Below are 70,118 nucleotides of genomic sequence, written 5' to 3' on the forward strand. Positions count from 1 at the left end.
GTGGCAAGAGCAGACAACCTTGCCTTGTTCTTGATCTTAGGGGGAAAGCTTTCAATCTTTCACCTTAAGAATGACGTTAGCTGTGGGTTGTTTGTGGAAGCTCTTTATGAGGTTGAGGAAGTTCCCTTCTATTCCTAGTTTGGTTTTGTTTGTTTGTTTGCTTTGAGGAAGATTGGCCCTGCACTAACATCTGTTGTCAACTCTCCTCTTTTTTTTTTCTTTTTTCTCCCCAAAGCACCAGTACATAATTGTGTATCACAGTTGTAGAGTTTTAGCTCTTCTATATGGGATGGCACTTCAGCATGGCTTGTTGAGCGGTGAGTAGGTCCGCACCCAGGATCCAAACCAGCAAACCCTGGGCCGCCAAAGCAGAACGCACGAACTTAACCGCTACGCCACCAGGCCAGCCCCTCCTAGTTCGTTAAATGTTTTTATCATGAAAGGGTGTTATTGTTATTATACAAAAGTGTAGTTGTTCTCCTTTTTTCCCTTTTTCCCTCTCTTCTTTCCCTTTCTGATTTCTTTCCAGAGCCTGGTAGGACATGAGGATGATATCAGGAAAGAGGAAGGCACAGGCTGCGGTGAATCCATTCCCTGAAGTGCCCTCTGAGCAAGCACCTGCCACCTCCCCTCTCCTGTCTGCACTCCTGCCCTAGTGGTGCCCTTGTTGTTCTGGCACAAGCTGTATCCCTTCCACTTTGATCTGCTGTGCTGGCCTACTGTCTCCTGGTTCTGTGTCCCTGGCTTCCTGTCCCTCTTCTTCAGGGTTCAGATCCCTTTTCTACCTCTTTCCAGGTGTCCTAGACTGCTTTGGCAGCTACTGGTGTTTGGAAAGCCAAAAGCTGTTTTCCAGGCATTAGAATTTCCTTTTCAGTCCTGTACCCAGTTTGACTCCACAAATAATCATGAGAACGTTTTAATGCCAGGCATTGTGCTTGTTCAATCCTGATAATACTCACAATAATCCCCTGAATTTGCTCTTAGTTTGGTGCCATTTTACAGAAGAGAAAACAGAGGCTCCACATGGCTCATTTGTCTGAGGTTACAGACATGGTAAGCGGCAGAGGCAGAATTTGATTAGAGATCTGTCTGTTTGGAGCGAAAGAGAGGGACATGCATACAGTCGTCATTGCTAAGATAGAACTCAGGGCATCAGCTGACATGTTGGAATAGCCAGGAAGAGCTAGGAAAGTGGTGCATCTCATTTCAAATACAAGGCTTCTATGGCTCTGGCCTTTGCCAACTTAGCCAGCCCTCTCTTCCAAGATACACATGCTCAGCCACCCAGGACATGCTGAACCACATCTTGCTATCTCTTGCTGCGCTTTTTCATATGCTGGTGTCTATGCCTCAAAAAACCTGTCTCTCATACTCAACTGCCAACTTCTAGATGCCTGGCCAACTGCTGTTCCTACTTCAAGACCCAATATAGAAATCAGTTCCCCTGAGAAGTCTTTCCGACCCACCCCAGCCTGCGCGCCATCATATCCCATATGTACCTATGTCATAGTACTCACCACATTTATGTTCTCCTCCCTCTCCCCCAAAACCAATCACCAACAAATCATGAGTGTTTTCAAGGAAAGGGTCATGGTTAGTTTACTCTGTCTCCCAGGACTCAGGATAGTTCCTGGCCTGATGTTTCTTGGATAACTAATTGAATCTTTAGGATGAGCTCCTATAGACACAAGCCCTCTCTGGTAGGAGATTTAAACCCCCTCTCTACCCAAGTAGATTAACAGCTGGGACAATTTCTTGTTCCCTTCCATTGTGGAGAATCTGAATCTTAAACCAAGGGGCTCAACTTGTGAAATTTGAACTTAAAACAGTAAAACCACCTTTTCACTCTGCAAAACACAGCTCACAGTTGCCAGGTCACCATGAAGCAGACCTCAGGAAAGATGATAATCCAAAGAAGGGAACAAAGGGCCTCACTTTAAATGCAGGGCTAGAGCACCCTAGTGTTCTTAGACACTTCTCAACATCCAGGTATCCACTGTCAGTGCCAGAGACCACCTTTAGGTTAAAAGGAGCAAGCCATTCAATTCTTCAGCTACTAAACAAAATGATAATTTCACTTCTGACTCAATGCCAACTCAGTGCAAAGAAACCAGCTACAAGAAAAGGAGCCTTCTGGGCTCTTTGTGGCAACTCTGAGAGCAAAGCTTTAACACAGCCACCTTTGCTTTCTCCTCCAAGAGAAGACTGTGAGGTCAGACCCAGGATGACAATGCCTAACAGCCCCCCAAAGGCTCTTGGTATTAGTCCTTGCCAATTTCCTTCCAAGCCCTGGCACATCATGGGCTGAAGGCGCACATGTTATTTTCATTTAAGCATGAATGCTAAACCACTGGGTATTTTTTTTTCTGGGCTTTCTGTTAACTCTGTCTACAAAATGTGGTTTTAAGAAATATTACTCCTGGTCACTTATCTAACAGACCATACTGCAATCTATAAGCTCCATCCTTCTTGCAGCTTTCACATCCTATTAAAATGGGATCTTTTACCAGGAAATTTACTCAGACGGGGGAGTTCATTTGAGGTTGAAACTGTAAAGTGGCCGATTATCTCTCAGCCGTTGGTTGCATATGATCTTTACCCCAAGCTTTGGAAATAAAGACAACATTTAGCAAATGTTCTGCTCCAAAGCTAATGTTTTGGAAAGAATAACAGCATGTTGGGAATAAATTACACGGTCTTTAGTGCATTTTAGTGTTATTGCCTGTTAACATGCAGTGTGGTGTGCCAACTCATGAGAGAACCCCAGTCTTCTAAGGAATTGCTTTCTGAATTGTTGAGCTTATGGCATCTGTGTTGTATCGTTGAACAGACTTGGAGTACAGAGGGCCGTGTCTGTGGGAGCTGACCTAGGGGAAGCTATAAATCATAGGTTGTCCTTCCATCCTGATCAGATCCAGACCATTAGCACACTCTGGGATTTGAGGCTTTTCATCTAGGACTATGTAGTTTCCCACTTCATGGGTGATGTTGATCCTAGGACTGGGTAATCTAATACACCTAATACAGGTAACTAATTTAACCTTACTTGAAGACCTACTAGCTACAAGGTCTTTCTCTAAGCTCTGTGGAAGAATAGTAGGATGCTTAAAAAGATCCTTGATGCCGTTTCTATGAAATGATCAGAATAGGCAAACCCATAGAGACAATTAGTGGTTTCCTAGAGCTGGGAGGATGGGGGGATTGGGAAGTGCTGGCTTAAAGGATGTGGGGTTTCTTTTGGGGGTAATGAAAATGTTCTGAAATTGATTGCGGTGAGGGTTACACAACTCTGTGAATATACTAAATGCCCTTGAACTGTATACTTTAAATGGGCAAATTGTATGGTGTGGGAATAGATACCTCAATAAAGCTGCTAAAAAAAAAACAAAAAAAACAAACCTTGTCTCACAAAGAGAAAGAAGATGTTAATAATTTCAAGTGGAAAACATAAAGAACTAAAGACAGGCACCACAGAATGCTTAAGGGAGAGCCAAAAGAGCATCACTTCCTTCTGGCTATGTGGGATTTCCTTTCTCCTAGAACGGTCACAGTGTCTCTGAGGGCATGTTTAAGCCTCAGAAGGTAGGAGAGAGGGACTTACAGGAGCATGAAGAAAGCTTCTAATAACTGAATAGAAATGAAACCCATGGGAAGATGGCTAAAGATGTCCTGGGAGCAGAAACACCACACTTGGGTCCTTTGGGAGGGTCCCAATGCGAGTCCTTACCTCCCGTATGGCTGGTGGCAAGCAAGTGTTTTATTTCAAGGGGAAAAGAAGGAAGGGTGATTTTCCTTCAGACTGAGAGGTAGATCCTCTTACTGTAACCTCTCCATTCTAAAGACTATTTCACCGCACGAGTACTATCCCCACCCCTGGTCAGCCCCCCATGCTCCTGGGGCAAAGGGCTCTGGGATCAAGGCTGTGCACAAAGTGAATTAACAAGAACCAGCCCTGTAGCAACTTGTAAGCGAAAATATTGATTCATGCACAAACAACACAAACCTATTTTTCAGGTCATGCAGGCTCCCGTGGAAATTCTTCACACAGAAGAAGAAACTGTATTTCATGCTTACTTGATTTATCTTTTATTACAGGGGGCTTATTTTGTTTAAAAAGACCCATCGCCACCTTCACCTCCACTGCACCCCCTTTCTGCCACTATTTTCTGTTTTTCCCCTCAATTTCCAATATTTAGTCAAAAGCAAAATTATCAGATGTATTTAATATAAATAATCCCAAATAATTTCAAATATGATAATGCTTTTTAAACTTTTAAACTAACTGAAATATTTTTAAATGACAAATTGCTTTTGTAGGTCGTATTAAACTGTCAAGCAGTGCTGCTGCTTACAAGCATGTTCAAGAAAAAGCTCATCAAGAGGTTATTTGACAGGAGTGTGGACCTGCCTTCCAGGTTTGGTTTCCTTGAAACTGTGGACTGCAGCTTCCTCCCTCTGACAGTGAAGACCTGCCACCATTTGGTGCTGTTCTTGGTCTCTAGATTTCTTGTATTTGGAACAAAGGCTGAGCTGAGGGTTGACTTAAAGAGATGGCGGAGCATGGGGCAGAGAGCCCAACATTTCCTCTCCTCTTGGAAGTGCCTGCGACTGGGTGATAATTCTACCGGTTCCATACTGGAGTTCTTTGAAACTTGTAAGTCAAACTAAGCTGAGTGCCACCCCTTCTCCTCTGATCCCCATTGCCCTGGAAGAACCAGAGAGAAAGAACACCCTTTTCCAGCACATTCCACCGTCCACCTTCCATGACAATGCAAGAGCTGGCTTTGGGAAGCCGCCAAATTTCTGGTGTGGAACTTGAACCCTTGGCCTCCCAGGCAAAGGCAATGATATTACCAGCTGAGTGACACAGACCTATTTCCTGAGTCAATGACTAAACAGATCCAAAGGTATGCAAGGCATTTCTTTCCCCTCACCTCGCCCAGCCTTGGCACGGCTGCTGGCACAGCCAGAGGTGCCCTCCCCTGGGAGCAGTTGCTGGGCTGTCGCCAAGCCTCCGAAGTGCAGAGCTGTTTGTCAGCCTGTTCGTGCATTTCTTCACCTTCACTTTTCCAAACTTGAAAACAACTAGGATAAAAACTCATTTTAATGAACAGTTTTGACCCTTTTTTTCCTTCTCTCTTCTTCTCCTATCTAACAGCTATTTTATTTTTAATAAGAACCATTAATGCATGACAGAGTAGACAAATTTATATTTCCCTCAATTTTCAGGCCTTCTTCACCCTCTAGAATGGATGTGAATAAGCTCACACTCTAGAAAGGAGAGAAAAGTATCTGGTTATCAATGAAACAAAGACAGGAAAAAGTAATAGGTCTGGGTCATCCGTACATTGAGTTATCTTCTCATGAGAAATGTTTTTAAGAAGTATGGGACAACATGGAAAAACACTCACTCTCATGCCTGATTACAATTACATAAAATGGATGCTTTATAAACAAAAACTAACAAGGATCATAAAAGCCGAAAGCAGAATATGAATATTTTCTTTGTTAAATTTCCTCTAATGTTGTTATAATATTGTTTATATAATGTCTTTTTCTTTAACGAGAGGGGAAAGGAACGCAGTGTAACAAATAATGCACACACACAAAATAGCCCAGCTCTTTTTAGTTTGGTATGTTAATAACTGAGATCAAACTAATCCTCAATCTGCCATTCCCATTCTTTGTCCCTTTCTCCCTTGCCAGGCACGATTCTGTTCTCAATCACTCTGATAGCAGCTTCCACTCCTGGCATTCGCTGTGGCTGCCCACTCCCCTCTGGGGAGGAGTGAGAACCCACATGGCTGCAGGGGGCACGTGACTGATTCTCTTCTAGACTGAGTGTCTGAGAATGCTTAGTAACCAAAAGGTCCTGCTCATATCTCAATGACAAGGCTGTCAATTCCCAAAGCCCTGGCAAAGTACCCACATATTCCTCCCCAGTTTACTCCCAATAATAACTGAACGAGAAGGACTTATACACAGGTAACTGGCCTGGGCATCCTGACCTCCAGGCCAGGTAAGGCTGCATCTCAATAACTCCATCATCTGCCCCAGGGATTTCCCTAGTAAGCCTTAGAACGTAGAGCTAGCAGTTGAGAATTGTGACTTTGGTTGAGTGGCTTCTGTTGGCGATGTTGGCAGTCTGACCTATTTTTTCAAAGTGTTTGCCTCACACTTTCTCTTGGTGATTTCCCTGAAGATTTAAGGCAGGGGAAGAATCCAATTCAGTACTCGCACATTGTATGTTTATGTAGAGCTGTTATAACAAGTTACAGCGACAAAATGCCTGGGTTCAAATCTTAGTGGTATTTGTTGGCTAGAACTGATAACTTAGCATCTCTGAGCATCGTTTTCCTGCTTTATAATGGGGGAAATCCTAGTGCCTACTTCATACAGTTGTTGTGAGGATGAAATGAAATGATGCTTGTAAAGTGTTCCCACGATGTCTAGCACATAGTAAGAACTCAATAAATCCTAAATAAATGTTAGTAGTGATGTTTGTTATTATTATCATCATCTTGTATTGCCCCTCCATTCTCCACTTTATCCACCTCAAAGTGAGCTAGCAGCACCTTAATGTAGCAGCAAGAGCTGGGAACCTGGAATCAGATCACTTTCGTTCTATTAGCTGAACGACCTTTGACAAGTTACTTTGCACATCTGAATTTACTTCCGCATCTGTAAAATCCAGAGACTGACCCTCACCCCACAGAGCTACCGGGAAGACCCAATGTCATAAGAAACAGGAAAATGCTTGTTGCAGACCAAGTGCTCAGTAAATAATGGTTGAATCAGGGTGTAGGTTTGGGTCACTCAAGCAGCTGGTCCCTTTTTGGCTTAGGTTTGCAACTAAAGGAGAAGGCGTTCCACCCTCCCCTATGCTGCTTCCAGCAAAGAGCAGTGGGACAGGGAGCCAAAGCATTAGCGAACTTTAGGCAGGCTCTGGACCAGGCGTGTGATCACAAGACCACCGTGCAGAACTTCGACAACCCAATGTGCAAATTAAGCTACTCCAGCTGGAATGTCACTCAAGTGTGTTTTGGAACCGCAGTGACCACATCCCAGCTGGACTGGGGAAGTGAAGCTGTCCAGCCAAGGGTTTTATTATTTTTATTTAAAAGTGTGAATCAGCAGACAAGCAACTCTTTCCAGGCAGGTGCTGTATTCAGATTCCACATCTACTTCTTTGGCAGCTGAGCAAGGCATAAGTACCATGAGAAATTGTTCTGGGCCTGGGGAGGTCTCAGAGGACAACATCTTAGTGGTTTAAGCAAGGTGACCCTGGAAATATCACTTAAACTCTCTAGGACTCAGTTTCCTCATGCGTAAAGGAGAATAATAGTAGGAAATACTGCATAGATTGTTGTCAGGGTTAAAAAAGCTGTGTGAGAAGTGCTTAGAAGAGAGCACAGTACATAGTAAGTGCTGGATATAATGATAATGATGATCATACTAAGGCCTATGGGACTTTCAAAAGGCATCACATTCTCACCTCTGCTCTAATAAGCTTATATCCTTTTTGGAGAAAAGACTCTATGCATACTAAATGAAATGATGATACAGAGCTGTTTGGAATACATGACAACTCAGCAAGATCCCTGGGTGACTGGGAATAATTCTATGCTGGAGAAAATATTAGAGCTAAGGCTTACAGGAAATTTAGGAATCAAAGTAATGGATAGGAGGGAAAGGGCATTATGTGGAGGGTGAATGGCTTGGTAAAAACTGTCTAGCCTGCTCTGATGTCTTTAAAGAACTCTGGCAGCTTGGTTCTAACCCCACACACAAAAAGGAAATATCCAAGGTTTTCAGACTTCACTTAATCTACCTGATTTCATCTGCTTCATGCATCAATCCTTGTTTTCATTCTCCTGACCTCTCGGCCACTAACTCCCACGGCCCAGCTATTGTTTTATCCTAGTCTTGCCCCGTTGCCGTAACACATGGTTTGGTCTTTCAGTTTTTGACCCGAATTTCCCTCCTGACTACGGTTTCCTCTAGTAGATCCTTGGCAAAGCATCCCAGCAGATTGGTCCAGGTCCCTGGAACCCCTTTTCCAAATACTACATCCACAGGGAGCCCCTACAATTCTCATGAGCAGGTTGTGGGTAAGCTGTCATAAGCCCTATCACGTTTTCTGGGACAATGAGTAGACCAAGTTCACTCCAGTGATCAAGGCAGGAGAGGGTCGTAAAAGTGCATTAGAGTCACACTCAATGAAGGGGCTTCCTAGAAACACAGTGGGGCAGTCCCCTGCCCTGGGCGTGTCAGCAGACCAGAAAACCAGGGCTCTGAGGTTTATAAAGGGTGGAATCTCACCTAATTCTCAGGAGTCTTGATGACTCTCACACAACATCTATCATTGGTTTGCTTGGTCTTCCCAGCACTTAATTACCATGACTTTGCTTTCTGTTTTGGGTAATGTCATCTATATGCCAACTAGAAGGTAAATTTCTAGGTAGTAACAGCTTCATAATTTTGGGTTTTGCTTTTTTATGTTTCTATATTGCTAAGCTCTGTACTTGGTGTGTATGGAGAAATCACACACACACACAATGCAACAACAAGAATACTAACAACAAAAGCTAAAACAAAAACACTGTGAGGGTGCTCTGACTTTGAAAAATAACCTGAAGTGAGAAGTTGTAGGTTCTAGTCCTGGCTCCACGGCTTACTACCTGAGACATCTGATTATGTTATAAAATCTTCTAAACTTCCTTCTGCATTTATAAAATAGAGATTATGAAACTAATCCTGCTTACCCTAAGGAGAATGATAGTGCCAAGAGATAACACAAGTAAAATCATATGAAGACAACCTTTTCAAATAAAGAGAAAGTAAGACAGAACTTAATCTCAATTTATAGGGAGTTTGTTTTTGTTTGTTTGCTTTTTTATTTGTTTTAAGGAAAAAAAGACCTTTATGGGAGGAGAAAAAATGAAAAGGACAACCACTGTTTTGAGGACTAAAAGAGGAAAATTCTAAATATTATTTTTTCATATCAGAATTCTATTTTCTCATTTGGAGCTAGAGAAGAAAAAAAGGCAGAGTATTATTTTATAGTCTTTTTTAGCCCAAGGTTGGAGGAGACTAGTGATGTAGCATTTCAGGTTGGCTGGGTTTTGCGCTCTTTGCATTGCCTGGATGTTTCTTGGACACACTGCCTCACCAGCTATTGAAGGGAAATGTGTTGGAGCAGTTGTCCGATATCGTATTGGCTCAAGTCCATTAGCCTTAGCTGACCTCTTGGAAACTATGCATTAAATGTGCCAGAGGAGAAAAAAGCACATTCATTTGTTCTCTTGAAGGAAGTGTAAGCTTTGGCTCATTCAGGGACTGACCTCCCAGGGTTCTTCATTTTTCCCTTCTCTTCAGACGTCTTCCTTTACAACATTACCCATTAGCGGTGGCAGGATTAAGGTCCAGTGCAATGCTGTTCAGAATTCTGGACAGGGAGAAAAGACTACAACTTGCTGGCTAACATGAGTGATTTGGAACAATGTGCTGACATCCGAAGTCTGTGAGCCTCTCTTTTTGTCACTTGCACTCCTCATAAATAAGATAAAGCATAAGGGGTCTAATGGCCAAGTTCAGAAAATGAACCACAATCTAGTGAGTGCCTGCTACTTGCCAGACTTTTCCAGGCTTTTTAGGTCAACTCATTTGATCTTTGCAACAACTCCTGAGACAAGTACTGTTACCTACTTTTGATGGATGAGTAAACTCATGTTAAAATAATTTATCTAAAATCACATGGCTGATAAGTGGCAGGGAATGCTTCTCAGAGGAGGTGAGGTTAATCCAAGATCTGACAGAGGTGAAGTGTATCACCTAAGGAGTAGGAAGGGCATTTTATGCATCAGATTTGGCAATACATAGATGAAAGAGCCTAACCAAAAGATGAAAGATTTAGATTCCAAAACGTGTTCTAATATTTATGGGCTGTGTGACCTTGGACAAATCGTTTCACATATCTAGGTTTTCATTCTCTACCTCATAAGCTTGTTGGAAAGATTAAATGATGTAATACATGTGAAGAGGCTACAGCAGGACCTAGAACATAGGAAGCACTTAATAAATAGTAGTTACTGGGGCCGGCCCCGTGGCGTAGTGGTTAAGTGTGCACACTCCGCTGCTAGTGGCCCGGGTTCGGATCCCAGGGGCATGCACCGATGCACCACTTGTTAGGCCATGCTGCGGCGGCATCCCATATAAAGCCAAGGAAGATAGGCACAGATGTCAGCCCAGAGCCAGTCTTCCTCAGCCAAAAGAGGAGGATTGCCATGGAAGTTAGCTCAGGGCTGATCTTCCTCACACACACAAAAAAAATAGTAGTCACTATCATCATCCTCATTATTAAAACCATTACTCTTACCAACATGGTAATTATCGTTATCACTAATATCTACTTTACATATTATTAGCATTTTAGGAGATTATAATAAGATAATGGATATGAAAATACTTGGTATCAAAAAGAAACCAGAAGCACCTTAAAAGTGTTGGAACTTATTTTAAATCTGAGGGAGCTGAAAAATATAATTTTCAAATGTAATAAATAGAATTCAAGGTAACTGCAGTGCACTTCACAACTGTGTTGACTCTAGTCTACTCCAGGGCCTTTACTCCTGAGAATTCTGAGAGATGATTTAAAATGAAAAGGTAAGCACATTTCACCAATCTCTCATGCCGTGACGTTTGCATTTACAAAGGTCAAGTACATACTTATTGCTCAGCTAGTCATTGGTTTCATGTGGACGCTTTAAGATCCGTCAAATCTCCTACAGAGCATTCCATCAAAAAGGATCGGGTATCAGTCAGAGATCCACTGTCTGGTAAAAGACAGGGTTCTCTTAAACTAATGAATAGGGAGAAAAACAATAAGGATCCAAGGAGTCTCTTTGTCCCCAGAGGAGATGGGAAGGAGGAGAAGAGAGTCCATCTTTAACCAAAATTGTACATATGGTTCTGATACATATGTCAGTCTCGCCAAGCCTCGTGTGAGAAACGAATAGAGACTAAGACACCCCCTAATGCTGATGACTAGCTTCTGCCAGTAGAAATCTATGAGTTGCATTAGTTCCATAAACACTTCTGAGAGCTCAGCCCTTAATGAACACAGCTGCTGTAAACCCAGTGGTTTCCAACTAGCAATCACGCTGATGATAAAAAATCACCATAACCCATCAGCGTGATGTTATTGCCCTACGGATTAGACTATCGCTCACAGCTCATTTTTCTAAACTCCATTATGGCCACTCCTGAATCAAAGGAGAATTCTAGAAATCAAGAAGAGACTGCCACCATCAAAATCACTGTTCCCCTCATAGCTATTCTTCACATGTTCTGATATACTTTGTTTTCTTGTACATGTATATAAATTTCATTTTCAATATAGGGAAAAGTGCACCAAATGCATCCTGAGTCATTAACAAAATAACATTCATCCATTACCTGTGTGGGATTTAGGAATATGAAAGGTCCCTACTTCTCAGGACTCAAATGGGGAATCCCTGCCTGTTTCAAAAACCTAGTTCTTATGATGAAGCTGACAACATTTTTCCTATTCCTTAAAATATACAAAATGGAAGGGACCATTTTATATTACCTACACAAACAGAAACACTAACACTGTGATAGGGCTACCACACTCCCATCCAACACTCAAAGTGTATTAACATATTCCTGTCCAATCCCCAGGTGTAGGTAGGAGACTTCCTTCCTCGGTCCTCACTGCCCTCATTAGGTGCACAGAGATCCACTTGAGACGTGAGAGAATTCTCAAGTATTGTGGGGAGTCATCCTCATGGGGAAGAGTATTGTTTCCTACCTTCTGTAGAACAAAATAATTGACTGGAGACCACTCTGGGAACAGGTAGAATGATGTTTCCAATTACATAATGACTTAATATAATAGTGGCTGAGATACAGTAGTAAAGTCAAGTTCACCAATGGGTTGTGTCTCCAACAAGCAACCTACCTTGGGAAATAGTCTTGTGACCATGGGGCTGGAGTTCTTTTCCTGGACCTGTGTAGTTCCTGGGCATTCAGATGGTAGTTCTCAGGCAGTGGTATACTGGTAAGAATGTTTATCAACTTGCTCCCCCTAAAAAAGTCCTGATTTGTAGTGTTTGCCAACTTCTGTGGTGTAACTATTCCTACCACAGATGATTTTAAGCTACCAATGTGCTGTTACTGAATTTAAGAGATGGGAAGAGATGCACACAAAAGGCTCTTGGGAGCCAAGATGAACCAGTAGTTCCAGCACACCACTGTCATAAGGTCCTTCTTCTGGTATACCACCTCTGGCACTCTCCTTAGGGGATCACTGTCAGGTATGACACCCAGGTGTCCAGATCTTTGAGTCCAGGCCCCCTCTTTCTTCTTTCCCTGCTTGCCTTTCTGAATGCAAAAGCTCTCATTGTGCTTCTATTTTGTAATAATAGGACTCAGTGGTCTATTTTAAAGATCTTAATGGCCCTTTGCAAAAGATCCCAAGCACTGGGCTTCTTAGCTATCCTTCTAGGATGGTAAGAGGAACCCATCCCCTAGAAACACAATAGCCTGCTTCCCTTCACTTGGAGAAGAATAAAAGTGTTTTCATTCTTCAGATGTATTACTCTCTCCCAAAATGGGACCAAACAGACTTCTCTAAAATCACACACAGACACACGCACACACATGCAGAGAGGGAGACCACACACAACTGGACTTACCATATGCTGTCTCAAAAGCAAAACCAAACAAAACCAAATTCTCTTCCAAAAGATTTCATAGGTATAATTTGAAGAACTATTTCTACCAATGTTATGACAGTCAAATCTGGTACTAAAAGAATACAAATTTAGGCAGGCTCTGGACCAGGCGTGTGATCACAAGACCACCGTGCAGATCTACATTCTGACTAAATTTGTCTGCTTGTTTTTCACCTCCTTCAAGAAGTATATTAACAAGTATCCCTCTATGATTCTGGATTTGTCTATTTCTCCTTCTACTTCTGTCAATTTTTTCTTTATGAATCTTGAAGTGATGTTCTTGGGTGCATGAAAATTTACAATTGTGCTATCTTTCTGGTGGATTGACCCCTTTATCACTGTGAATTGCTTTTTAAAAATCTCTATTAATGACTTTGCCTAAGGTATATTTTGTATGATATTCCTATAGCTCCGCCATCTTTCTTTATCTAGGCTTTTACTTTCAACCTTTATATATTAAAATTGTGTCTCGTTTAAGTAGCATATTATTGGGTTTCCTTTTTAGTCTGAAAATATTTGTCCATTAGTTTGAATATTTACTCCATTTACATTTAAAGTGGTTGTATTGGGGATTAAATAAATGTCTATGCCATTTTTCTCTCCTTTCTAGCCTTCTTTGCATTAATCCAGTATTTTTTATTATTCCATTTCCTTCCTCTATTAGCTTGTTAATTACACATTCTTTATCAAAGCCTTAAATGTATATCCTTGATAATAAAACATGAATACTCGACTTACTAAAGTCTAATATAAGTATAAATTTTTATCACTTTAAGACAATGCAAAAAAATTAAAAATATTTACCCTCTGCTCTCTTTTGTGCTACTGTTGTAAATTACCTTAATTATACGGCTATTTTAAACCCCACATGTCATATTATTGTTGTTTTATTCTGTCAGCATTCATTTGTATTTAAACACAAATTTAATCTTTCCATTGCTATTCATTCTTTTCTGCATTTAACTTTTTTCATCTGCAATCATTTTATATGTATGCAAAGATATATTTTTAGTATTCTATCTACTATGAGTTCACTGGTGATGAATTCCCTGATTGTGCTTTTCAAAAATGCTTTTATTATGTCAATATTTTTGAAGAATATTTTTCAGGATATAAAATTCTAGGCTGGCAGTTTTTTATTCTTTTGGTATTTTGAACATGCCATTCAATTATCTTCCGGCTCCCATCATTTCTGATGAGAAGTCAGCTGTAAGTCTTAGGGTTTGCATTTTTTTAAAGCTAAATTTTTTTTCCTTTGACTGCTTTTAATATTTTATTTTGTTTCATCAGTTAATACTATGATGAATTAAAATGTGGTTTTCTCTGTTTTTTTCCTGCTTGGCATTCATAACACATCTTGAACCTGTAGCTTGATGTCCTTCAGCAATTTTATAAGTTTTTTCACTATTATCTCTTCAAATATTGTTTCTGCCTTATCACTTCTAATTCTTATGGTATTACAATTACAAATATTTTAGATTTTTTTCATCTTGTTCCATATATTTCTTAGATTTTTCTGTATTTTCCATTCTTCTTTTCTCTCCATGATTCTATCTGTATATATCTATACATATACATGTATATGTATATCTACAGATATACGTATAGATATACATGTATATGTATATCTACAGATATATTTGCACATTCATTAATTCTCCCTTGACCTGTGTTTAACCTGTTGTTGTGTTCACATATTGAGTTCTTAATTTCAGTTTTATTTTTTCAGTTCCATGATGTTATTTGATTTTTGAATATATTCTAGTCCTCAGCTAAAATTTTTTATCTTCTCATCTAATATTTTTGACATATAAATGCCAGTTTTTAAAAAGTCTAAGTTGTATAAATTCAAGATATGAATCTCCTACTGGTCTGCTACTCTTATCTGGTTTTATTCCTGTTTTTTAATAGATTTTATATCCTTGCATACCTGGTAAATATGTATTGAAAAGCATTTTGTCAGGAAAAAAATGTGGTGATAGTATGAGTGTCTGGATAAGATTCTCTTCCTCCAGAGAGGATTCAATTTTGCTTCTATTAGGCAATGATAGTAGAGGCAGTTCACAGTATAATTTTAACTTAATCTATTTTAGAGCTGGTCTTTGTGGAGGATGATCTAGTTTCTTTACTAATTGTAGATAAAGCTTCAAGTGTCCTAGAAGAGTCAGGACTAGGATGAGGCAGGTTAGGCACCCAGCGCACAGGATTTAATGAGTGAGTGCCTCCTAAAATTTTTCACCATACATGTCTTATTTGCTTCACTCTAGTCCTGGCCCTGATGCCAACAGAAAGTCTGTGGTATTTACTGGGCATCTTTTCCTTGGCAGGTTTTGAATTCCACATGTTGCTTCACAGCCCCCGTAAGGCTGTCTAAGCTCTGCCTAGCTTCTCAATGTTTTTGCCTTGATTTATAAATCAGCAAAAACCTCTAAAGGAAATATAAAGTTTTAATATCAGGCTCACCGATCTGCACTTCACCCCGGATTTTTTATCCCCTTCAGTCATCAGTTTCTTTGTAGTTCTCCCATGCTTTCAAACATATTTTCAAAAATTTAATCTAACTTTGCAGTTATTCTCTGCAGGATGGTTGGTCTGATTTGAGCTAGTCTATCATAGCCAGAAATGGAAATCCCTTTTGTTTTCCTGTGTGTGTGTGATAATGAAAAGTAGAGGGACAATTTTACATTTTTCTCAAATTGTAAATACTCTTTGTGGATGTTTTAAATCATCCACATGGATCTTCCTTTTCTTCTGTCCATTATTTGAATGTTGATATTCTTCAGGATTTCTCCTTGAGCAAAACTATCCGTGCAGTACATGAAATGATGCCTGTATTCTGATAAATCCCTAGTTTATATCTCCATCTCAGAACATTCGTCTGGGCTTCAACCCCATACTTCAAACACATTGTGGAACACCTCTCCCTAGATATCTTCTGTGCTCCTAGATATTAGCATGCCCAATACTGAAATCATCTTCCTTTTCTCCTCCTTACCACTATCAACTTACTTTTCTGTTTCTATCGCCTGCTTATTACTCCCAGTTAATTATGGTTGTTTTCCCAAGAAGCCAATTGTAAAATATAAACTTTAGAATGTCATCCTTTGTTCTTCTATCTTAAACCTCACATAATTCATCAAGTCCCTATACATGCAGGAGTATGTATAATATATAATATTTTTAATATAGCATACTGAATGTATTTAGTATATACAGTATACAATATTTAAATATACTCCCTTCATCTCTCACTTATACATTGAGATTGCCCCAATTTAGGACTTATGATTTCTTACCTAGACTTTCCCCACATCCTTCTAATTCAGGAATGGCAACTGCTTAACTTATGCCTGCTGTCACTTTCTTTCTTTCCCTTCTTATACTCATGACAGGCATCACTTCTTCATTATTGAGACTTTCCTGAGGAGTCCAGATAGAGTTTTAAAGTCCTTCTCAAAGCAGTACTGCACAGAGACACTACTAGAGTTGATAAGCAAATTGAAACCCATTTGTCCTCTCCTTTCTATCCTTCTGTACCAGATGATATATACGTAGTATAGACTGTGCCACCAGAGATATATTCTTAAGGGAAATCTGAGTATGTCACTTCCATGTTTAAAAATCTATGAGGCTCCTCTTGCTTACAAATAAAGTACAGCTCACTGGTTGAGTGTATAAGGCCTTTTACAATCCATTTCTAATGGAAAATTTCAGACTTTTTTCGGACCATTACTGACACAAGTAGTCTAATCTTTCACAGAGACACGTCTATCCCATTCCTGCAACCGAAGATCTCTCGTGTTACCTATGTTCATGCCATTACTTCTTCCTAAAATTCCCTTCCCCATTCACTATCTACCTGCTTAACTCCTACTTACTCATATCCTTTCCTAAACTTCTCTGGGAAGAATTAGTTGATCTTTCCTCTGGATCTCCAGAATACTTGTTTTAAACTTTAATAGAGCATGTAGCACTTTTCATTAATATGCTTTTAATTGTTTACACATATGTCTGGGACATCATTCTAGGTAATAACTGTGTCTTCATTCAATGCAAAATGCCTAGAAGGTGCTCAATTAATATACGTTAAAATAATAAATGTAGTGGGCAACCTTCATTTCTCTTTGGGAACAGTGACAGGAATGTTTGCTTATTTCCCTTTAGTCATTAATTTAACAAATACATTTTTTGCATATCTACTATGTGTTAGTCATTGAGCAGCATCCATGACAGAAATCTGCAATTTGTACCAAAGCATCACACTGTATCCAAAGCACCAGGAACCAAGTGAGAGCCACTTTAAGTTGCTTTTACACAAACATTTCAATCTGTCATACTCCCTTCCATGGGTGAAGGAACCATAAATGAAGTATTTGGCTCTTAGAGAGTAATGGCACAATTCTTGGCTCACTTTGATAAATATTGATCTTGTATAAATTACTCAGGAGAGGCAGTTGATGGTTCTGTGAGCAACACACACAACCCCCACTACCTTTTATGCAAAGACATAAATCATTTATGAATAGAGCCCCACATGCTCTATGAATAAGTCCCTTGGATTCCAAGATGACTGATACTCAAGTATTTTTCTCATTTGAGTGCAGACCTAAATTTCAGCAAGCAGTCGGACTACATGAAGTTACAATGCCCTTTTGTTCAGTGTAAGGTGAGAGATGCATAATAGGTTTTCAAGGGTAAATATCACATGTTTCAAAATAAACACCATTAAATGCGACTGCACATTTGTGCCTTTAATAAGGCTGATGACAAGGGAGTAGCTCTTTAGAAACATCTCATGTCAAGATCATACAATTTTAAGTTTTACTCGCTGGTGGAAAGTGGAGGGTTGGTGTATGCATGTGTGTGGAATCGTGGAGAATTAGTTTTCTTTGACTACAGTTGAATCAAGCCTTTGGTTTCATCTGGAAAGTTGTGAATAGCACAATAAGGGGTCTGTGTGTGGTGAGGAGTCATTAAAATAAAGAACCAAAGGGCAGCAAACATTGGTTTTCAGGAATTCTTGTGGTAAGATTAATAATGAGAGTGTTTAACCTCTGGGGACTTCATCACCAAAGGGACAGGAGTGAGGATAAAGAGACTTGCTGACAAATAGCTTGTGGTCTCTTGGCAGGAGCTGGAATTTGTCATCAGAGCTCACACAAAGGGTCAAAATGCTGAAACTTCTTGGGAAAAATAAAGGAACATGACTTATGCTTTTCAGTACCTTTATTTATGTGACTTTCCCCACCTTGAATGTTTTTTGCCCTCCAATTCCAACTTTTTCACATTCTGTGCATTTTGCCAGGTTTTTTTTTTCTGACAATTTAAATTGCATATAACCCATGACACGAGAAATCCTATTTTTAGGAATTGATGGACAGAAAATCTGTAATGAGGGCCCAGAGACACATATATAAGGGGAATTGCTAAAGAATTATTCATAGAGGAGAAAATGGAAAACGACCCAAATGGCCACTATAGGCGGTGGGTTAAACAAATTATGGAACATTCCTAGAAAGGAATGAAATGCAGCAGTTAAAAATGCTGCAGGTAAATATAAATCTACTGGATAGAAGGTTGTCCAACTTGTGTTGAAGTTACAAATTTTTTTTAAAAGAGGAGGCTGCAGAACAGTACTCATAGTGTGAGTCCTTTTAAAACAAAACAAAACCACCATATCATGTATATATACACAGATATGGTTTATGACGGTGATATCTTGGGAATGTAATTAGAGCAAGAGGGTGGTGAACTTTCACTTCTTACACAAAATATGCCTGTATTTGTTCAATTTATTATAACACATAAGGGTTGTTTGGTTTTGTTTTGGTAATGGAAAATAATCTTTTTAGAAAAGCTTATTTATCTTTCAGAGTCAAGCTCAAATATCATCTTATCTCAAAGTAAATTCTCCCATTTCTGCAAAGCAGTAGAATTTTATATTAGTTTTGTAACACTTGCTGCATATTGTTGCAACATTACGGGGAGAGCACTTAATTTGACATTGGAAGGCTAGAGTTCAGAGCCAGTTCTGCCCCTTTCTATCTGTAATCTTGAGAAATGACATAACATCTAAGCTTAAATTTTCCTTTCTGCAAAATGGGAGACACAATGCTCTGTCCACAGGATCCTTGGGAGTTGTAAATGAGAGGCATTAATACACTGGTTATTTGTGTGCTTATCTTGTGCGTCTTCTAACATTTCAATCCCCATGAGAGCAGGGACTACTACCTTCATTAATTCATCCAATAAATACAGATTGAGCAACTATTAGGTGTCAGGCACTGTGCTAAGCTCTAGGGATACAACAATGAACAAGAAATATGGCATCTTCTCCCACAGGAAACTTACAGTTCAGTGAAGAAATCACACGAATAATCAGACAATCACCAAGCAGTGTCATAGCAGTAGAATAAGGAAACTCCTTCTGTAGGAAGAGACATTTTCAACTGAGACCCGGAGGATGAATAAGCTTTAGCAGGCTAAGAAGGTAGAGCGGATTTGAAAAGTGTGTCCAGGAGAGGGAAAAGGGACGAATAAGACTGTAGAGCATTGAGAATATAAAATATGTTTGGCGTGGCTGGAACTTAAAGGGTGAGGAGAGACGGGTGAAATATGAGGTCTTGCACCTCCCTGACCTGCGTCCTCGTCCTCTGTGAGTGTGGCTGACTCTCTGGAATAATCAGAGGGGGCTCACCATATCGTAGAAGGTTAGAATGCAAATGTTTCCAAGTAACCCTAAGTCAGCAGCCACTGGAGGACAAAAGGATCTGAGACTCAGAGAGTCAGTATCATCTTAATACTTATCCCAGGACCCAGCAGGCTCCAGGATACGTGAATCCACTCGACCTCCTTCAGAGTTAGGCCACAGGACAGAAGGAATGTTCTAAGCCAGGTAATCTGGGAAATGGAAAGGTAAAGGCGATGGAGAGATGTATCTTTGTTTGGAGTGGGGGATATGTCAGGGACGGGTTAGGAACATCAACTCAGCCATATCCTTGGTGCAGTTAAGGCAAAGAGTCAGAGAAAGGGGATGTATAAGCATCCAAATCCCAGTTGCTTAAAAATCAAGAAGCTTCTGATCATACAGAAAGCTCTGGCATTAAGACAAATACTTGAAATGAAAAAGGTATACCGCATGTGAGTAACATAATACAAAGGTTAAGAATCATAGCATTTCAGTGCTCAAATAGGCTCTTGAAGTCACCTGGTTATCTCTTATTTCATGGAGGAATAAACTGAGACCCAGGGAAAATGAACTCCGGTCATTCATTTGTGCAAGCATCCATGAATTATCTCTATCAAGTGCCTACCGGGTGTTCCCAGTCCCGTACGCTGGGAATAGAAAGATGAAAGAGTGCTTTTCTCTGGCTACACGGTGCTTACCATCTAGTAGTAAGCTATTTAAGCTTTACTGAGCTATGGCGTGATACCATGGAAACATGACGAGTAAAAGCTGGAGGAAGGGATTCAGGAAGCTTTCACTGGAGGATGTAGCACTGAACTTGTTCTAGAAGGAAACACAGGTTCCTTTTGCAGTTTCAAAGGGGAAAGATAACCCTGCAGACAGAGCAATCAGGACACACAGACAATAGCATAAACATCCTAAATCAAGACAGGAATTGGCAAGAAAGCATCTGCAACGTAGCAGCAATTTCAACCACCCAGTCAGGATGTGAAGGGCACTCCCTTAACAGAATCCCACCTGAAAAAAGAGGAGACTTGCAATGCTGGATGAATTTATATCTTCTCACACCGTATTTACTAAATAATAGCATCTAGAAATACGTCATGGATTTGAGTTTCTACAAACTTTATTTTTCAAAGGATAAAGGAAGAAAACAGCATGAATGGGTATTAACTACTTAATTCAGATTCATAAGGAAGGAAATAATGCAGAAGGTAGATAAGTGGAGAAAGTGGTGGAAGTGGGGCAGGATGCATTTTAAATATGCTAAGTGATTGTACATAGTTTTATTCAGTTTTCACAACAACTTGGGGTGGGAATATGATTACCCCCATTTTGGGGATGAGAAAAATTGAGGCTCAGAGACGTTCAGTGATTTGTCAGGGGGCCCAGAGCCAATAGGTGCTAGGCTCAGAGTTTGAGTCCTAGTCCACCTCCAATGCAAGTGTTCTTTCTATTATGTGACATTTCTCCCAAGAACCCTAGGAGAAAGAGGCTGTGGCATCCTGAAGTTCATAAAAGGCAAGTAAAACAATCCAAAGAATTTGACCGAGAGATATGTACAATTCCATGGCTGAGGACTATAAAAGAAATATAGCTTGTGAAGCAGGCAAATTTCCCCTAACATTTTATTACGAAAAATTTCAAATATACAGAAAAGTTGAAAGAATTGTACAAAAAACACCCATCTACCCACCACCTAGATTCTACAATTAACATTGTGCTATTTTTACTTTCTCAGGACTGGTACTTTTTAAAAAAATAAAATTCTGACTGTATAATCACTAGCAATTATAAATATAATAATAAACCTATAAATAATTATAAATGTGTAAATACTGTACCATAAATTCCATGAGATTTAGCACCATGTCTGTTTGTTTATCTCTGTATAGCCAACACCCAGCTTGGTTCTCAGCACAAAGTGGGCCCTTGATAAATCTTTATTAAATGAATGGATAACATAATCCCAGTGAGTAAAAATGAGCTTCAGCCAAAAAACCTAATATAGTATGCTCCCTGCTAAGTTAATAATAGAGGAGCAAATGTTCTATAGATGGAAGGAATCACAATTTACCAGGGATCCATATATTAGAGGATTGTCAGTTTGGTAAAGACAAGAATAAACTGAAGCTAGTCTTTCTGCATATCCCGACATGCACAACAAAAGGGTGTGGAGAAGTTAAAACTAACACGGTAAAACTTGTTAGAGATTAGTGTGAAATCTTTCATTTTGTTTAGTGATCAATTATACAAGTAGAGGATGGGGGAGCTGTTGCTTGGCAGAGTTCATATACTTTAAAATGTGGAAGAGGGGTGGAAAGGAAATTGATTGTTATAAGCCAGTAGCATAAATATGTGGTTAAAAAAAGATAAACCAGGGGCTGGCCCCGTGGCGTATTGGTTAAGTGCGGCGCACCCTGCTTCAGCAGCCGGGGCTCACCGGCCCGGATCCCAGGTGCGGACCTGCACCACTTGTCAAGCCATGCTATGTTGGCATCCCACATACAAAATAGACGATGATTGGCACAGATGTTAGCTCAGGGCTAATCTTCCTCAAGCAAAAAATGAGGAAGATTGGCAATAGATATTAGCTCAGAGCTAACCTTCCTCTCCAAAATAATAAAAAACAAAAAAGATAAACCAGACTTAGCATTAACAGAAAAAAATATAGATTACAAGAAGTAATTGTCCCCCTGTACTGTGAGTATTCCTCTCAACACTGGGAGTCATAACAGAGCTATTGAATAAACTCTACATAGGAGCTTATTCAACAGGAAGAGAGGAGGGAGTTTTTGGTGATAAGGAGTCAGAAAATTATTGTAGATTAGAATCATTAAAGAAACTGGGATGCAGGCTAAGGAGGAGAGAACAAAGGAGAATATGATAATGATCTTTAAATATTTGAAGGGCTGAAATGGAAGTAGAGGTAATGGTTTCAGAATAGTAGCTAAGTTAAATATATATACATTTACATTTATGAATATAAAATATAAATGGTCATATTTTATATTTTTCAATATGCAAAATATATGTAAATAAATACATACATAAGAATTAAAACATAAGGATTGGATATAAGAATTGTTACACTTCGTGGTCTAGAAACAAACAGAAACGGATGAGAGAAAATTGTAGAGAAAGGTGGAGGTCAGGACTCAATGCAGTTGTCAAAGACGGGAACAACAAGGATGATCCATGTTGAGACATAGTCTACCTCTGGTATCTCTCGTGACAGTAGGAGAGAGCCAGGCCAATGAACCACTCTCTACCACACACACACACACACACACACACACACACACACACTCCAGAAGTAAAGGAATCTACCTTGAGATGAGAATAGTGAACGTGGGAGCTTGAGACAGAGCAGTTCCTAGGCACTGCTGAGGCAAGAGACCATCCCTGGAGGCATGGCCGATGGCACCATGGGCCTTACCACTCCCGTTGGAAACCGGGTGGAGAGTGAGCCACAGCGATAGTTCTCACACCTCCTTTTAAGGAAGTAGAAAGTTGAACTTACAATTTCAACTACAAAGATGAGAACAAAATGAAGAAACACCAAACACCCAAGAAAAATCTACAGCATAAAAAAGAGACAATAAATTCAACAAGCAGCATGTATACCTAAGGAAATGGAGTTAATAGAGCAATTAGAATGGGGCTTGTGGAAAAGGAATAGATGCATTCTTTATGATTTCTGAGAGCAAAGCTAAGGTCAATAGATCAAAGTAGCAGAAAGTTAGACTTCAGCACAGTGTGAAGTAAGAACTTTTCAAATAATTACACTCATCCAACAGTGGACTTCAGCAGAGCACAGACAAGCTCTAGCCTTGACTCCATCCTACATGCCATTTTAATCAAATACTCAGTTAAAGGCGTAGAAAGGTGCATTACCAAAACAGAGTAACTCAGCTAAAAAAAAGAAAAGATTAGCCAAGAGACTAAAATTAATTGGTCCGTATACCAGGGAATCAGGAACAAATAACCTGTAATTACCAGACTTGGCATATAGTGGCCCTACCATAACTATTTGTCAAATAAACTTGAGCACCATCAGGGCAAATATATGTTCCTCTTATGCCCCAGCAAAATGACAGAGATGGTGTTCACTCAATTTTCATTCTAGTAGGAAAGCCAGCTAATAAATAAATATATAATGTAAACGTAAGTAGCGATCATTTCCATGAAGAAAAATACAGATGCGTAAGGGGCTAGAGAATAATGTGTGATCAATTTTGTTTGTTTTGTTTTGTTTGGGAGGTGAGAGACTACCTTGGAGAGGGAGACATTTGAGCAGAGATCTAAATAAACTGAGGCAGTGTACTGGTTATCTGTTGCTGTGTAACAAATTTCCCCAGAACTTATTGGCTTAAAACAACAACATTTATTATCTCACAGTTTCAGTGTGTCTGGCACCTGGCTTAGCTGGCTCCAGCATCTCTGGCTCAATGTCTCTCACCAGGCTGCAATCACGGTGTCCTCTGGGACAGCAGACACTGCAAAGCCCGACAGGAGGGATCTGCTTCCAATCTCACTCAGGAGGTTGTTGGCAGGATTCAGTTCCTCTCGGTCTGGTGAACTGAGGGTCTCAGTTCCTGACTGGCTGTTGACCAAGAGGCCACCCTCAGTTCTTTGTCAGATAAGCCTCTCCATAGGGCAGCTCATAAATGGCAACTTGCTTCCTCAGAGCAAGCGAGAAGAGCCAGAGAGAGACTTGAGCAAGAACAAGGTCACGGTCTTTTATAACCTAATCTCTATGTGACATCCCATCACTGTTGCTATTCTTGAGAGCAAGTCTATTCTATTCTATTCTTTAGAAGCAAGTCACTGGGTCCAGCTCACACACAGGGGAGGGGACTACACAAGGGCATGACTGTCAGGAGCTGGGTCTTGGGAGCCCTGTCAGAAAGCTGCCTATCACAGACAGTACGCCGAATACAGATCTGGGGGAAGAGCATTCCAGACGATGGGAACAGCAGATGCAAAGACCGAGGCGTGTTTGAGGGACAGAGAGAAGGCTGGAGAGGAATAAGAAAAGGGAGAAGTGAAGCTTGAAAAGTAGGCAGGGGCCAGATCTTAGGTATGGAACTTTTTAGGTCTGAGTAGTTTGGATTTGATTAAGAGAGTGAAGAAAATTCCTTGGAGAGGTTTGAGCAAAGGAGATTAAACAAACCTTTCTTTTATGAAATCATAGTGATAGATGTCATAGTAAATGGAACATTCTATTTGTTTATTTATTTATTTGTTTGTTTTGATTTACTTTTAATGACCTTTCTAGGAGTAAGCTGGCAATTCCAGGTCTATGTGCCCTATATTAAAATCTTATTTTATTTTACTGGTTCTTAACACCCTGAATCTGACAAGCTAGTAATCTATAAGGAGATGATTTGAAATCATGGACTTTTTTAGGATTTGAGCTCCCCTATGTTGTTTGGGGAAGAAGGATTCGGCTATTTATTATTATTATTATTATTAATTATATTATTTTATTATTATTCATTGAAATCAACAGAGCTTGTCACACTTCAACTTCAGGCCAAAGTCAGGGAAAACAAGGAGCTGGGATGAGAAGCAATATGGTGGACGTGCATGTGGCGCCATTGAGGAAGGTCTCCCACAGCCCATGGATACTCAGGGAGTGGAGGGGCTGCTTCCTCCCAGAGAATAAACACACTTCAACTGCTGATTCCCTCTCCCTAGTTATGTGGGTCAGTTAAACCCAGCTCAGAGCTGCCAGCTGAGCTCTTCCCTGGCCAAGCTGCTGGGCTCTGAAATTCTCCCCCAGGCTACCTCGCTCAATGACGTCAGCCAGGGTGAGCGCCCTGCCAGCCCTCCCCTCTCACAAGATGATGTGCAAGGGGAAATGCACGCTGTCTGTGCTCAGGAAACATCTGGTTGATCCGCTAATCCTCAAGCGGGGCGCTGGCTGTTTTATAAGTTAGTGGAATAGAATAGGATGGGAAGATATGGAGCTTCAGCAATTACTCAACCCCGCCAGCGAGTTACAAACTAAAATGAGACGCGAGGAAACGGCCTCCTGGCAGGCCCTCTCCAGGGACCGGGCACCGTTGCTGCACAGTCACATTTCCTAGCCTCTAATGGAAAACGAATGCTGTTTACAAGAGCTTAAAGTAGCTGAAATGGGAACATGAGCCAAGCGGTATAGTGGAGGGCGAAATCCTACTTGGAAGCTTTCAGCAGTCCAGTAATTATTCAATACCAGGCCTGACATATAGGCTCCTCATGAAGAATAGTATTCACTTTCCCTTGGAAAATGAAACACCACGTTCACTGCTAAGCAGAATCCATGACCACTTAAAAATAGATCCAGCCCCTCATGAGCTGTTTGACAGAAAACAAAAGTTACTGTATGTCCTTCACTGAGCTCTGAGGACTATTTTTGTCCTGCTTGGTTTCCGTTGGTGTTTTCTCTGTTTATGAACCACTAGAGAGGAACCGGGTCAAGGAGAAAGGAGAAAATGGGTTTGGTGTGCTGCCCCCACCCCCACCAGCCTCCATATCTGTCCCTGGGGAATACAGGTTTTCTTAACTTGCAGGACCCTGGCCTGCAAATGAAAAGATCTTCTCTTCTCCTCCTGCTTGGCCTCTCGCCTGTCTCCCCTCCCCTAGTTAAATCAATAATACCTTTCCAGCGTGTGGACTCTTAGACTGTCGGGATAAGTCCTCCAGAGCTGTTGAATCAGAATGGAAAAGCAAAAAGATTTTTAAAAAAATTTTCAAGTCACAAAATAAGGCACAAAAAATAACTGAAAGACAAAACAATACTAGCTTTAAAAAATCCTAAAAATTCATTTGTTCTCAAAGTTCACTCTTTGGTGAGAAGTAGGTAGAACACCAGATGAAGTGTGAATTTTTTTTGTATCCATCTTTCGGGCAGTGGTCAAATGCAGATCACGGGGCTTTAGGATTGTTGCTCCATCATTGATTCATTCCTTCCTTCAGCAGATAGTTTTGAATATTTTTTGTGTTCTATATATTGGGTATGTAGTTGGGAACAAGACAAAGTTCCATGCTCTCTTGGAGTCTTTATACGTGAGCAAGGGTGAGGATGAAATGATCTTGTGTGTGGAAGTGCTTAGTCTGTGCCTGGCATTTAATAAATGGTCAATAAATGTTAGCTATTATTAGCTATTACCCCCAATTCTAATAAGAATTACCTTGGTTCCTAGAGAAAACCAGGTAGAACTCTTACATCGCAAAAGACATAGAGAAAAAGTGCAAGTTCCACCAAGAAGGGCTTTTGTTCCTTAAGTCCAGATCTTTTGCAATATCTGCAAGCCTTCTGAGATGTAGAGGGGAAGTTTGGGGATTGGCAAAAAGCACAGGTGGGCTTTGAGTGGTTTCTAGAGCCGCATTTCTGTTCCTATAAGGACTTGATTTGTAAATAAGTGGAGGTATTTTTAACTCCTCAAAGAGTTGAGTTGCAACCTGAATGACATGGAGGCTGCCCCACCAACCCGACTATGTTATCCTCAACTTGCTTCTTTATATCAGGGAGAAGATTTTCAACTGAGATGGAAATTAAGAGTCCTATGTTCTAGATTTGGAGCTATGTGTCTTTGGAATGTTTTACTAAATCCTTCCACCAAGCCTTCAGACTGTTTTTCTTTCTCTTTAGGTATATAGTTTCATTTTAGCTTAGGGGAAAAACATTTTCCTACCAGGCTCTGGCTATCAGACTCCAATTTGGCCAACTTCTGACCATAGGGCTACTTAAAAAAAAAAAAAAGATTCTTTCGAATATCTTGTCAGGTTTCAGCTGGCACAAACAGTAAATATCCCTGGCAATACTGAACAATCCTTGAATGCACTAGATGTCCCCAAAGAGGGTGCAAAAGATACTACCCACCCAAGATCCAGAGCCACCCCCAAAGGAAACCAAAAGAAAGACTTCGACAATTCTCCTGAAGGCTGGCCACAGCTGCTAGGACCCCAGCCACAAATGGAGTGTAATCCACACTTCTGTCCAGCCGTATTTTGGGGGTCCCCAACCCGATGGTTGCCAAGCCAAGTTCTCAGGACAGAAAACGAGACAAATGAGAAACCAATAGCTGTCCCTGGAGAGAAAGGACGGGCAACCAATGGGAACCTGAAGGCAAATTCACGAGTCACAATTGGAAGATCTAGTTCTTACAGACGTTTTGTGTCTGCCAATCTGAATTTGGAAAAGAAGGGACAACTGAAATTTTATCTTCCCTTCTCTACCAGGCGGCACAGATAGAGATCTGAGAGAGCGGACTTTGGTAAGAATTCTTACCCTTTGCCAGCTTCTGCCAGTTTTCCCAAGATCCCATCTATAGGCTCGGGAGTGAGTGGGTGTCCCAGCAGGTCTTATCCTGGTCACCAGACAGTGTGGAGGAGGAAACACAATTTTCCTGACCCTTTATGGTGGGTGCTTGGCTGAGACCCCTTTTTCTCTAGGGCGCCTCATAAACGGATGAGCTTATCTAGGTGAAAACTTCTCCACTTTGGTTACTGTAATTCAAGATTATCTTTGTTAAGATAAGCTGCTTGTTCAACCTTAAAACAAAATTTTATTCACCTGAGGCCTCACACTGGACCCAGTCCAGCCCAAGTCAGACTCAGTCCAACCCTGGAAACAGTTCGGTTTCTAAGATGGACCCAGTCTGACTCTAGCCAGTTTCCGGACCTGATCTGGAGAAAGAAATACTCCAAGTCTGAAAGCTCATAACTCACAAGCTGTGAAGCTAGACTCTAAGAGGGACTTACCACCTCCAGAGACAGCGAGAAAGCAGAGAGCCCAAGGGGCTCAACAGGTACCTAGCCTCGTTGCTCATCGCTCCTGGGGGTCTTCGGGGGTCTCCTTTGGTTCCCTCTTCTGACACCAGAAGTGTTAAAATGTAAACTGAGACATATTAAAAAATTTTTAAGTTTATTTGAGCAAAAATCAATTCAAATTGGGCAGCATCCAATCTAGCAGATAGAAAGGAGCTCTGAGCAGCTGTGCGAAATCAAAGACTTTTATAGGTAGAAGGGAGCAGGAACAAGGAAATTATACTAGACAAAAAAGAGGGTTGGTTATTGCAAGGTTACTTTCCTTTACGGGATGGCAGGGATCTGTCAGGCAGATCACCTAACTACTAATGCTGATCAGGCAACTCCTTTTTTTTTTTTTTTTTTGGTGAGGAAGTTTAGCCCTGAGCTAACATCCGTTGCCAATCCTCCTCTTTTTGCTGAGGAAGATTGGCCCTGAGCTAACATCTGTGCCCATCTTCCTCAAGGTTATGTGGGACGCCTGCCACAGCATGCCTTGATAAGCGGTGGGAAAGTCCTTGCCCAAGATTTGAACCTGCCAACCCCGGGTCACCAAAGAAGAATGGGGGAACTTAAGCACTACGCCACCGAGCTGGCCTCATGATCAGGCAATTCCTGATTGACTGGTTTAAGATTCCATTTTGCGGAGAGCTGAAACTGTAATTACGTCTTAGTGTAGGGACATGGGGCTTAGCATAAGTGACTCCATTTGGGGTCTGTAGTCTTGTTTTAAATAGCGGTTAGCCACAAACTTCTAAAATATGACATGTTTTCCTTCCATGTGGTGGGGATCACATTCTCTCATTATCATAAACTGTGGACACAATCCATGTCCTCTGTAGACTGGTAATCCCCTAACGGAAGAATCCATTGCACCTTTATGAACTCCGCTGCCTAGCACTGAACCTGGCATGTCACGCAGAGAACTTGAACCGTCACTCACATGACATGCTGCTTAGTGGTTGTTCTGTTATAGCCTATGAAATGGAGCACATACTGTGTATCCAGGCAGACACACACAAAAATACATATAAATGGATTAGCAATATAATCAATTTTTCTGAAGCCCTCCCATTTTGTTGATTCTAAACTCTGAGAACCTAAACAAACGAAGCGTTTGTGCCTTCTCAAGCAGAAAAATATTCTTCCTTGTGGTTGAGGAGAAGTCTAGGAAAAGAAACTTTGGGGAAAACCAACCTGCTTACATGTTTTATGCCTTTCCCTTTTCTCTCCCACCTCTGGCTCCTGAAATGGCTGTGCTCTGATGGCCGCATGATGCAGTCACCCTGGAGGTATGTGGTACACTGCACGGGCCAGGAGAGACGCAGAGACGTGCGTGGATGCTCCCTGCCCCTCTTTTTTTCTGGTGAAACCTCAGAGGCTGACACTCCACTTTCGAAACTGGATTTGCATGTGGGCTGCTCTGCAGGCTGCCTGATGCAGAGAGGATTCAAAGGGACAAGACTTAAGCGCCTGGGCTACTGCCCCCAGGCCAAGGTTGGAGGGGCTGTTAGAGATGGTAGAGAACCACTGGGAGAAATGAACAAATTAAATATTAAGAATGAATAAATCTTATCAGGTCACACATCAGCCTGAAATCCTTCAAAGCTCATTTGTGTTCTAGGTATAAAGCCCAAATCCTTGCCACGGCCCTCAGGACCTCCCATGGCCTGACTGGCTACTTCTTCAGCCATGTCTGAGGCGCCTCTCCTTCTCTTTCATTGCTCCAGCCATACTGGCTTTTGCTAGTTCCTCAGTTTCACAGTTTCCTCAGACGTGACTGGCTCTCCTGCCTGAGGGGTTTTGTGCAAATGGTTCCTTCCATGTGGAACAGTTTTCTTCCCCAACCTTCACCCAGCCAACCCCAGCATGTTCTTCCTTGACCCCTCAGACATGGTTAGTGCCCCAGTTTTACAGCCTCTAGCACCCTTTACTTGCCCTTTCTCGAAACCCATCACCTTTTCAACAGCCTGTCCACTGTGTCTTCTTCACCAGACCATAAGCTTCTTGAGGGCAGGCACCAAGCCTTCTCATTGGTCCCAGGAACCACCATGCCTATCCCCTTGCTGGATGGACACCAGACTCTTGAGAAATATCTGTTTAGTGAATACTCGTCTCAAAGCTTTCAAAGATAATTCTCTGAGCCGACTGGGTGGTGCTACCAGAAACATGAGCCCCAAATAGGCTTTTCCTGCTGTCTCTCCCAAATCCAGCCGGGAAGCAGGAGGAGTGAAGGGCGAGCATTGGAGATGGGGATTCTGGGTGAGGAATCTCAGCCAGGGAGCCCTGCCAGGACTCTCACTGTGAAATAGGAACATTTTCAAGGGAAGTGACCCTCTGCTGGAACTCCTCAGCTCCAAGGTGGTCATTAACTTTTTGAATTGTTATGTGGGGTGAATAATTCGCCTGTGGAAAAATTTAGCACTGACAGTAGCACTCCTTTTGTCATTAAAAACCTAAAATCCTGACAAATCTCAGCTAGACTCAGTCCAGACCGTGCCATTTCCCTAAGATTAAATATAACCCGCAGCCACACCAGCAGAGCCACCCCTTAACAAAGAAGGGACCTTAATACTGTCAAGGAAGGACCCATGGGAACCTGAGGAATCCAGAACCCCAAAAATTACAACCTGGGAAATAATTTGGCTTGAATTAAATTACTAAATAATAGTACAATATTATTTAATGTAATCAAATTAACCCTCTATATCTGGATGGGTTTAGCCTTCTGGGTGTTTCATTTGGTCAATCTTCTGTAAATCGTTTAGCCACTCGTTGAGTTATCATTAGAGTGCCTACTACACACCACCCTAGTGGCCAAGAATCAAAGTGAAATTACTGTTTCTATCCACAAAGATCTTATCGTCTATTGGAAGAGACAAACATGGGAAAAACAAGTGAAGCAAAGTTCTAGAGGAATGACAAGATATCTATGACTCAAATTACAAATGATACATCCGGCCCCTGCAGACAGGCCCACGCTGAAGAATCAGTGCAGCCTAGAAAGCACCAGTTCTACATTTTTTGCACCCCTGGCATCTATGGGCTCAGGGGTTCTCGGTTTCCCACACAGCCTCCTATTTCCATGCTGTGTAGGAGTGTTTTCTTCTCCAAATGAGCAAGCATAGATGTCAAAGTGTCACAACTCTACTAATTACAGCAAACTATGTGACTTTTTTTCTAACTTCCTTACCTACAAACTCAGTATTCTTAGCATTCTGAGTTCTTAGCAAATTATCAAACACTGTTTAAAGATATGATTGGCATGACACCATTTCATGTTGATTCTCTGCTCAAAGACTATAATCTTTGTGCTTGTGTTCAAAGACTCTATATGTAAAATTTCCACTTGATCTCTATAACCTGAGGCATTTGGATTAAGTTTATCTAAAATAAATTCCAGCTCCATAATGATATTTTAATGATAAATTAATGAGGTAGTTGCTTATTTGCATAATTCCGTCCATATGACACAATGACTGGGGCAGGGATAGGCACATGGTTTAGAGGGAATCATGGGATCGTGCGGCATCCACTGGAAAGAAATGCCTTTTTTTGCTCAGCGTGAGCCTACGAAGATGCAGGCCTACCTTTTGCTGTTAGCAGCAATCTTGCCACCAAACACAGCCTGACATCAAAGACAACTTGAAGAAGAAGAGAGCTGAATTCTAACGTCAGTTTGAGCACCGGTATCAACCCCTACCTGAGGCCACTCTACACCTGGCCTTGCATGGAAGTGAGCCCCAAATTCTTTTTTATGTTCAAGCTGTAAGTTAGGTTGGCTGTGACCTGTAAACCAGAGACCTAACTGATTCATTCTCACAAAAGGAGCAAGGCAAGAAGGAAGCTGCACACAAGAAAAGTCACCCTATATTTATTCGGCATTCAACACACTTTGCCTCGCAGAGAGAAAACACAGGGTCTGAGGAATCCCATTGTCATAAATCCCCTGCTTCTAGCTTTACATCCTGAATTTCTATGCCCATTAATCAATGTTCAATACCTTCACACACAGTGATTAAAATTTTTCCTCGAGATCATCGAGGCTATCGCTTTGGCTACAGAATATCTTGACCGGCCAAAATTCAGGAGAAAACATAGGAAACTAGAAGTCTTTTGGTGGTGGAAGAGGTAGACGACTTAAGTAGAATTCCTGAGAAAAAGGTGCAGAGTGAACCAGGCCACTAATTAATATTTCCCTGGCTGGGAACTATTGTCCCTCCAACATCTCCACACATTCTAGAAGGCAAATTCATCTGTTGCATATAAAGACACTTTATCACAATGCTGTGCTCAAAGCATCTTGGCTTTGGATAACTGCCGGAACCATCTGGATGCCTCAGTTTCCAGGAAAATGCAGAGCTAGTGGGGTATGGACAGCCTTTCCCCAGTGTCATATGGGAAAAAGAAAAACCCAGAAATGGATGATGAGGAAAAATGGTGATCACATTATGAGCTCTGTCAGGCCCCCAATGTTTTTCACAATACCCTGAAATCAAAACAGCTAGTGAGCCTCCAGGAGGAGGAATGGGGAGAGACTAACTGCATTACCACCTAGATCCAAGCCACATCAAGTCCCCAACGGCCAAGGCAAACGGACATCAGCGCGTGTCCTCCAGTCAGTGCACTGAGAGGCAACCCTGAGGGGAGGGCAGCGTCCAGCAGCCCCTCTTGGGGGCAGGAAATCACAGCCTGGGAGGAGGCAGCTTGCGGGGCTGGGTCATTGTCACCTTCTGTTGTCGTTCCTCCTCCCCCCTATCCCCCCAACATGGCACAATGGAACAACTGTTCCCTGTTGAGGACTTCCCTTTGCAAACATAACAAGCAGAGGCTTCCCTGATCTGACCCATATTCACAGTGGAAGAAGGCCGCGGTCCGCGTGGGGAGAGGGGATAGGAAGCAGCGGGGCGAGCCGGGCGTCAGGCAGACACGCGCAGGGACGCTGTGCTGGGGAGGGACAGGCGGAAGGGCAGAGAAGGCTGAGCATCCACGGGCTGTGGCGCTTCCGGAGACATCATTCCCTGGACACGAGGTGCCCAATCCTCTTTCTTAGGTTCTCCCGGGGTAGTTCTGACAGGCTTTCGCCAGGTCTTTCACGAAGGTAGGAATTCCTTTCTGCAAAGCAAAAGAGACTGTCACTTCTCTGTCCTCACGGCAATCACTCCTGGTTCTTGGGGATGTGACAAAAGGTAAATAGAGATGGCTTTGGGAACAACAAAGACAACAGGGCCTCTGACCAGATTCCAACAGAACGTTGCCACAGATCTGGACAAAAGGTAAGAGCCAGGGCCTGGAAGAGACTACACGACAGGGGCCACGGTTACAAGACACTGCCTTACATTTTGCCTTTTGCTAGAGAAAAGCTGAGACATTTCTGAGACACCGTTTCTTGAAAAGAAAAAGAAAACACTAGAGATAGAGTTGGGCTGGGTTCTTTGATTCTTCCAAAGAAATGAGAGAAAGGACTTGCTTTACAGAATTAGGAAATGGGAAAGATTTGGGGACGAGAGAGGATATGTAATGATTTAGTTAGTTTTGAGCACTGTGCAAGACTGCCCCCAAACACCACCTTCATTACTCCTACTCCAAGGGATAGGTAACATCCACCTCCTTTTTTAAAGAGGAGAAGATGGATGGCATCCCTAGGTTACAGAGACAGGCAGTGGCAGGTCCAGGATTCAAAATGTCATATGTCTGACTCAAAGCTTATGTGCTTTTTCTCTCCCAAGGAAGCTGGTGAGGCCTCCAGCCAGTAAGTAGGGTGTGCACAAAGCAGGCTGAATGGGCCCCATGAAGCCAGGCTCCAGGCAGTCTCTAGTGATCTGGGCAACACCTGCAGTTCCCTCTCCTTCCAGAAAAACAAAACAACAATAACAAAACTGGAGGCTGCCCCCAGGCTTAGCCACATCTGGTTGTGTCCCAAGCCAGGTCGCCTGTCTTACTCCTCCATAAGCCCATACAGGATCCAATGGTACCACTGTTCCTACAAGGAGCAGGCTATTGTTCGGAGGTTCCAGAGAACAATCCTGGCGGGGTCTCCGGGCACCAGCACGGAGGGGCTGGCATTCCAGCTAAGGACTCTTTGTCTTTTGTCCCAGCCTCAGGCCTGGGAGTTGGCAACCCCCATCCTACCCATAGTCACTCAACCAAGCTGCTTCATAAAGGAGCCTCATTAGTCCTGAGACAGCCCCACGGGCTGAGTCAACATTTGTCAAACACGCTTCCCCTCCCACCTCCTGGGATCTCACCTTGAAAGCCTTGTTAATGAGCCAGGTCGGAATTCGGGGACCCAGATTATTGAAGTAGTACATGAAAACTAGGGAGGAGAAGAAAGGACAATTCAGGAGGAAAAACGTGAGAAAGATACAGCAACAAACCCCGCAAACCTTCCACCATCCTATTTTCTCAATACATGCCCAGAAAGTAAGGAGGGAGGTAACACGTGATTCAGGTGTGTTCTCTCCTCTTCTTTGTCTTAGGGGATATTTATATATAAACATTTTGAAAACACACCCACAGGCACATCTTCCTGCTATTTATTAAACACCTGGCAAGTGCCAGACACTTGGAGACAGTCTCTCATTTAATTATTTCTCTCATTACCTATCCTAACAATCCTAAGGAATTGGTAAAATTGCATTTATAATTCCAGTTTATAAATGATAAAGTGGAGGCTCAGAAAAGTTAGGTGACACATCCCAGGTGACAGGTCTAAGAAGCCTCAGAACTCCGGTTCAGATTTTGCCTCAGACACAAGGCCACACTCGTTCCAGCAGAGGAGGTGGCCACAGGCCGCACTCTCCGCCCACAGCTTTCCTCCTGGCTGGAGCTCAGGGCAGCCAGGTCCTGAGTGTCTGGGTTTCTGCTGAGTGGGAGCTGCGTCCTCAGAGACAGTCCCGCCAGCCGTCTTGCCCACCCCCAGGACTGGCGGATGTGTCCACAGGACAGCCTGCTGTGAATTCCTAAACCTGCTGGTTTACTAGGCTGCTCTGATTTCACCTGGACAATGCAAGAGTCAGCCAAGAATGCACTGAGTCAGAGTTAGACACCCACCTTCCACTGCACCCACTCTCTGGGGTGAACTGGGTCTCTCCCCAGCTGTGGATGTGGATCCCTTGTCTGTTTTGCACCCATGCCATTCTCTGACCTCAGGGAGCAAGCTTTGCGCACTTTATGTGCCTCGCAATCAGCACGGCCCTCACCCACGTGACCCTGACCCTGCACCCGCCTGGCGCTGTCTTTACCTTTGCTCCCGTTCCCGCCATCGCTCGTGAGCGCCAGACTCTCCTTGTACTGCTTCACCCGGATCACACCGGACCTCTCGGGAAACTCTGGATGGGAGGTGCTCTGGGCCAGGACCACGTGGATCTTCCGCCCTTCCACGTCCAGCTCTCGCTTCTCCCGGATGTAGACGTACTGCACTGCCAGTCAAGGCATGACACCAACGCCAGCATTTCAGACAGGCAGAAGGAAAGCCCCACAAGCCGGAAGACAAGGGAGGTGGTTCTGTTCCTCCCACTTGACTCTTGCTCTCTTGTGAGGTTGCTTCACTTACCTGCCCCTCTCCCTACCTGCACTGCAAGACTGTGCCTCCTCCCACCTGGCATTCTCATCTGAGAGCATGCATCACCTCTGACAATGACTCCTTGATGCTGTGAAGCTTTCACTTAGGCAGGGAAACCACTCCTTCTGTCTCCAAGAAGGTACTATGAGATATGAGAGGATGGTCACTTATCTGCTGTGAGATCCTGGGTTAGTTACTCAAACTTTCTGAGGCTCAGTTTCCCTAAGTAGGAAAACGGAGCAACACGGCCCAGCAGGCAGGCTTGGTGAGGGCACTAGGGAAATGCTGGAGCAGAATAAACAGTCGATAAACAATGGGGTCATGTCTCCTTGTCCTGCCCTCCCCCAAAACTCTAACTACTGCCCTCTATGCACAAAGCATGGTCAGAGATGTTACCCACACCTGGTGATCATAGGAAGACACCCAAGTACCCGAATAGGTAGAGGCAGAAGTCCTCTCTGGGTCAACACTGGTTCACCAAGAATAACAAAGTCATTTTATCCCAATAAACACTCACAGAACAACCACGGTACCTATGGCCCTATTCTAGGGGAGACAATTAAATCCTAAGAAACAATAAGAGTCACCACTTACTGAGCCCTTACCATGTAATAAACATCATGTGCTTTACACAGAGCATCAATTTTGATCCTGAGAAAGTCCCTGTGAGTTTGGTGTAAGTATCTCCATCTTCCAGATGACAAAATTGAGGCTCAGAGAGGTTAAGAAACTTGTCAAAGATCCCACAGCCCAGCTGAAGGGATGGAACCTGAATCTGAACCCAGATCTGGCTCCAAAACCTAGCTAGACTTTCATAGCTGGACAGGGCTCAACTCTTGAATGTGTTCATCATACTTTCAAGTGATATAATTTTAGGTTTCACATTAGGAGGAATTAAAAGCCTAAATCAATCAAAAAATCACTCTAGGGCCAGCCCTGGTGGCCTAGTGGTTAAGTTCGGCACACTCCGCTTTGGTGGGCTGAGTTCAGTTTCTAGACGTGGACCTACACCACTCATTGGTCAGTGGCCATGCTGTGGCAGTGGCTCACATACAAAAAGAGGAAGACTGGCAACAGATGTTAGCTCAGGTCGAATCTTCCTCAGCAAAAAAAAAAAGTCACTCTAAGTATAACACAGTAACGCTTACCATAACAGCAAGAACCACAACCCCATGCCACCTCAGCATCTCTACAGCCCCCAACAGTTGTCCCACCCCTCACTCAGGCTGCCTCAGGACAGGCTAATGGCTGCATTCTCTACATACTGATGAGTGATGTTCTTAAATGTTTTAGGGAAGAAATGATGTTGCTTTGGCCCTGGCTTTCCTCTCTCCTAAGCCTCTTTTTCCCCACAGCAAATATTGTCCCACTCTCTCCCACAACTCATTGCTCAGCTCATGTGATAAACACCACCTGACTCTCCATTGAGGTAAAATTAACTTTATACACACACACACACACACACACACACACACACACACACACAGGTGAAGAAGATTGTCCCCAAGCTAACATCTGTGCCCATCATCCTCTATTTTGTATGTGGGATGCCTCCACAGCATGGCATAATGATCAATGTGTAGGTCCACGCCTGGGATTCAAACACGTAAACCCCAGGCCGCCGAAGCAGAGTGTGCGAACTAAACCACTACAATACCGGGCCAGCCCCTTAACTTGATATATTGATTAAAATTTAGCAGAGGTCTTTGAAGGGCTGGAAGGTCTAGCGTACCATAAAGCCTATAACAGGAACACCACCAGATCACTGAGGACCAGAGAAGTGTAGGGTCTTTTCCAAGGTCACACAGCAAACCAGGGACAGAGCTCACCCTCAACCTGCAATATTTTGCTCCAAAACTATTGTTTATTTCCACTGTGCTATTCTCTGTTCTCAAAAATTTAATGAGCCTTCTTGGAGAGACATATGTGCATATACAAAGACTAAGAAACTCATTATGGAATTATGTGGCATTGGGAAACCAATGAAATAGAATTTAAAGGAGCCCCAAGTGTCCACTCCTGAGAATACCTACCCAGCAGTGTCACTGTGAGGTCAGAGTGGTGGGAGCATGCCTTGGTCAAGATCACCATCCTTGGAGACAACCAGACCTGGTCCCAAACCTGCCTCTGCCAACCACTAGCTGTGTGACCCTGAGCAAAGTTCTGAATGTCTCCTTGCCACAGTTTCCTTAACTGTGAAATGGGGATGATGATGCCTACCTTGCACAGTTGTTGGCAGGATTAGAGAAAACCACATAAAATCCAAGGGATTAAGTAATCCAGAATTTGTTGAAATATATACCATGTGTATACAAACTATCTAGTAGTATGTGGGAATTGTGCCAAGAAATAAACTCTTATGGAGTTTATAATTTAGTTTGGGCCAGGGTTGACACACATATTTAGACAGAAAAACACACAACAACCATATGCACAAAACACACCCACATGCTCCCTCTCTTTCTAGAGAAGAATTACTTAGAAACACACAGACTTATAGAATGTTAGAGCTAGAAAAGATCCCCGCAATCATCTAATTCAGTGGTTTCCAAACTTTTTTTAAATCCAAAGCTTCTTCATTAAAAGGATCTTGCATGGAAATTCAGGGTGTAAAACATTCAGCTGCTGTGATGGAAGAGGACAGTGAGGAGTGGAAAACTTGCCTGTCACTCATCCTCCCCCACCCTGCCCACCCAGCAGATGTCCACCCCGCCCTCCCAGCCTAGTCCTGAGCAGGCTTCCTAGAATGCTGGAGTGCCAGCGAAAACTCCCCACATCCTATTCAACTGCTTCATCTCATAAATGAGGAAACTGAGGGGAAGAAACACGCCCGGTGTCCAGAGCCAAAAGTCAAGGAGGGATCGCTGTGGGGTCAGTGAAACAGGAGGGGAGATGGGAGAGCTGGCAATGTGGGGGCCTGAGTTCCCCAGTCGGTCACTAACCACCCATATGTATGCCTCTGTCACTTCACCTCTCCAGGTCCCAATTCCTCCTCTGTAGATTGAGGGAGTGTATTAAACATTCGTTATAAAGAATTCTTTCCAGGTCCCCAAGTCTGTGGCCCAACAATTTCAAGCCCTAGGAAACTCCTCAGGAAAGTATGAGCTGCCCTCCAGTGACCACAGTTACAGGACGCTCCACATGGTCAGCCCCAGAAATCACACTCTGAGGTCTCTGAGAGCCACAGAAGAAGCAGCAGCTCCAAAATATGCTTCTGCAAGAATCAGAGACAATGTCCACACCTGCTGGACATGCCGCCATTGGGCGATGGGCCAAGGGCACAGAAACACTTAGAATGCCGAGCAATGGTGAACTTGGGAAAGGATACATCTCTGTTGGGCATGAGAAAAGGGTTCTTCACTTGCTGGTAGACCACAGTCTGTCCGTTGCATTCTTCTTCATAGAGTTCTAAGGAGAATAAAAGAAGTTAATGCACTTGGAAGCCTCTTAGGCTTCAATTAACCCGAAGCCCAGGTGATGACCTCACCTCATCAAGTAGGATAAACCACTAACTCATGAGGCACAAAATTCTAGAAAAAGTCAGACAAATTCATTACCACTGAAAGCTTCTTGCCCAGAGGCAGAGTCTAGTAGATATAAAAATACAGTAAAAATAAAAAAACTCAATAAAACTTGTCCATCATATATCACAAACAAGATTTTCAGACAGCATGCAATGAAACAAAATCGGGCACCCAAAAATAAATTTTCGGGATTTACATCAGAGTAGCCACCAGATGTCACTAGACTACCAATATTTTTGCTTTTGAGACCTTTCTTCCTTCTTTAGCCTTCCCAACATATTACCTGAGTTATATTACCACGGACTGAGTCACCCACTCTAGTATGTTCAGCTGGGAGATCAAGGTCTAAGAGAGGGCAGTATCCTTCCAAGCCAGCTGGAAAGTGGCATAACTGTGGCTCACTCTAAGTTTCTTGCTTACCTCCCATGTTTCTTGACACTCTACCACAGCTATGGTGACCAAATTTCCTTAATATTCCATCATGCTATTGTGTGCAAATAGCAGCCAACTCTTGGAGGGAGACAGCAAAGGAATTCAATGTCATGTACACCCTCTGACCCCAAGCTGTGCAGTAAGCTTCTAACTAAGCATTTAGAGAAGGAGCCAAGCCAAGGCTGCCAAAATAACCAAAAGAGTCCCCTGAGGAGATGCTGATGGGGAAAACGTATTACTTAATTCAGCTTTTGAAAGAAAATCCATTAGAAGCAGACCATGGATGAAAGAGCTTGCCAGCCCATTGGTGCCACAAGAAGCTGGAGACAGCCCTTGAAAGGAAGGAAAGGAGTGGACATCTGTTGCTTTTGCATGCTCAGTATTGACTCTGCCCTTCTTCGGCCAACATCTTAATTCTCTTTCAGTGCATCACCCTTCCTCTGCTTCTCAACTATGTGGTTTAAGCAGGACTGACTGACCTTAGTTTCAGGGCTTGGAAAATGAGCAAGACATGACCATGGTGATTAGTTCAGGGATGGTGTCAGGGTCTTAGCTTGCCACCCTACAAAGTTTAGGCCAGAGTGACATCAGCATCATGGCAGAGTGAGTTGTTCCCTTTCTCTCTCCCCGCTAAGTTACAACTAAACAGACATTCATTAACCAACAGAGGATTCCCTACACAGCACAGTAGGACGTCTGAGAGATCCATGCAGCCATACATCTGAAGGTGAGTGAACTGGATCCCTAGGAAGCAGTTGAACTAGCTGAGTGGATCCCTCCCCTTCCATGGTGGCAGCAATCTAGCTTGCAGGTTCTCACACAGCCAGGGGCATGCAACTGTAAGAGGATGCCAGGGCAGACAAGCCTGCACATGAACACTGTCGGAGTTGCAGCCCGGCCCGTGGGAGCACCCACCATGCCGCGGGGGCTCCACCCACGGAAATGCTCCCCACCGTGTGGCACAGCTTGCCCCTGCGAAGGAGCCCCCACCAACCACAGCAGCTCAGCTGAACCACCCATGAGTACTGACCTGTGCTGCACATGCAAAAGAAAGCACCCCTCCCTTCCCTGCTAGTGCACCTGTTTGGCCAGTCCCCAGCTGAGGCAGTGATCCTGCTTCAGAGCAGCTGCACATACGTGTGTGACCCGCCAAGCAGCTGCGGCCAGCAGGCAAAGGTAGATCAGCCCTACCAGCACAACTTCCAGAAGATGTGGCAGGATCAGAAAACACAGCTCCTGCCCACCCCTTCAGTGGCAGGTGGAATCTGTGACCTGATACTACCACAAATGCCTTAGCAAAGGATCAGTTCATCAAACACCATGAGAAACTACAGTAACACTTCAGAGCAGAAGGAAAATGACAAGGCTCCAGAAAGCAATCCTGAAGTCACAGAAACTTACAATCTAAATGATGGAGAATTCAAAATAGTTGTCATAAAAAATTCAGTGAATTACAAGAAAACTCAGAAAGATAGTTCAATGAGCTCAGGAATAAAATTAATGAACAGAAGGAATACTTCACCAAAGAGGTTGAAATTCTAAAAGAAAGCCAAACAGAAATTCTGGATATGAAGAACATAATTGAAGAGATAAAAAATAATCTGGAATCCTGAAAAAATAGAGCTGACATTATGGAGGACAGAATTAGTGATTTAGAGGATAGAAATATCGGGGCCAGCCCCGTGGCTTAGTGGTTAAGTGCACGTGCTCCGCTACTGGTGGCCCAGGTTCGGATCTCAGGTGCGCACTGACGCGCCGCTTCTCTGGCCATGCTGAGGTGGTGTCCCACATACAGCAACTAGAAGGATGTGCAACTATGACATACAACTATCTACTGGGGCTTTGGGGCGAGGGGGGAAAGGAGGAGGATTGGCAATAGATCATAGCTCAGAGCCAGTCTTCTTCAGCAAAAAGAGGAGGATTAGCATGGATGTTAGCTCAGGGCTGATCTTCCTCACAAAAATAAATAAATAAATAAAATAAATAAAAAATAAAATAAAATAAATAGAGGATAGAAATATAAAAATGCTTCAGGTAGAGGAGGAGAAAGAACTAAGACTTTAAAAAAATGAAGAAATTGTTTGAGAAATATCCAACTCAATTAGGAAAAGCAAAATAAGGATTATAGGTAATTCGGAGGGAGAAAGGAGCAGAGAGCTTGTTTGTAGAAATGATAGTTGAGAACGTCCCAAACCTGCAGAAAAAACTGGGCTTACAAGTACAGGAAGTCAATAGAACTCCTAATTATATCAATGCAAAAAGGCCTTCTTCAAGGCATATACTACTAAAACTGGCCAAAGTCAATGACAAAGAAAAAAATATTAAGGGCAGCAAGGCAGAAGAAAATAACTTACAAAGGAACTCCCATCAGGCATTCAGAAACTTTATCAGCTAGGAGAGAATGGAATGATATATTCAAAATACTAAAGACAAAAACTTTCAGCCAAAGATACTCTATCCAGCAAAACAATCCTTCAGATATAAGACAGAAATAAAAGCTTTCCCAGATAAACAAAAGCTGAGAGAGTTCATCACCACTAGGCCTAGCTTACAAGAAATGTTGAAAATAGCTGCCCCATCTGAAACTAAAAAGCAAATGTTTACAAAACCTTGAGCAAGGAGATGAGTAGACAGATAGAATCAGAAAATTGCAGCTCTATATCAAAATAGGTTAGGAAACATTTATAACATAAAAGACAAAGGGAAGGAAAGCATCAAAAATAGCCGTAAACACTTCAATTTAGTCACAAACCCACAACACAGAAAAAAACAAATTGTGACAACAATAACACGGAAGGGGAAGATGAAAGGGATGGAACATGCTTAAGCTAATGGAGATAAGAGAATCAGAAAATGGGCTATCTTGCCTATGAGATCTTTTATACAAACCTCATGGTAACCACTAAACAAAAAATCAGAGCAGAGCCACAATTCATAAATAAAGAGAAAACCAAGAAAATCATAACAGAAAAAGACCAAACTGAAATGGCAGTCAGAAATACAAGGGGAAAGAAACAATGGATACATAGAACAACTGGAAAAGAAGAGATACAATGGCAGTATTAAGCCCTTATATATCAATAATCACTCTAAATGTAAATAGATTGAATTCTCCAATGAAAAGACACAGAGTGGCTGGATGGATTGAAAAACAAGACCCAACAATAGGCTGCCTCCAGGAAACTCATGTCAGCTCTAAAGACAAACATAGGCTCAGAGTGAAGGAATGAAAGACGATACTCCAAGCAAATGGCAAGCAAGAGAAAGCAGGTGTTGCCATACTTATATCAGACAGAGCAGACTTCAAGATAAAAAAGACAATGAGAGACAAAGAGGGGCAGTATATAATGATAAAAGGGACATTCCACCAAGAGGACATAACACTTATGAATATATATGCACCCAACACAGGAGCACCAAAGTATATAAAGCAACTAGTAACAGACCTAAAGGGAGAAATTGATAGCAACACAATAATAGTAGCAGACCTCAATACCCCACTTACATCAATGGATAGCTCACCCAGACAGAAAGTCAACAAAGAAAGAGTGGCCTTAAATGAAATACTAGACCAGATGGACTTTATATAGATATATACAGAACACTCCATCCAAAACCAGCAGATTACACATTCTTCTCAAGAGCACATCATTCTCAAAGACAGACCATATGTTGGGAAACAAGGCAAGCTTCAATAAATTTAAGAATATTGGAATCATATCAAGGTTCTTTTCTGAATGCAATGCTATGAAACTAGAAATCAATTACAAGAAAAAGGCCGGGAAAGTCACAAATATGTGGAGACCAAACAACATGCTACTGAACAACCACTGGATCAATGACGACATCAAAGGAGAAATCACCAATACCTGGAGACAGATGAAAATGAAAACACAACATACCAACACTTCTGGGAGGCGGTAAAAGCAGTATTAAGAGGTAAATTTATAGCAATACAGTCCTACCTCAACAAACAAGAAAATCTCAAATAAGTAATCTTAAACTATACTTAAAAGAACTAGAAAAAGAAGAACAAACAAAGCCCAAGTCAGCAGAAGGAGGGAAATAATAAAAATTAGAGCAGAAATAAATGAAATAGGGACTAAAAGAACAATAGCAAGGATCGATGAAAATAAGAGCTGGTTCTTCGAAAAGGTAAACAAAATTGACAAACCCTTAGCCAGACTCACTGAAAAAAAGAGAGAACACTCAAATAAATAAAATTAGAACTGAAAGAGGAGAAACTATACAAATGACTATAAGAGAATATTATGAAAAACTATATGCCAACAAACCAGACAATCTAGAAGAAATGGATAAATTCTTAGACTCACACAACCTCCCAAAACTGAACCAAGAAGAAATAGAGAATCTGAATAGACCAATCACAGGTAAAGAGGTTGAGATACTAATCAAAAACCTCTCAAAAAACAAAAGTCCAGGACCAGATGGCTTCTCTGGAGAATTTTACCAAACATTCAAAGAAGATTTAATAGCTGTCCTTCTCAAACTATTCTGAAACATTGAAGAAGACGGGACACTTCCGAACTCATTCTATGAGGCCAACATTACCCTGATGCCTGAACCTGACAAGGATAACACAAAAAAGGAAAATTACAGGCCAATATTACTGATGAAGCCACATGCAAAAATCCTCAACAAAATATTAGCAAATCAAATACAACAACACATTAAAAGGACCATATACCATGATCAAATGGGATTTATACCAGGGACACGGAGATGGTTGAACCTCTGCAAATAAATCAATGTGATATATCATACTAACAAAATGAAGAACAAACATCACATGATCATCTCAATAGATGCAGAGAAAGCATTTGACAAGATCCAACATCCATTTATGATATAAACTCTCAACAAAATGGGTATTCTAGAAGGAAAGTACCTCAACATATTAAGGCCATATGTGACAAACCCACAGCCAACATCATACTTAACGGTGAAAAAGTGAAAGCCATCCCTCTGAGAATGGAAACAAGACAACAGTGCCCACTCTTGCCACTCCTATTCAACATAGTACTGGAGGTTTTGGCCAGAGCAATTAGGCAAGAAATAGAAATAGAAGGGATCCAAATTGGAAAGGAAGAAGTAAAACTCTTGCTATTTGCAGATGACATGATTCTATATGTAGAAAACCCTAAAGAATCCACCATAAATCTCTTAGAAATAATCAACAACCACAGCAAAGCTGCAGGGTACAAAATCGGCTTACAAAAATCAGTTGTATTTCTATACACTAATAATGAACTAGCATAAAGAGATGTCAAGAATACAATCCCATTTACAACTGCAAAAAAAACAATAAAATATCTAGGAATAAACTAAACCAAGGAGGTGAAAGAACTATACACTAAAACTATATGACATTATTGAAAGAAATCAAAGGAGACATAAAGAAATGGAAAGATATTCCATGCTCATGGATTGGAAGAATAAACATAGTTAAAATGTCCATATTACCTAAAGCAATCTGCAGAGTCAATGCAATCCCAATCAGAATCCCAAGGACATTCTTCAGGGAAATAGAACAAAGAATCCTAAAATTTATATGGAACAATAAAAAACCTGGAATAGACAAAGAAATCCTGAGGAAAAAAAAAAACAAAGCTAGAAGCATCACAATTCCTGACTTCAAAATCTACTATAAAGCTATAGTAATCAAAACAGCATGGGACTGGCACAAAAACAGACTCACAGATCAATGGAAAAGAAGTGAAAGCCCAGAAATAAAACCACACATCTGTGGACAACTCGTCTTCAACAAAGGAGGTAAGAACATCCAACAGAGAAAGGAAAGTCTCTTCAATAAATGCTGTTGGGAAAACTGGAGAGCCACATGCAAAAAATGAAAGTGGACCATTATCTTACACCATACACAAAAATTAACTCGAAATGGATTAAAGACTTGAATGTAAAACGTGAAATCATAAAACTCCTAGAGGAAAATATAGGTAGTACACTCTTTGACATCGGTCTTAGCAGCATCTTTTTGAATATCATGTCTACTCAGGCAAGGGAAACAAAAGAAAAAATAAACAAATGGGACTACATAAGACTGAAAAGCTACTGCAAGGCAAAGGAAACCAGGAACAAAAAGAAAAGGCAATCCACCAACTGGGAGAAAATATTTGCAAATCATACATCCAACAAGGGGTTAATTTCCAAAATATACAAAGAACTCATAAAACTCAACAACAGAAAAACAAACAACCCTATCAAAAAATGGGCAGAGGATATGAACATATGTTTTTCCAAAGAAGATATACAGATGGCCAAGAGGCACATGAAAAGATGTTCAACATCACTAATTATTAGCGAAATGCAAATTAAAATGACAATGAAATGTCACCTTACACCCATCAGAATGGCTATAATTAACAAGATGAGAAATAATAAGTGTTGGAAAGGATGTGGAGAAAAGGGAACCCTCATACACTCCTGGTGGGAACATAAACTGGTGCAGTCACTATGGAAAACAGTATGGAGATTTCTCAAAAAATTAAAAATAGAAATACTATATGATGCAGTTATCCCACCACTGGGTATTTATCCAAAGAACATGAAATCAACAACAGAAAGAGATCTAGGCACCTCTCTGTTCATCACAGCATTATTCACTATAGCCAAGTCATGGAAGCAATGCAAATGCCCCTCAACTGATGAATGAATAAAGAAGATATGGTGTATATATAAACAATGGAATACTACTCAGCCATAAACAAAGACAAAATCGTGCCATTTGCAATAACGTGGATGGACCTTGAGGGTATTGGGTTAAGTGAAATAAGCCAGACAGAAAAAGACAAACACCATATGATTTCACCCATATGTGGAAGATAAACAAACACATGGATAAAGAGAACACATTAGTGGCTTCCAGAGGGGAAAAGTGTGGGGGGGGGATGGGAAAAATGGGAAAAGGTGCACATATGAATGGTGACAGATAAAACTAGACTATTGGTGGTGAACACAATGAAGCCTATACAGAAGCTAATATACAATGATGTATACCTGAAATTACACAACGTTATAAACCAATATGACCTCAATAAAAAAAAAGTTTAGGCCAAAAAGTAGCTTAGGAAAGGCTCTCAGGTAGCTCAAAGAATACCTAAGAGTGGGCCAGCCCAGCGGTGTAGTGGGCAAGTTCATGCGCTCTGCTTTGGCAGCCTGGGTTTGTAAGTGCTGATCCTGGGCACAGCCCTACACCATTCACCACGCTCTGCTGTGGCCTGGACCGACATATAAAATGGAGGAAGATGGTCACAAATGTTAGCTCAGGGCCAGTGCTCCTCAAGCAAAGAGAGGTTAATTGGCAACAGGTGTTAGTTCAGGCCACTATTCCTCACCAAAAAAAAAAAAATTATATCTAGGAGGACCAGAGTTAGGTTTAGAACCTCAAGATTGTTCCAGAGAAGCCAAACGGCTGCTGCCACTGGACCGGACACCATAGCATGAACTGCTAATGCTGAGTACCAAACATTAGAGGCTCTGCAACTGTTTCCCCAAGAGTCAGATACCTTAGCCCTGACCGTCACTGGAAAATGGACTTTTGCATATTGTCTGCTTCCTCGAGTTGCTTTCGCCCAAACTGAAGCCACATGTGCATCATATTGAAAACCTCTCTATCACAAGACCGAACCCTGGCAGCTAGGGAGACTGAGACAGAGAAGGTCTGGCTTCTCCCTTAAATAGATAAGCATCACAATTCCCCCTAGATAGGAAGCTTTATTTGAAAACACTAAGTCACCCAAAACCGTGACAAACGTCCACAGGAAATAAGCACGTGATCCATGCTGAGGTGCTGAGAGCCAATCCTGAACTCTGGCTGCCATTGATACGAAAGTGGAATTCTCATTCTTCTTCCTCTGGGGGTATTTCTATGGTAAGAATATAAGCTTGGATCTTCTAGTGGCCGTCTATGCCATGACCTCAGAATCTGCCTGAGAATTAGGTTATCACGGGAGAAAACAGCGTCGAGATGGAGAAATTATTTAAGTATTAGATGCAGCTGTCCTGGAAGCCAGAAACCCATGGACTTTTCAAAGTCATGAACCAAGAAACTTTTTCCCTTTTCTTACACTGGCATTTGTTGGCTTTTTGTTACTTGCAACCAAGAGTCCTGACTACAGCAAGGGTCTTGCAGAGTTAATGTGCCCCTGGGCTGGCTCCGTAGTTCTCCTCCACCATGACTGGGGTGGCAGGGAGACTCCCTACTTAATGCCTCTCATAATGCTCCACCACTTAGAGGGTAAAATCTAAGAACTGTAGCCTGGTGGCCAGGCCAGGCTCTTGCGGATCCTCCCACCCAGTTCAGAGTCTGCCACCCCAACAACCCAACACCACCAACCTGCTCTCAGTGTCTGCACATCTCATGCTGTTTCATGCCTTCCTCACCTTACTCATGCTGTTCCTGGGCCTCGAATGCCTTTACACCACTCATCCCCTCACCCTCTCACCTCCTCAATACATGTATTCTTGTTGTTTATAAAACTTTATTTTATAAACTTGTCTTATAAACTTTTATGTTTTAAAGTAATTTAGTAGTTTAAACTATTAAGTTTTATAAACTTTTATAAAAACAAAGCTTGGACACCACCTCCAAGAAGCCTGCTATGATGACCTAGGTATATGGGATGACAATGAACTTAAAGTGAGAACAAAGTAGCCCTCAGAGCAAACTGCACAGCAGATCTAAGAGCATGCAAGGAGCGAGTCCTAGAATAGCAAAGGCACATGTCAGCCCAGCACCTAAGACTTTTAGGCCAAAATGAAAAACGAAACATAATATAGTAGAAATTAAACCTGTTGCTTTCTACTGACTAGAATAAATAACAATAGATTCTACTTTCTAATTCATTTTTAAAACATAGTAGGTATCACTCACCTTTAACATTTTGGTCCCACTCTTTTCTGTAGTCTAGGTCCATATAGACATCTGCGAGTAGAGCTGGCGGGCAGTCCTTCAGAACACCAAAGTATTTATATGTATAAAGTCCAGTCTCCTGTGAAAACAGGACAGGCAGAAACAACCTAGTGATGCCCAAGTTGAGAGACAGCTGGCTGACACAGCACAGGAAAAACAGCTGTTCATGCAACACCATTTATTGGGAGCCTCCTCTGTGGTCTCAGTGACGCAATGGTGAGAAAACAGATGGGGCCCCTGCTCCCCTGCTTTCATGGGTCTTATATTTGGCTGTAGACATGGGGGGGTGGTGATAGCTATAAAGACTGTCCAGGTAATTTAAATAGGATATAAGAAGGGTTGTGTCAAAAATTATGCTTTGGGGGCTGGGGGGCGGCATCCTATATAATCAGGTGGTCAGGAAAGGCCTCTATGAGGGATCACATTCATCAGACCATCTTGTTCTAAATATTAGAAGGAGCCAGCCATGGAAGATGAAGCAAGGCCACTCCTGGTAGCGGGGAGGCCCCAGGATGATGGATTGGAATGCTCAAAGAATAGGAAGTCAGGGGTCTGGAGAGCTATGGGTGAGGGAGAGTGGCAGGAGCCGAGGTCAGAAGGGTAGTGGAGGCCCTACCCCAAGGGGCTTTGGAAACCAGGGAAAGGGGTAAAGATTTTTTCTAACTGCTATGGAAAACTAATAAATGACTCTAAACAGGGGACAACTTTAAACAGGAGAATAACTTTAAAAAGACGACTCTTGCTGCCTGGTAGAAAATAGATCGTAATGGAGCAAGGAGATGGTTTAGAAGACCAGTCCAGATAAGAGATGATGGTGATTTGAACATGGAGGTGACAACAGTGACGGAGAGAAGTCAGTGATTAGAAACGTATTTTGGAAGTCATGTCAACAGGAATTGCTGACAGATGGGCTGTGGGGAAAGAGAAAGCAAAGAAATGAGGATAACTCTTAGAACGTTTGCTTGAACAACCAGTAGATGGGAGCTCCATTTTCTAAGAGAGAGAAAACTTGGGGAGAGGTGGTTTGTAGGGTGTGGGGTAATCAGGAGTTCTACTCTGGGCAAGTTGAGATAGAGATGCTCAGTGAACATCCAAGTGGGGGTGTCATATAGGCAGCCTGCAGTCCGGGGACAGGTAACTATTCTGGTTATCCTCAGGGCATGATGAAACCCAACACATTGTTGTATCAATTGCAAGACAGAATTTTTCAATAGCTGCCTCTTTTTTATATAAAGGACTTGTGTATAAAAGAATGAAAAGGGGAAAAAACACCAGCTTCAAATCATATCAGTCCCTTTAATGCATAAAAAGACCATTTCTAGATTCCAAAGTACAAAAAGAGATTTCCCTTGTTTCCACATTAAGCCACATCCTGGTCTGTGAGGGCTCTGGGCTAGAGTTGCCGCACTAGACATCTCACTCTGGTCAAGGGCAACTAACAATTCCCGACCATCACCTTGCCTAAAGGCTCCATTGTTAAGATGAAACCAGGGGCTCTTAGATCAAGACCAAGACCAGTTTCAATGCAAAAGAAAACCAACAAAACAAATAAACAAAACTGAAGCTTTTAGTGCTAATTCAATGTTATTGGTTAATTGAACATGAATCGAGCAATCTTCTTAAACATCATGCCAAGGACTTATGTGAAGTCAAGGAGTAAACATGGTGAATCTTTCTAGAGATTCTGAGACTTCAAGGGTTTCCTGGCTCAGGTGGCGTAACCCAGGGATTAATACAGCCCAGGTTAGGAATTTCAGATGTATGTGAAAAACCCAGCCAGAAATGGAAGGTAACATTGAAATTGAATTCATAAGGATTTTCCAGCTGTAGAAGTATGCCACTCTATACCAAGGGTTTCCAACCATCAAATGACAAACTAGCAGATCTGAACTTAAGTGCTGTGCCATAGATGCCCCAGTGGAAGGGCAGATCTCAGGAGAAAGATCCCCTTCTCTCTCCTGTCTGCTCCCCTCACGTTCACATGTGGGAAGATAGTGAGGGTTTCTACATACCACATACTGACACCCACACACATTTTAATCAGCTTTGAAAGAGATACAATTAGCTCTTTGTTCACGAATATTGTGGCCCCATTTTCTACCCACACTGAATAAAAGAGATAATTGTGAGTTGAGATAATTATCTCCCCAACCTTACATGAGTTAGCTCTGGTTATCTGGATAAATTAAGGCAAACTCTTTCCTTAAACTGGTTCCCTTCCCCTCCTGAAGGTAGTTACAGTCCTTAGTGACCTCAGTCCTACACACATCACAGAAAAGAAAAACAGAAAGCCTGCTAGGAAGAGAAAAACAGAACGATGTGATTTACGTGAATACAGAAGAATGAACTATTGTCACAACTTCCTTTAAATACTCCCTTCGAGACAGAACTGAGAAAGACCAGAACTCCAGAGGAACAAAATGCTCGGTAACATCTTTCCTAGTCTCTCAATAAAATGTTCTTTTCAAGGGCTAAACAGCCCCACCCAAATTCTTGGATCAAAGCACCTTTTCACCCATTATTTCTTTTAAAAAAGAATTCCAGCAAACATAATCATATTTTTATTTTGTCTTTTAAAAAATAAAGTGAATTTTTTATAACTATAAAAATAATTCATATTCATTGTAGGAAAGTTGGAAAATGCCAAAAAGAATAAAGAAAATAAAAAGGCATGTAACTTCATAATCCACAAATACCTATTGGTAATCTTTGACATATTTCCTTTAAGTAAATAAATACTTCTATACATTACAAAATCGGAATAATATGGTATAAAAAGCTTATATTCTTATTTTTAACAATATTTTACTGAGGCTATGGAGAGATCACATCTAATTTAATTATTCTCATAAGTTATTTCTGTTTCCAAATATTTTGACAAATATAAATACTGCTGGAATAAGCTATTATTTCATATGGACCAAAATGATCCATAATTCTAATTTTTTCACTAGCTAAGCTTCCTTAGAGATAAATTTTAGGGTAAAGAGTATTAACATTTTAAGGTTCTTTATACTCTTTATAAACCTTTAAGAAAGTTTGTACCAATTTATATTCTCACCAGTAGCAAAGGAGCAACTCACCAGGATTAGGCACCATTGTTTGTAGAAACAATTGGAAGGAAAAAGCATAAATCTTAGCTTGATTTTGGCCAAGTTTTTATTACTGATGTGTGAGATCTCTTGAAAATCAAAGATGTTAACTCTCTGCAACATTTGTTGCAGACATGTTCCTAAGCTTATTAACATTTCCATAAATGACTACAACTAAGTTGACTCAAGAGGTTCCTGGCATTTCCTGAAGCTCCTCCAGAAAACCACTTCCAAGAATAGGTCCACTTATTTATCTAGAATAAAACATGCTGCATACTTTTCTGATGCTCCATTTATAGGACATTTCATTTCCTACACTTCAGATAGTAAAAGAATTATTTGATGATAGAGAATCAGTCAATATCTTGTGTAGAATACAACTACCAGAAGAAATAGAAGATTTGGTACAGCATATACTCCTTTCTTTCTTGCTAAGAGAACACCTATGGCAATGTGCACAGCTAGTAAATGCCCTGGCCTCCTATGCAGGTAGAGGTAGCCATATGACACCTCTTTCCAGTTTTGAATACAGATGTGTGGAGCTGCAGCAGCTATTTGGGGATAAAGAGGTAACAAACATGGGAAGGCAGAGAAAAAAGACTCAAAGAGCTTTACTGGCATCATCGATCAGCTAGACCAATGGCAGCAACTGTTGATCTCTGAACTACTTCTTAGGTGAGAAAAATAAACCTCTCTTTGTTTAAGTCATTGTTAGTCCAGTGTTCTGTTACTTGCAGCTAAAAGCAATCCTAACTGATGCAAGTGATCCTTCCTGACAATAAATTTTACTTGAGTCCTGTGATCCAGGAAAACAGTGAAGGTTTAGAAATCCCCCTACTCTTTGTGTTCCAGAAAAGAGTTTATTGCCAAGAACCACCATTCCCCACAGGACTTAGATAAGACTCACAGAGGCCCCCATTGTTTACCTACAACAAGGCGAGACACAAAGCCTCCAACTTCACTTTCGTTGCCTCATCAGTGATTAGCTGAACTGCTTATCCGTGGTGATGAATCAGAACAAAATGCTTGTTAACAGAACCGCTTAACCTTCTCTCCTTCTTCCAGGCCCCTAAACTTTGGCCCACCCTCAGCCTGAGTCAGCACACAGTCCCTACTAGAACAGATAGGACTCAGGTACAATATTCTCCAATCTACCACCCAATCAAGCCGCCTTTGATTTTTCTTTGCCTCTCACTGAAGAGTTCATTGCCATTCCTCAGGGGGACAGGAAGCCTCTCTGATCTACAACGGTGGAACTCCAGCCCCTCTGTGGCAAGTAAAGACTTACATTGTGTGAAAAGTAAGCATTTTTCACCTGAGAGAGTCACTTCTAATGGCAGGAGTCAGTTCCCTGCACTGCCACTGGGAAGTGTGTACCAAGAGGGTGAAGAAAGACATTGACTAAATCGGATTTACTGTTTTAGATCTCTCTAGGAAAATGTGATGCATCCGATCCCTTAGAATTGCAGACAGCTAGGTAAAATAATGATGATAGCTAATACTTATTGAGCGCTTCATGAATACCAGGCACTGGGCTAATACTTTACATGTATTATCCCACCTAATCCACACAATGATAATATGAGTTACGGACCATCAGTTAACCCACTTTTCAGACAAGGAAACTGAGGTTTGAAGAAGCTCTGAGAAATATGTGGAAAAGGCAGACCTACAGAGACAGGAAACAGCTTGGTGGTTGTCTGGGATTGGGAGTGGGGACAGGGAGTGACTGCAAATGGGCCACAGCTTTCTTTTGGGGGTAACACAAATGTTCTAAGATTAGATTGTGGTGAAGGTTGCATAACTCCATAAATTTACTAAAAATCATTGAATTGTACACTTAAAATGAGTGAATTTTATTGTATATAAATGATACGTCAAGCAAGCTGTTAAAAAAAAGAGGTCATGAAACTCACCCCAAGTCACACAACTAATGATGGCACAACCTGGACTTGAAGCCAGTGATCTGACAGCCGAGTTCAGGTTCTATGGAACTGCCTCCAAATTGTCGCCGACCTCCCCAAACATAGCGCTAGATGAGTGATATTCGGTCTGGAGTGCATGTGACTCTAGCTAGGGTGACTATATAATTTATTATTCCAACCAGCACATTTTAGAGAGTGAAAGAGGAGTTGGAAAAATTTTCACCTGGACAACAGGTGCAAACAAGGCCTGTGGTGGGTATACTGGGACATTTACACCCATCTATAGCTCACAACCAGACACCATTTAATTTACTAGGGGCTTCAAAATGTATCCTCTCACTGGATCCCTGTACAAATTTGGCAGAACAGGAATTATCTCCAGTTTAGAGATGAGGAAAGTGAGACTCAGCTAGGGTCTTAGGCTCATAAATCCTAAAAAGACAAAGAAATTAAGCATTAAAACTATCCTTTAGGGGCTGGCCCAGTGGCACAAGCGGTTAAGTGCACGCACTCCACTGTGGCGGCCCGGGGTTCGCCAGTTCGGATCCCGGGTGCCCACCGACACACTGCTTGGCAAGCCATGCTGTGGCGGCGTCCCATATAGAGTGCAGGAAGATAGGCATGGATGTTGGCCCAGGGCCAGTCTTCCTCAGCAAAAAAAGGGGAGGATTGGCAGATATTGGCACAGGGCTGATCTCACAAAAAAAAATCTATCCTTTAGAACAGGAGTTGCCAAATCTGTCATGCTAGCTATTTTTTGAACAGTCCACAAAGTAAGAATGGTATTTACATTTTTATATGGTTATATAAGTACCTACATAATGTCCTCCATTTTGCTTCCTGGCCTACAAAGCCTAAAATATTTACTATTTAGCCCTTTATAGAAAAAGTTTGGCAATCCCTGCTTGAGACCAATGCAACCACCACTTTCAAAACATACAACCCAGGAAAACTCTGAATTACTCTAGAGTCATATTGCAATTACACATATAAGAATGGAATCTTTGTGTCATGAGCCCCCAAATATTTATATTTTAATTTGAATCACATGAGGGTTTACCATTTAAGCTCAGACCACTCTTCAAAGTAAACCTGCCAATCTTGAGCACACCATACAGGATAAATACAAAAAAATCGTAAATACATCATATTTAAACTCAGAAAAACAAAGGAAAAGAGAAAATGTTGAAAGAAGCAGGAGGGAAGAGGGGACCACTGTACTTATATAGGAACAAAGATGAGAATGACAGCAGACATCTCATCAGAAACAATCCATGCAAAAAGAGAGTGGAGTGAATCATATAATATATTGAAAGAAACAAGCCACTGACTTAGAATTCTATATCCAACAAAACTGCCCTACAAAAGTCAAGGAGAAATAAAAACTTTTTCAGACAAATAAGAACTGAGGGAATCGAGCTGCAGCAGACCTACTCCAGAAGAAATGTTAAAAGAAGATTTTCAAGGAGAAAAAATGAAATAGGTCAGAAACTCAGACCTACATAACAGAAAAAGTGCCTGTTTAAAGCTTCTTGAAGGGATCAAGTTTGTCTTATTCATCAGGTATCCCCAGGCCTTAGCATAAAGCCACAGGTACTGAAAGACGGCTCGAATGAATACATGAACAAATATTTTGGAGTGTTCTTTTCATTAGGGTACATTCAGATAACCCAAACGTAGCTATGGAAAAGTGTCTATCCTAATCTAAATGGCAAGATAAGGCAGTTTTGTGTGTCTCTAAGATTTTCTGTGTCTGAAAAACACATTAAAAGTCCCAGGCTAACATTCAAAGGTTCATATTTGCATGGATTCTCCCTTTCGTATAAGAACATCTTCCTTTGCATAATTTCCCTGAAGCGTAAAATAGCCTCCCAAAATAATGTCAGGGAATGTTGAGCTTCAGGAGTTACAAACTATTCCCATTGGAGAGTCTGCTAGAATTCTCCTTCCACCCATAGGTGGTGACTCCAATGTCAACAGCAGGTTGGAAGACCAAGCAAGAACTATCTTCCATTTGGAACTGCCCCTGATTCAGCCCCTAGTTCACCTGGTATTGGAATGGTATTATGTCCAAGGATCCGGAATGTTCAAATCCTTCCTGACAAGTCACCTTTTCTCTTGAAGGGTTCCCAAGGCCCATGAAAATCAGAGTTTTGCTTTATTAATAGCTACCTTCTGTAATCCCCATGCAGGGATCTGATGAAAGACAAGGAGAGAGAGCAAGAAGCTTTGCTTACCCCAGGAGACAGAAGTGGGAGGTCCTACCCACCCCTCTCCTCTTTCTCCCAAATCTAAATCTTGGGACCAGCATTCTCATACTGCCTCATACCACACGCTCATCCTGAGAGAGAAGTAAGGAGAAGGAGAACTGAGGATCCAAAATATCTATCCAGTTGTGTGCTCAGGGAAGATGGAAAAGAAGAAAGAGAGAGACAGCTGGCCTCAGTCTGTGGCAGGAAGGAGAGGAATGCCACACATGAGTGCTCAGCTCTAAGACATGGTGGCCCTGCCCACTAGTAAATTATGGCTTATTAGTATCCTAGGTTCAATAATTGTTCTATCAATCACGCTGGTAACTACTCCCTCCATAGGAGAGAGGTAGAAGGGTGGAAGAAGGGAGCAGAATAGTCCTGTAATCCTGAAGTAATCAAGCTCAGGATGTAAACTGGATTATGATCCCACTTGCAGGAATGGCTGTGGAAGTTTCTCATCCGTTGAGGCAAATCTGTTCTCATGGGAGTTAAATCTGTGCCTCCCTCCTAAAGGCCAAACTTTCTCTCAGCCCAGGCTTCCTAAAGACAGAGTTTTCCCAGAATGCCAGGCTCTAAGTATTTCAGTAGGTCGACAGCAAAGAAAGAACAGCCCCTGGGAACAAACTGTCAGCTCCTCACCAAACTCTTTGATGAGATCTATGAAAGGACAAAGGCACAATGTAGGCAGTCCCTTCTCACAATGCCAGACATTCAGATTTAAAAATGTAAGAAGTCCAGGGGCTGGCCCAGTGGTGCAAGCGGTTAAGTGCGCGCGCTCCGCTGTGGCGGCCTGGGGTTCACCGGTTCGGATCCGGGCGCGCACCAACGCACGGCTTGGCAAGCCATACTGTGGTGGCGTCCCATATAAAGTGGAGGAAGATCGGACGGATGTTAGCCCAGGGCCAGTCTTCCTCAGCAAAAAAACAAAAAGAGGAGGATTGGCAGATGTTAGCACAGGGCTGATCTTCCTCACAAAAAAAATAATTAAAATTAAAATGTAAGAAGTCCAGGCATTAGCTAGGCCAGCCCTGATGGCCTAGAGGTTCAAGTTCGGTGCACGCTCCACTTCGGTGGCCCGAGTTCAGTTCCCAGGCGTGAAACCACACCACTTGTCTGTCAGTAGCCATGCTGTGGCAGTGGCTCTCATGGAAGAACCAGAAGAGCTTACAACTATACACAAGTATGTACTGGGGTTTTGGGGAGGGGAAAGGAAGAAAAAAGGTAGAAGACTGGCAAAAAATGTCAGCTCAGAGCGAAACTTCCCCAGCAATAAAAAAAAAAAAAGAAAGAAAGAAATAGGGTAAATGAAGTAGATATCCATGGGGTTGAAGTAAAGGTCTTAATGTAGCACCATCAAAAGTTGGGTGGACCCTGCTGGTCCCCAAAATTAACGGCCCCAAACCAGTCCACTCTATTTATACCAGTTGGAGGAATTTAAAAAGCCAGAAGGCAAAGATTGCACTGAGAAACTTGACCTGGAAACGCCTGGGGCAATGGTCAAGCAGATTAAGCCATATGAAGATTGACAGAGAGGCCAGGGTCTTCTGGTCTGACCCCTACTCGGGGACCCAAGGCCATAAGCACATGTGTGGGTAAAATGGCTGGGGTGGGGGTGGAAGAAGATACAAGTAACGGCAACAACATGCATGGTGGATTAGACAACACTGGTCCACAAGAAGGAAGGGGTTTAGGGGAGACAGGTGCAGGTCTGGGCATAGCGTGGGACAAGCTGAATTCACCTCTGATGCAGAGCAGTATTCAGAAGAAAAGACTGACTGACTGGAGATTAGAGGGAACTCGCTTCCAGGAGGAAAGTGAAGGATGGGAGTCAACCTGGAAAGAAAATGAGGCTTTAGCAAAGTGGGTCAGGCAGCAAATAATGCTGGATAATGCCAGAACCCAGTAAGGGTCCTAGGAAAGGGCTTTTACCCAGACCCAATAGGGCCTCTTAACATTTTACTACAGATGGAGACCAAAGTGACCACGGGGCAATGAGCCTCCATTCCAGCTGCTGAGGCTCGATGGCACATATACGGGAATCTTATGGCCCTCCAAATTTATGGAAGTTCTCTGGGAGTGCTTCTAATTTACATCAATGTACCATGACTACCCTCATTCCCAGAACAGGTTGAAATGAGTCATATCTTATAGTACTTATATACTGTAAGTACATGAGTTATACACTATAAGTCATATCTTATAGTATAGTCATATCTTTTCATAGAGATAAAAACTACTCAGAATACCACTCATGTCCTCCCCACAGGAGGAGGGCCCTGCTACAGAACAATACACAATGGAAACAATACACAATACAAAGCCAGTCACAGTCTCGCTCACAGGCAGTAGATGTTCTGGGACAAAAGGCACAAAAGCAAAAAAGCACAGGCCAGTGTGAGGAGGGAGGTGGTGTGGTCCGGGTTGCATGGATGATATTGTAAGGAGATGTATGGGTGAGTCATGGGAGATACAGCTGGAGTTGTGAGTTGGGACCGAATTAGCTCAGTGGAGCCCACCTGGCAGCACCTGCCTTCTTTCAGAGGCAATGCAGGAACGTGTTTATGGCACCTGTTTGGAGCTGGACAGCTGAGTTTCGATCCCAGTTCAAATCTTGAGCAATCACCTTAACCTTTGCCTATCTTCCTTTCCATATAGCTACAAAGGTGGTAATCATAGTACCTTACATTAGGGTTGATGTGAGGGTTGAGTTAAGTCAATATCTGTAAAGCACTTAAATAGTGTCTCAAACATAAGAAAGCAGGAAATGTGTTAGCTATTACAATGGTTGTTATTATTATTAATTCTGTAATCAACAGTGCACTGAAAGGGAAGCAGTAAGATCACAGCCTCTTTCAGGTGCTTGACTGGCTGTAATGTGTAGGATGGAAGGGATCAGAGAGGTGGAAGGCCTCTAGTAGGAAGCGACACTAGTTAAGATGTCACTGCAATTCTGGAGGAGAGGTGCCATCCAGAGTGTCAAACATAAAGGAAAGAAAGGGAGGGGAACCAGCCAGATGTCAGACATGTCTGAGCAGTCCAACTGACAAAAGCTGGCAAATGCCTGGATGCAGCTGATAAGGAAAATGAAACTGTCAGAGAGAAGGTAAAAGGATTCTGTCTGAAAACATGTCCATTTCTGCATAAAGGAATTGCAATTACACTAGGGAATTAATTCTGCCTGCTCTAGACTGTGCGCCTCTCGTTCATCTTCTTATACCCCATGGCCCTGGTCCACACAGACATTCAGAGCTCCTCCCTGCTCTAACTCTGGAATACTCTGGTCCTCTGCCAGGAAACCTTGATTGCACTTACCTTGCCTAAAGGCGACTTTTAACCTATTTGCCATGCAACTACTACCACACAGAGCAACTGATGACAGGGTTCAGGTGCAATGCCACCCTTCCACCTAGATGGCTACCTGCTTCCAAAGGCCTCCAAGAACGCCCCACGACTTGCTTAATAACCCACTCCACTCCTCCTCCGCTTTCTCCCTGAAGCTTCAGACTAAAGTTATTAAGTGCAACTTACAAGGAAGGGGCAGCAGCCAAAAGAAGCAAGTAGCTAAAATGACTAGAGACGATAGTGGGTCCTTTCGGCAACACTCCTGCCCACACACACTAGCCAACCTGCACACCCAGTCTCTGAAAAGTCCAATCTCTTTCCCACCTATATTCAAACCCTAGGATACTCCCCCCCACATACACCATTGGCACCCACCGTGGGGTGGTGTGGGGAATCCATGTCTCCCACAGGCAGGCACGTGGGGCTAAGAATCAGCAGACCCACGTTTTAATTTTATCATTAGCTCCTAAAACGCCACGTCCCCCATCGGGCCTCAGACCTGAGGGTGAATTTAGATGACTTCCCCTAGATCTGTCCCTGGAAAGTTAGCGGGGTGCATCACCCCTACGCTCGCTCCTCCCAGCTCCAGAAGACCCGCCCCGGTCCTGACTTCCGTGGCCGCAGCCCCACACTCCCCGCGGGGAGGGCAGCCCCGCGGTCCTCCAGCGGGCCGGCCGCTACCTGGTCCCGCAGCCGGTAGAAGCGAAGGTCCAGGTCCTCCTCCAGCAGCTCCCAGCTGAGATGATCGAGCTCGGCGCAGGCCTCCCGGAATTGCTCCTCCGAGAACCCTCCGGCCGCCCCGGCCATCCTGCCGCAGCCGCCGCTCCTCGGCCCAACAGGCTCGGTTTGGGTTCGGAAGCGGGGCAAGAGGGTCCAGTGTGATTGGCAGGGAACGGAGCAGTGATAGGGGAGATAGCGGGATTCCTGTGGAAGGAGGACGCTAGAGGGAGGTGGAGCCAGCGAGTGGCGGGTCTAGAAAACTGGGCGGGGCCGAGCAAGAGATGGGGCTGATAGAAAAGAAGTAAAACTAGAGAGAAATTGGACTTGATCTGGGAAAAGATGGAGGCGCTAGGGAAGTGGGGAGGCTTTGGAAGAGAAAAGGAAGACGCTAATGTTTCCATTGTCATACTCCTCCCCACCCGCACACCTTCCAAACCTGCTTGGATGTCTCTTTTTTACCTTCTCTGAAGAAGGTAAGGAAAGTCTCTGAGCGCTTTGGGAGGTGAGATGGACAGAAATGCTTGAAAATCTCAGGGGTCAGATGCTAGAACTATATTTCAATATAATTTCTATTCTTTCTGTTATGCATTAAAAACATTATTCTGAGAAGGGGGTCCATGGAATTCACCAGAAGGCCAAAGGGGTCCATAGCACACAGACAGTTAAAGAACCTAAACCATAATGGATCTACAAGGTAATTTGCCAGGCTGGAGGGTGAGAGATGATCTAAAAGGTATCATGGTCTCCACCCAGGATTTCTGCAGCTTACGTAATTTGGATCTTTGTGCAACTCTAAGATCTTTTTCTTCCCTCAGGTCCCTTGAGTATTACTGTATTTCCTACCACCAGACTGTACTTCACTTTGAATAAAGTAGTAGTTTAAACATCAAAAAAATGTAACACCCCGTGGGTGCCAATAAACTCTGGAAACCCATGTTTCCTAATCTGTAAAATGGGTTAAGAATTGTGCAACCAGTTACAATGGAGGAGGGGACTACATAAAAGAAACATAGAACATGTCTGCACAATGCCTATCAAAGTAAGTGTTCAGTAAAAATGTCCACTCGTTTTACATTACTGTGTTGAAATGTTTCGTTCTGGACTTGAAAGAGAGCCTTAAAGTTGATGGCAAACTCTGTTTCTGCCAATTTCCAAGAAGAGAAATAAGATCAGATTCAGCAGCATAGATAAGTTACGTCTTTATTCAGTTGAATGTTGGTTCTGTTTTGTTTTATGAGGATGGGAGGAGGGATGTGGTATTTTCCTAGGCTAAATGCACAAGAGATTAGAGACATACTTTCCTACTGTTTTTATAATGCTTTTTAAGTTTTCTCTTCTTTATAATAACTATATTATATTTAAACTAAAATTCAATTGCAAAAAGCAATTTCATCAAAAACCATTGGCTATGAAGTATTTTCCGGTGTCTTCAAGGAGTCCTATTATAAGGTGTGCTTTGACGAAGCAGCACCATTATCACTATATAGCAACAGATTAATGAAGATAAGAGTATAAATGGCATCATGCAAGAAATAAGGATGCGAGTATAAATGGCATTATGCATGATGTAAGATATAGAGCAGGAAATTGGAATTGTATTTATTGCATGTGTTTAAAGGTGTGTTTACCTACTAAATTCAGAAGGTAAATACGTATATACTGGGGTATGTTGAGATTTATACTCATGTTTACTTTATTACTATAATAATAATGAATTATTAACTATTGAATTATCTTGTGAATTAACTATTGAATGTTGTTAATTATGAATATCTATCTATTAATTATGAATAATTAACTTATGAATTAACTATTTTTACTATAATAGTTAATGAAGGAAAGAATCATATGAGGAAATAGTTATTTTGTGCAATCTCAGAAGCCTAAACAGGCTTGGAAAGAGGTCTAGAAAGGCCTGTTCTCCTTCAGGCCTTGCCTATTATAACTGGCCTGCCTGTTTCTTCGTGAAAAACACTCTTTAGAGGAATTTCACACAACATGACAGCTGAAGCTCCTGGCCTCAAACATGGAAATGCTGGATAAACTATACCAACAATAATCTTAAATCTAGTGTTTAGCTGAAAACAAAGGGTACACTCAGATTTCAGAAAGGGAAGAGAGAGTGCAAGCTGGAGACACAAGCTCCTGGATATCGTCAGAAGGGACGGCTACTCCCCACCGCATCCCCTGCACCCATGGTTCTCTGTGGAGGAACTGCCTTCTTTAGAACAATACTTCTGGCCACACTCATTCACTCACAGGAGAAGAGGGGTGATGTAATGGTTGATAAGTTTGGGAGCAGGGACTACCAGGTGTGTCTGGATCGACCCTTCTGGCTCCTCCTTTTTGGCACCTGTCTCCTTGTAGAAAATATGCATTCTCATCTGCCCTAGGTTATACAGAAATTCAAGAGGTCAGGCTCTGCTACTAGAATTGAGATTTTCTAATGCTGCCTGTGCCTGCAGAGCAAGTTTGGTTATAGGCAGAGTGTTGTAATTCTGTTGTTGCCAAGGACCCAAGTGCTGTTCTGTAAACTGCTTTATTGTGGTAAAGGTGAAATGCTAATCTCCCCTGTCTGACTTTGGCATCTATCTCTAAATTGACTCAGAACACAGGTAGGGAAGAAAGGAATATTATATTTGGGGCTTCCTAAAATCCCTACAGACAGATGTGGTGAGGGCTGGGGTTCTAATACTCACACATGTACTGTAGACATGGGCCTGGGCCATAGATGGTGAGAAGCTGAACCGGGGACTCCTTCAGAAAGCCTGGATCCTGCAAGAGCCATCCCTTCCATTCCAAGGAAACCAGAAAATCCTCAGTCTTTTTCAGACGTGGACCCCTCTAGGAAGCTCAGACTTTTCCTGAAGCTTTAGGTTGAAAGATATAAAAACACAACAGGAAGAAACCAAACCCCAAGCCTATGCCAGAGATGGGATCTAAATTCGTATTACCTGCACCGTATGGGAGCCGCAAGGAGATAAATTAACACAAAATCTGATTCAGGACCATCGAAGCCCCTGCGACCCTGCCAGAATCAAACCCAGGGACACTTTCACAACTGGGACACATGGAAGTACCCAAGAGAGAATAACCCCACAGAAGATGCGTGTACAAAAGTGAGTTACAGGGGCCAGTCCTGTGGCCTAGTGGTTAAGTTCGGCACACTCTGGTTCAGCAGCCTGGGTTTGGTTCCCGGGCGTGGACCAACGACACTCCTTCAAGGCTGTGCTGTGGTGGTGACCCACGTGCAAAATAGAGGAAGACTGGCAAAAGATGTTAGCTGAGGGTGAATCTTCCTCAGCAAAAAAAAAAGTGTGAGTTACAAAGCCCTGAGGAAACAACTCTCCATGTGAAAGAGTTAGCAGATGTGCAAACAGAACAATCAGGACCAAAGAACTACAGATAGCAGATCAATATGAGAATCATTATTTAATATGTATTTATAATCGTTAAAGAAAAAAAAGAGAGTTAGAAACCATAATAAAAGAAGAAAACACTAAGAAAAAGATAATGAATTTGAAAAAGTACCAAAAAGACTTTCTACAAATGAAAAAGATAGTCATTAAAATTAGAAACGTAAAGAAAGGTAAGATAGCTGTCCTGCCACAGTTCAAGATAAATAAGAGAACGAGAAGGTGGCTTGTGAGGAAATTCCCCAGAAAGCAGCACAGAGATATAAAGAAATGGAAAACGTGAAAGTGTAATTAAGAGGCATGAAAGGTACATTGCAAAGGTCAAACTTTTCAAAGTGGAGATCCAGAAGAAGAGAATGGAGAGGTTAGGAGATGGGGTGTATGGGTGGGGGGGAAATAGACAAATACACATATAAGAACGAAGTAGAACTAAAATTCCAAGCAGGAAAGTCCTAAAACAGGAGTGGGCAAGGTCAGAGTTTTGTTTAGGAGGTAGATGGGAGATATTGATTAATTTTAGTCTCCTGTGCATTTTAAAATTTAATGGAATGAACTCTCAGAGTGCAATAATAAGAAAACAAACAAACCAATAAAAATGGGCAAAAGGTTTAAACACACATTTCACCAAGGAAGATATACTGGTGGCAAATAAGAACATGAAAAGATACTCAACATCATCTGTCATTAGGGTGAAGTAAATTAAAACCACAGTGAGGTACCACTATTCACCTATTAGATTGACTAAAATTAAAAAGATTGATCAAAGCAAGTGTTGGCAAGTAAGTGGAAGAAACAGAACTCTCATACATTGCTGGTAGGCGTGTAAATGATACAAACACTTTGGAAAACTGTTTGACAATTTCTGAAAAAGTTAGACATACACCTACCGTACAGTCTAGCCAGTCCATTCCTAGGTATTTACCCAAGAGAAAAAAAATATCATTACTGGATACAAACACAGGTTCTTTTACCCACCACAGAAGACGGGCCAAAGAAAACTGGAACTCCAGGCTTATGGCAAGGAAAGAGTTTCTATTTCGAGTGATGTCAGCCAGGAGAAGAGGGTAAGCCCTCACATTTTCTCTCTGGAAAGATGGGAGGCAAGGGGTTTTAAAGATTGTGAGGAATGTGGCTGCTTGCAGGGAGGGGGAGCCTGTGGCCTTGCTGGTTGGCGCTTCCCCACCAGCCTTCCTTTGGCCTTGTGAGGCTGTTGGCAGGAAGGAGGGTGGTGAGATCAGGGAATCCGCAGGTGGGTGTCCTTGGTCGTCTGCCCCCTGTGATGGGTGGTGGATTCTGGCGCCAGGGAGCTGGGGAGTTGGGGTCTGGGGAGCCTCAGCTTCTTGATATCGTGTGGGTATCAGTTTCCCTGTAATAAATCTCAAAACTGGTAAGTAGGCACAACTTCAGTGTGAGCCAAGCGTGAGGCCACCTGGGCTTTTAACAATTTGTGACTTCTATTTGCCTGGTGTGTATGGGGCATACAAAGGTTAAAGAGACCAATATATACGTATGAAGGAAACTAGAGAAGCAGGGAAGGGGATGGCTGTTTTTGGTTTTGACTTCATATATGCTGGGTTTAATGTAGGGAACAGATATCAGGGTGGCAACAGCCTTGTCCACACATAATCTTATGCACAAATATTCATAGCCACATAATTTGTAATAACAAAAACTAGAAACAACCCAAATGCCCTTCAGGGTGTGAACTGATGAAACAAATTGTGAAATATCTATCAACTGATGAATTTAGGTGAAGCGTTGGCATATTTTTATTGTCCCATTCCTTCAACTTTTCTGCATATTTGAAATTATTCAAAATAAAAATTTTGAGAAAACTCAGCTATATGTGTTCATAGGAGACATAACTAAAATATAATTACTCAGAAAATGTAGAGGTAAACATGTGGAAAATACACACAAGTAAACCCTAAACAAAAGAAAGCTGGTGTGGCTCTAAAAATATCAGATAAAATAGATTTTAAGGCAAGAAAAAAATTAATAGAAAGAAGTTCATGCGTCAATGATAAAGAACACAACTCTTCAGGAAGTCTGAATGCTTAAATTTATACTCATTTCACAATATTATCTCAAATATGTAAGGAAGAATTGTCATCAGTACATACAAGGAGAAATCAGCAAATTCACAATCACAGCAGAACTTTTTTTTTTTTTTTGGTAAGGAAGATCAGCCCTGAGCTAACATCCAATGCTAAGACTCCTCTTTTTTGCTGAGGAAGATTGGCCCTGGGCTAACATCCGTGCCCATCTTCTTCTACTTTATATGGGACACAAGCATGGCTTGACAAACGTTGTGTTGGTGCACACCAGGGATCCGAACCTGCGAACCCTGGGCCACCAAAGCGGAGTGCATGCACTTAACCTCTGCGCTACTGGGCTGGCCCCCACAGCAGCACATGTTAAGGCTCTTTCTAGGAAATACATTTATCAATCAGACAAAAATTGGTAAAGATATGGAGGACTTGAGGATATAATTCATATGCTTAATCTAAAGGGTGTTTATAGAACCCTATACCCAATAAAGAACACACATATTATCTGCAAACTGTCATGAGAACACATATTATTTGCGAACTCTCATAAAACATTCATTAAAATGAATAATCGTGTAAGCCACAAAGGATGTTTTCAACAAACATGAAAAAATCTATATCATTCTCTGACTACAATGCAAAAAAAAAAAGAAACAAAAATAGCCAATGCTTGCCTCCCATAGATTTGAAAACTAAAAAACAAAAGAAATATACACTGATTCCAGGAACCTAGCCAGCAATTAATTCTCTGCATCAATTTCCCTTCTGCTTAAAATACCTCGAGAGTTCTTGTTTTCCTACTTACTTACTCCTGACTGATACCATATTCATGGATTAGGATATGGAATATTTTAAAGAAGACCATTCCTATCAATTCAAACTATAAATCCAGTGGGATTTTAGTAAAAATTCATTAAGAGTGTTCAAGGAACTTCACAGACCAATTCTAAAATTCCTGGGAAAGGTGTAAAAATCAAGAAATTGAAAAGGTAGGAAAGCAATTTTTAAAAGTCAGGTGAAACAAAAAAGAGGAAACCTGCCTTATCAGATATTAGGATTTATAAGAGAGAAAATAGTGTGATATTGACCGAGGTCTGGGAAAAAAATAATAAAACAATGAAACAACTTTCCATCTAGAAACAAATCCACATGCATATTGAAACTTAGTATGTGAGAGAGAATAGACAATTTGAAAATGGTGTTTGAACAATTGACTATCCTTATACAAAAATGAGATTCCTATATCGTATCAGACACAAATATAAATTCCAGATGTTTAAAAGAACTAATTGTATAAGGCAAAATGTTGAAAGTTTTGGAAGATAATATAGCAGTAAACCTTTATAACCTGAGTTAAAATAAAAAGATTTCTTATAGGCATAAAACAACACAAACCATGAAAGAAAAGATTAACTGTTGCCTACATTAAAAAGCAAGAATTCATGTTCAACTACATACTACAAAGATATTAAAACCCAACACATAGATTGGTATAAGACATTTGTTACCTACAAAGCCGACAAAAGATCAATATTGATGATACACATAAAACTCCTAGAAATCAATAAGAAAAATCCAAATAATGCAACTGAGCATATGAACGGTGGAAAAACCCAAATGACACATAAACACATAAAAAGTTGTTCAACTTCTTTAGTAATTGGGAAAATGCAAAATAAATTATACCTTTTCAGTTATGTAAAATTGGCAAAAACTTGAAAATTAGGTGTTGGTGAATATCCAGGGCAATAAAAGCTCTGACGAAAAATGTTCTGGTCAGAGTGTAAACAATAGTTTGAAAAACAACTTGAAAAGACCTATTTTGGATTTGAGAACACATAAAATTTTCTGGCCCAGAGTTCCACTTCTCTGAACATACCTGAGAGAATATTGCCTAAGGAGTGGCTTAGTGGCAGAACAATTGGAAACAACATAAATATCCACCAAGCAGAGAATAAACAAATAAACAGTGGTATATGCGTTACATATCTTTGAAATTAATAAAGAATCTACTTGTACATCGTGGATACATCTTGAAAACACCATTGAATGAAGAAAGCAAGTCACAGAAGGATGCATAGAGGAAGAGATTTATAGAGTTTATGGATCATACATAGAAGATCTGCAGTTTAACAAGCATCTAGACAGGGAGAGAGATGCAAAGCCCCACTTCCTGCAGGTCCTCTCTCCCACCCCCACCATTTCCTACGAAGTGATTTTCTCAGAGCTTCTCCTTAATTTGCCTACACTGTTAATAGAAAAACCTCTAATATTTTCCCAGGGGGACAGAATGGAATAAATCCTTATAGGGAACACCTCATGTTCCTTCTATACTTTTAACTCCTGATCCCAAGGATGTCTCATCTAATGCAAAACCTTCTGATTTTGAAGCAGAGCTGGTTCTGCCACGTCCTTAGGAAGTCCTGCTCAGATATGTCTAGGAGATCTCTTTAAAATATACATGTATCAGTTAGCTAATGCTATGTAACAAGCAACCCTAAATTTCAGTACCTTAAAATAATGTGTTTATTAATGCACACATGCCATCAGCTGGGCATTTTTGCTGCCCTGAGCCAGGCTTAGCTTAACTCAGCTAAGCTTACTCATGCTTCTGTGGTCAGCTGGTGGGTGGGCAGGGGGTTGGCTGAAGCTGAACTAGGATGGCCTCATTTGCACGTCTGGTGTGGGCTGAGGTGGCTGGACCTCTTATCTCTCATCATTCAGCAGGCTGAGACTTGTTGTCATGGTGTCTGAGCAAGATTTTAAGAGAGTGACAGAAGCATGCAAGGCCTCTAGTGACACAGACTCCACAATGGCACACTGTTACTATTTGCATTCTACTTGCCAAAAGAAGTCACAGGTTAGCCAGATTCAAGAGTAGAGAAATAGATTTTTTTCTCTTTAGTGAGAGAAAATGAAAAGCCAAATTGCAAAAAGCCTGAAACAAGGAGCAGGGAAGCATCCTGGCTCTTTTTAGCAATCCCCACAGAGGGCATACTTAGCATCCATCGTTGTGTGTCAGTCAGGCTAAGTTACAATGAATACTGTAACCAGCAACCCAAAGATCTCAGTGGCTTTTTTCTTGTTCATAACCCAGTCCACTAAAGGCCAGTGTGTGTTGGAGAGAGAAGAATCTCTGTTCCAAGTAATTTTTCAAGGCCCCAGTTTTGATTCTACCTTCCTCTAAAACCTCAGAGTTACTCTAGAATATTCCATATGTAACCCTCAGGTGAGGGAGAGAATGCGTGAAGGATCACGCAGGAGGTTGCAGAGGTCACACCTGGCTACGTCATTTCCATTGGCCTCAACTTGGCTCAGATTTCATTAACCATCTAACGGCAAAAGGAAGCTTTTCTGGTGCCAAGAAGAAAATGAAACAAGTTCGTCTCTACTGTCTTCATCTTTGAGGCTTCAGCCCAAATTCAAAGGCTGCAGAAGCCCCATTCTATATCCACCAACCTCCGTGTTCTTCCTCTATACACCAAAGGAACTGCCAATGCTGTGCTTAGGTCATCTTTTTTTTTTCTTTCCTTGCCTTTTTTATCCTTCAGAGATGGTTACCTTCATGAGACACTCAGTTTCTTCACACGGGGGAGTGGAAAGAGATCAAATAAGAGTCCCAGGGTCACTATCTGTCTCTGCCAGGCCTGGTCTAGGTGTGGGCTTGTTTGTGCATCTGAAACTGCCAGCCCTTTGCATTCATGTAATCTATGCCTTCCTCGCATTTGAACATGAGCCAGAGGAGGCCATGTGAGGCTGTACTTGAACTCAGCTCTTTCCTGAGCAGAGGGAGCGCCCTCCACCTACTCCATGCTCACTGATCTTTCTAGACACTGTATCGCTGTGGTTACCAAGCCACTAACAGCTCCCCAGACTATGAGACCAGACACACTGGTTTTAAACTCCACCTCTGCCACTACAGTTAATTGCGTGACCTCTGGCCCGTTGCCTAACCTTTCTGAACCTCAGTTTCCTCCTCTTTCACCTTGGGATGATCCCACCTTATGGGGTTATAGTGAGGGCTGTCATGACCGTACAGCACGTAGTACAAGGTGGGCAGTCAATCATGGAACTTCTCTTCTTCCTTCCTCGCCCATCCCCAGGCACCACGTGAGCGCAGCAGGGAGAGGAGTAGTGTGCCTGGAAATAGGCAGAGCTTTCTTGAGTGATGCTTCTGTGAGGAGACAAGCTTGTGGACAGACACAGGGAGAGGTGCTGTAGGACTTGGTCTCGGAGTGTGCGAACATGTGTTAGAGAAGGTAGAGTCATATTTACAAAGAAGCCCATTTTCATTGTTCCAATGAAGTTTCAAAAACAAAAGCAGAAAGATTAGAGACAGAGAGGTTTAGGGTTTAATATGAGGCTGCGCATTGTTCTCACAGTTGTAAAGAGTAGGTTTTTTTCCACCAGAGCTCCTTCCTCTGGTAATTCAGAAGCTTGCCCAGATGTCACCTCCATTCCAGAGCCTGTGAGGCTGTGATAGGCTGTAAGGCGATACCACTGGCTTTGTAGCAAACAGATGGCTCTTCCCATTCCCCTGACAGCCAGGTGTTAAGTCTCACTAGAAGGCAGTAATCATCTAATACTTCATTCTCCACGAACTCA

General features: G+C 42.0%; 1 protein-coding gene across 2 annotated transcripts; it reads right to left on the reverse strand.

Annotated features, from left to right (window-relative positions):
- Positions 1-32,082: 32,082 nt before the first annotated feature.
- LOC101392973 (phosphatidylcholine transfer protein-like) lies at positions 32,083-60,229 on the reverse strand. 2 transcript variants are annotated; one of them, XM_087440946.1, is made up of 6 exons: positions 60,008-60,229; positions 48,677-48,794; positions 39,138-39,217; positions 35,490-35,661; positions 34,494-34,561; positions 32,083-33,360 (listed from the first exon to the last, which is right to left on the reverse strand). In XM_087440946.1, exons 1-6 carry the CDS (start codon positions 60,131-60,133, stop codon positions 33,295-33,297), a joined length of 630 nt encoding a protein of 209 aa, XP_087297072.1. In that variant the 5' UTR covers positions 60,134-60,229; the 3' UTR covers positions 32,083-33,294. The 2 variants fall into 2 exon arrangements, with proteins under 2 accessions (XP_087297072.1, XP_014646106.2); XM_014790620.2 differs by lacking the exon at positions 32,083-33,360 and having other exon boundaries at positions 34,374-34,561.
- Positions 60,230-70,118: the final 9,889 nt, after the last annotated feature.

The sequence above is a fragment of the Ceratotherium simum genome, chromosome 16 (genome assembly GCF_057802395.1).
Source record: "Ceratotherium simum simum isolate JZ-2026a chromosome 16, ASM5780239v1, whole genome shotgun sequence".
NCBI lineage: Eukaryota > Metazoa > Chordata > Mammalia > Perissodactyla > Rhinocerotidae > Ceratotherium > Ceratotherium simum.

What these genes read in the sequence shown, in the direction of transcription:
- LOC101392973 (XM_014790620.2), bottom strand. Translation starts at nt 60,133, where the DNA reads ATGGCCGGGGCGGCCGGAGGGTTCTCGGAGGAGCAATTCCGGGAGGCC. An exon ending in TTCTCATGCCCAACAGAGAT is followed by an intron (nt 35,662 to 39,137) that starts GTATCCTTTCCC and finishes CTGGCAGTGCAG; the next exon opens with TACGTCTACATCCGGGAGAA. An exon ending in TGGCGGGAACGGGAGCAAAG is followed by an intron (nt 34,562 to 35,489) that starts GTAAAGACAGCG and finishes TCTCCTCCCTAG; the next exon opens with TTTTCATGTACTACTTCAAT.